The sequence below is a fragment of the Telopea speciosissima genome, chromosome 8, assembly GCF_018873765.1.
Source record: "Telopea speciosissima isolate NSW1024214 ecotype Mountain lineage chromosome 8, Tspe_v1, whole genome shotgun sequence".
NCBI lineage: Eukaryota > Viridiplantae > Streptophyta > Magnoliopsida > Proteales > Proteaceae > Telopea > Telopea speciosissima.
In genome coordinates, this window is record NC_057923.1 from 33,852,162 (window position 1) to 33,924,250 (window position 72,089).

Consider the following 72,089-nt stretch of genomic DNA (forward strand, 5'->3'; position numbering starts at 1 on the left):
AGAGCTCGGCCTCGTCATGGCCCAGGCGCTTCATCATTTTCAAGGGAGTATGTTGACTGCTGCTCCATTATCGAACAGAACCCACGAGACAGATTTGTCGCTCATCTGGACATTGATATACAAAGGCTTCAGATGTTGAGTCATCTCCTTACTCGGCTTCTCGAAACTCATACTTGACTGGGTGGCCTACTGCCCCTGAGCCACTACCCCTGGGCCGATCACGTCGATGGTGAACAGACCATGAGAAGCAGGGCTTTCGACCATGGTCTCGGGATCAACGCCCATGATCAGAGGACCACCGTTCTCTTCCTCAAACTACTCATCAACGATGTCCACCACCTCACAACTTGACTGGTATATCTGTGGTCGGACATAAACCATATTGGTCGGAGCCTTCAACGAGACTGGGGTTTTGATCGAAACCGTGCCGATCATCATGGTCTGAATGTATCATTAAAGTTCAAAATCATTGGTGTACTCTTGCTCCGAGTAATTGGATGTCCCTTTCTTGGGAGAAGAAGTCTCAGACTCAGTCAACCCCTTTTCTTCTCCTGCCAAGGTGAGATAACCTGAGGCCAGCTGTTGATCTACTTCAAAACTTGCTTCAGATTCCCTGCCTCATTCTAGGGCCACAAGCTTTGTCTCGGCCAACACCTTCTCCTTCCCCTTTGAAGGGGGCCTGACTGTCTGTTGACTGCTTCCTTTGCCGGCCTCAAGATGGTCCGTGGAGAGCGGGGCCCCTTCACAGTCATCTCTCCCTCTCGGGGCCCTGTGTGCCCGTCGCCTCTGCTCCTCCCTAGATGGGAAGGCATCCACGCGACCGGGCGGTTCCTCAAACTCGCATCGTGTCGCTGCTTGCTGCCTTTGCCATCTGCGTTTTTGGGTCCTGGCCATCCTCCTCCCTTGGTCAAAAGGAAACTTTGGATGTCTCGTAATATTCCAATGGCAATCCCTCTCAGCCCTTGAATTGCCAGATGTAGAATGGGATAGACATGAGTCACCGAGACCCTGTACCTGAGGGGGCCTTGTCACTACAAAATGTGACCGCATTCTTTGATTCATCAATGACTGAGACTCAAGTGAATCAAAGCCGGTGTTCTGGGAATGCGCGAACATTTTATGAGTGAAGGAGTTACTCAACATGTCACCACTGCCCGATTGGGAAACACCAAGATTGTGGTTGTTTGTGAATGGTCGGATCGGAATCTGGATCCAATGCCGTTTTGGAAATGGTTTTAACAAAACCTATTTTACATAAAATGATAGATTATATGTAGTTATTTAATAAAAATGTTTTATCGAGTTTGCGGGACCCAATCATATACACAGACACTCTTATATGGACATGTACTATGGAATGGGGTTTGACAGTACTAGTGTACATGCCCTAGATTCCATAATGATGGTGTTGATTAGTGGAGGGTTGGTACATGATGATTTATTATCATGTAGGGGTTTATTTGGAATTTACTAAAATAATTAGTTATTTATTTAATTAATGGATATGGTGCTAATTTTAATTATCCATAAATTAAAATAATTAATTAATTATAACATTCCCTATTAGATTCTGCTTCTTCATCAATTAGAAGCTCTTCAGGATTAAACAGGATTAAGCCAATTAAGAGAGAGAGTGTCAGACTCTCACAGGGATTCATCAAAACAGGGTTTTAGAAACCCTATTATATAAACACATCAAGGGGAAGGGGGGCAGCCCACGTTTTCCAGCCTCAGACGAATTTGGCTGCTCCCCCCCTTGGACGAATTTGGATCTCCCCCTCTCTCTCTTGTGATCTCTTCACTCTCCTTCTTCTTGCTCTATTATTTGAGAGTTAGGGTTTTGGAAACCCAGATCTGTGCTTGAAGAATTGAAGAGGATCTAGGATTGGCTTGGAGAACCTTGGCTACATCATTAAAGGTTTAGATCTATTTACTTGGAGTGCTTGTTGGAGGAAGAACCACTGTCTATTGGAGGAGCAACACTTGAAGCTCATCAGGTTAGCAAATTTATGTTAATTCCTGTTGTTTTGATTATGTGATTATTCATGGGATGTGAAAGAAACCCGAATTGATCTCTTTCTGCTGCGCATTCGAATATGGGATGGATCCCTCTTTCTATGGGATGGAATAGAGATGTGTTTTCTCTTTGTCATGGATCTCATAATTTTATAGGACAAGAAAGAGAAGGACTGGACATTGGTTTGTCATACCAAACCCTAATAGGGTCACAGTAGGGCACCCATGGGCGACCATGGAAAACCCTAAAAATTTAAATAGGGTGCCCAAGGCAACTTTGGGGCACCCTAGGGCAACCCAAACTTTCCAAAATTTGTGAGCTCAACTTGATACATGAGTACTATGATCCCATAGACCGTAGCATGGCCCACAATGTGGTATCAGAGGCACCTTTCTTACCCATGGATATCATATGATTAATTGTATGCAATTATTGTGTATGGGATGCAATCTTTTTAATTAAATATTCATGGTAGAATATGGTTATGGATGATTGCCCATGGGCTGTTATAATGGTTGTAACAACCTTCCCATATGCACATGGGTGGTTATAAGGTAGTTATTCAGGTAACAACCTTGCCATGTGCACATGGGTGGTTATGGTTGTTGTAACAACCTTGGCCATGTAGGATGGTGGAATTTTATTTTTATAAATATTTTTATTTTATTCCATCATAGGTTTAAAACTCATTATTCTAGAATAAATAAATAAAAAATTTCATGTACCCTAGGTTCCTGATGCACAATCTGCTGCCTCTGCACGCCTGTAGCTTGCACCTGGCGTGCGCGTGGTGTGCAGCTACAGTAGGGCCGCAACCTGCACCTCGCACACGAGCGGTGCATGGCTGCAGCAGGGCCGCGGCTTGCACCATGCGGACGCGTACGATGCAGGCTATAGCCTGCGCATGGCCAGCACCACTGCACGCGCGGTCTACCACTGTGCAGGCTGCGCGTACCCAGTGTTGCTGCCTAGCTATGCTCTATGTGTGCGACTGCTGCCCGGTGTGTTTGACAGTATTTTTCCCTCCATAAAATTAAAAAAAATGCAAAATAGAATATTTTATATGATTGTTTTGCAGATTGGAGGAAGATGATGGGTGAAGAGATCCTTCCCTTCACCCATTTGGGAACAAATTGGATTTCTTTATGGATTTGGGTACATGTTTTCACATGAGATGTGATGTTATATTTCTGGAATGATCCATGTGATTGTGGGACCTATACATAATATTGCATTGTCTATATGATTATGGGATTGGCTATCTAATAATGTGGATGGTTATTTACGGCATGAATTTTAATTCATGGGATGTATGGGTGGATGTGATGCTTCTCTCCTTCTCTTTCTCCCTCTATCTTTTTTATAAACCAATGTACTCCACCCCCATGGGCAACTCAAAATGGTGGGTTGGTTTCTCCATGGGGGTTTCTTTATTATGAAAAGGAAAGTGTATAGAATTCTTCCTACGTTTCCATTGTAATTTTTAGAGAAGATGAGATTTCCCAGAGCATGTTGATGATGATCCGCATGTGTCCAAAGATTATGGAGATGATGATCGCCAACTTTGAAGGAAGACCAGATGGAGAAGGTGATCAAGTTGAAGCAAGCTACATCCTTGGCATGATGATGCACCATTGAAATTTATTAGATTTAAATTTTTGATTGGGAGGGATTTTTTAATTGCTTCTAATAAAAATGCTGCCATCCCATAATCACTTATAATTAATGTTGATTAATTATGTTATTTGATTCCATCCATGATATGTATGTGAGAGTTGATTGCTATCCCTCTTTGTGACAATATATGTATGATATGGATTAGTCTAAGTTAATAGACATGTCCATGGCCTCCTATTGAAAGTAAATGTGAAGATTGTGTGATATGACCCCGTATACGCCGACGGGACATTGCCAGGCTCATTATCACATGGTTATCCATATTTATCTCTATCTAGATATGTTAAGATATGGATAGTGAGAGGGCACTGCAATAGTGGGCCATCTTTCATGATTCAATGATTCTAACTAATACAATACGTGCATGCATGACTTGGGTGTATGTTAACCGAAGAGATCTGGACATGACACCCAGGTGGCCAAAAAATATTAGAAGCCCATGAGGCGGATAGACTAGTGGACACTACCACGGTGTGTATAGTGACTCCCGATAGGGTAAATTATGCATGCAAGGGTTGTAGGTATCCAATTCATTTTTTGGGTCATAAGGGAGACCTAAATTATGAGAGACCATTGATGTGTATGCTCAAATTTTTATCAATTGTTATTAATATGCATGTGTTTTTACTTGTACATGTGTAGATTAGTATTCAATGGCTACCATTAATTCCAACCTATTGACAGTCATTAGCGAATACAAACTAAATGGTATAAACTATATTGATTGGTACCGGAGCAATAAATTGCTCTTGACTGCAAAAGGTCTTTACACGGTTCTTGATGAACAAATTCCTCCTCAACCCAACCCTAATGATTTTGAGGCATATGAGGAGATGCAGGATTTCCTTAAGAGGTACTCCAAGGCATCTCTTTATATCCTAGGATCGTTGGAAAAGTCAGTACTGGACTCAGTTAAGGATATACGTACCTTAGGCGGTAAAATGGATAAGCTTGCTGAATTGTTCAACAGGCAGCTGACACATACATACTCTGATGAAGTGTCCATAACTGCAAAATATCCCAAGGGACTTCAGTGATGGACCATGTCATGAAAATGATTAATCTATTTGAGAAACTGGAATCCATGGGGACTAGGTTTGAACTGTGGTACAAGACTGATTTGATCTTGGCATCACTCACTTCCACCTATGCATCCTTTAAGATGTCCTACAAGATGTTAGATAAAGAACTGGAGCTCACTAAGCTTGCAAGTGTGTCTGCCCTATGCCATCATTAGACACACGGGGCAAGCAATGTCCAAGACCTGGCGCAAGAACACCTTACCCTATGGGAGGCTACTAACTCGAGTCTTTCTACACTTCGGGGTGGACCTTGACAGTGAAATTGTATCGGAGAGCTTTGAAGAGCCACTCGGGCACAATGCCCTCGCTAGAATGCACATCAGGTATGACACCTTTAGTGATGGCGAACCAGTCGACCCAGAAGAGAGCAAAGGAGACCAGGAGGGTGAGGAGGATGAAGAAGATGAGGGACCAGTGCAACATACTGCAGGAGCCTCTAGTTCAGGGAGTACGAATATGAGTACCATCCTCGCTGCCATTGGACAGCTGAAATCTAACATGGCCAGGCTCAATGCAGACATGGTGCAGGGGTTCGCAAGCATACAAGGGCAGTTTGCCACTTATGACCGTCGGTTCGAGAGAATGGAGAAAGACATCCACGACATCAATGCCTACCTGTACTATGAAGGCAATGATGAGGAGGATGAGGACACTGATGACGATATGGAAGATTAGGCTCCTCAGCAGCAGTTACCTTTTGATCTCTTTAGCACTATTTTTATTTTAGTCTATGTAAGAACTTATGTTTTCAGCTGAAAGTTTGAAATTTCTTTTGGTTTGTCTGAGAAAATGATGGATTTGCCTCCAAGGGAGGTCAAGAATGTAAGCACAGCTGAAATTATGAAATTCAATATTTATAGTACTTTCCCTTTCCATGGTTGTCTCTATTACTTGCTACTGTTCTCGGTGTTTCACTCTAACTAGTCTTCCTCCTAGGTTCCACACACATTCCAATTATTCTTATTGGAAGCTTTTAATTTAGACCCTATTGTATAGAGTAGATCAGGATTCTTCGTTCGACTGTGTTTGGTACAGAGCATCAAGCTCTGATACCATATTGTCACGTACCCATTCCAGTAGGAATAAAATACAATAAAAAGGGGGTGACTAGGATGACATGCGTCACCCTATGAAGCTATCAGGATCTCTGACATAGTGTCCCAATCCACAGTCAATATATGGTGTAAAGCATAGCAATTACAAGTGCGAAGATAAAGGAATATTTCATTCCAAAGTAGATTAATTACAAAGCGGAAGCATTTAAATAGCAATTACAATATGTTCAGCTGGCTAAGTGATACAAGATAATGTTTAGTACTGTTTACCATCTGACTATGATGTAACTACTCAAAATATATGTATAACAATAAATGTTTATACATGGCCCAAGGCCCAAAAGTAAACAAAAGGAGGGAACAATCCCAAGTATCAATACCGTCCATAAGAATAGTCATCTCAAGGACAGCCCTCGCCATGTTCCTTAAACACAGCCTCAGGCTCCTCGGTGCCGATATCATCATACTCAGAAGGCTGGGCATCAAGTCCAGCTAGGTATCCACCATTTGCATCAAAATCTAAAGAGAGGTGTACACAGGGGGTTAGCTCCATTGAGCCAGTGAGGGGATGGGGAATGCGCAAACACACAGTTCACAAATAGTCCATGATGTATGCAATGTTAATAGATTTTACACCTATATTCAAACTAAGTCAATAGTATATGCTACTATGATAACTCGGGCAAACACCATAGGTTACTTAACTTATCGCCAGTTTGAAGCCTCCATTATCACAAGGGAGCCTACGCCGGTCAAAGCCTCAATACCACCCAGTGGCAGACCCCGATAACCATTACTATCCCTGGCCAAGCGTGTCTCACACTCCACAGGCGGCAAGTGCTCTAGCTATCTAACACCTAAACCCCTGTTGGTAAGGGTCGTAGCATAAGGGTACAAAGATCTTAACCATAGTTGTACTACATGCAAAATCCTAGCATTTGGAGAGGTATTCTGGGTGCATCAACGTCCCATACCATTTAGCACCCAAGTACCAGCATGACACGGTGCATACAAACCAATATGACAAGCAAATAAATATCATATTCGAGGTTAAAAAAAAAAAACAAATAAAGATCATATACATTCCTGGGGTTTCGACACTGATATTTCCCTGGCACCGTAACCTGATACTAGGTAAAGCCAATCATATCATCACAATCATGTCATTCATAACAAGATAAATAATATGCAATATGCATTATGCTTGATAATGATGCACTAGCATATAATACATGTTTAGGAAATAAGAAAACCCAAATAAGGCCCAAAACCCACTCACCAATAGTTCGAATACCGTTCAAGTTGTTTGCTATAGATTTCCTCGGTACACGCTCTCCCATACTAGTTAAGTAGCCTAGGGATGTGTGAAATATAGTGTTAGTTGAAATAGGTAGTCCCCAAAGAGAGTCCCCAAGAATTACTGTTAACACAAAACACAGCAGGGACAGATTCAGGGACAGAGGCAACAGAGTGAGTCCATTCCTGGTTCTGTCCAGGCTATGGGGTTAAATCGCAAGGGAGGGATTCATGGACGGAACCTACCTATGGATCCATTTGTCCATCCGTTCGATACCCTGAGACATTCCCGAAAGGAGTGGAACTACGGACGGAGGCATAGGATGTCACACCCCAAACCACCCCTGGGAGGATTGGCTCGGTGACCCGAATTGCACGATAGCAATCTACCAAACCCCAAGGATCTAGAAGCTGTTAATACCATTCACAAACACACACATCCATAATAATGAAAGAAATAGATCACAGAGCGCTACGGAAGCTAATATTTGCATTAAACATTAAAAACTAAAAATATATACATCCATCATTGTACCGGTTCTCTCTCTCTCACATCAGCAGTCCCAACTCTTTCCAACCAAGCTTTACAAAATAATATAAATAGGGCAAGACAGCCCGAGCCACAAAATAAAGCTATACAAAAGGGGATCCCTAACTACAACAAAAAAGAATCCCACGGTCCGAAGTAGAGTCAGCTACCCAACCATCACGGGTCCTCATCAACTATCACAGAAAACACCCACACCAGAGGTATGACCTCCGTCCAGGTCCACACCAACTCAGTCATAATAATCATGGCCTGCCTCCGCAAGATGAGCCTCCCCGCTACCGAAACATCCACTTGCAAGATCATCTAACAGAAGACATATACAAGAGTGTGAGCTCCACCGAGCCCATGAATGAAACATAACCATGCATTCATATGCAAGCACAACCAAATGAGTCCTACATGCAATGCAGTTCATTTTATTTATTAGCCACCTAACATCACAACTAAGGTAGGTAAAAGTGCTACTACAATCCCCAATACATGTATCCCTGGTGCGGGCTTCTAACTCCTTCCCGCGATATACCCATTGAGTTATCGGAGAGGACCGATCAGCTCCAGTATGCTCTCCATGGTTAGCCCGACCAGCCCTCTGGGATTAGTCTGTTAGGCACCCATCATCATTTCAAGATAACCTTTTCCTTTTGCTGGCATTCAGCCACATAATCACCTTTTCAGTGTAAAACAATTCTATTTCTTTTTCTCTTTCATATAGGTACGCCCACAAACATCCAACACCTTAACTCTTGTTGACAAGGGTTCGTAGCACTGGTGATAATACTCTAGCCCAATGCATTCTATATGACATTGTATGAGTCGGGTGGTGTCAACTGTATCCCATTCTATGAGCTACCACAGGCCTCATTTCCAAGCCGACTACGACATCTAATCTAGCAGTTCACATACAAGCATCATTGTTCATTCTCATTATCCATCAGTCAAGAATTCAGTATTTAACAGAATATAAAGCAACTAAAATAAATGAATAGAGTAAATAGCATTATTGTATTTGTCATGACTCATTAGTCATGTTAAATTTACACACACGGTGTAATTTCACTCACCTTGTTCTAGTCCCGCATGCTCAGCAGTCAGCTCGGTCTCGATAGGTATCTGACACTGTACCTCAGGCTCGAGGTCAAAACCTAGTTAATCGGATCATTAAAGTATGTCAAACAATGTTCAAGATTATATTAGTGTCCTAGAGTTAGTCTAGGTTTAATTGGACTCGACTCTACATATATAGGTTTCATTTACAATTCTCTAGGTCTTACACTGGGATTTCGGGTCAATCTCCCAATGCATCATCCAGAGATGCTGGGTTCACCTATCTTAGTGTTTTCTCAGCATGGTCTGCCTATGCATGGCCCTACCAATCACATAAACCAGTACAATGGTTAACAGCCCAAGTGAGACTAGGTTTGTGTGTGGTTTTCTGGCCCTGTGAGGCCCACTTAAGCACCCGAGGTGTGGATGACAGCAAGGACCAATGGGGAAGGGTTTTTCAATCATTTCCATCATCCCCATGCTATTCTAAACTTGTTGGTTAAGGTCCAAAAAGCCAGAATTACATATGAGCCCAAATAGCAACTTTGGGAGTTTCACTGGGTGTTTGGGTCAATCGCCTAGTGCATCACCTAGAGCCTGTTTAACACGAGATTCAGCTCAAATTTTTGGATTTTACTGCGGGCCTGGCCATGATTTTGATCAGGGAAGATGCTAGGATGTTTGTAGACCTAAAATAGAGCTAAATGGATTGGTCCTAATGGATTCAAGGTCAGGTTACCCATTTGGAAGCTGGGGTGAGCTCTGAAAGCACAGAGAATGGCTGTCATGGCTGAGCTCAGGCTTTGGATCCAGCTTTGGCTGCATGCAAGGTATGAATTACATGCATTTACTCACAACAAGTCTGGTCTTATGCTAAGGCATGAAGAAATCCCTTTGCATGCAGAGATCCATGCCCATACAGCATGATCTGGGTGCAAGTTTGCAGTGCAGCTCATCTCACAGACTGACTTCGATCTCAACTGCAGTAACAGCCTCAGATCCAATCTTTGAATGAATAGATCTTGCATGCAATGCTCATGCATGCATGAACCAGAGCTTTCCTAGGCATTCAAGTGATGCTCTGAGCACTACTGGCCAGAGATAATACACCAGTTCGGCATAAGAATTGGAAGCTAACATGAATGGACAGTAGTGTTTAGGGACTGTAGTTCATACCTCTGAACTTGTAAGGATGATCACACCAAGTCCAAATCCAGCTCTTGACTTCTTCTTCCTTCCTTCTCCTTCCCTTTCCTTCTCTTCTTCTTCCTTCTCCTTCTCTTTCTTTCTTTCTATTTCACTAGAGGCAGCAAAACGAAATGGGAGGGTTGGCCCCTCCTATTTATAGTTTTAAACCTCTTAAGGTCTATTTGGCCATGGGTCCCTCCTTCCAAGAATGCATTTTTGAGTGCATTTAGAGCCATTCCAGCTGCATTGGTGGGGTCCACTTGGTTCAAGGGGTGGGTAATAGTTTCTTAAATTCCCATCTACCTCTAGGGGGTGTCCACAGGCTGTTTGCATGGTTCCCAGGTGTTTGGAGTCCAAAATACTAGTTTCAGACACTCTGGGTGTTTCACTGGGCGTTGGGTCAATCACCCAATGCATCGCCCAGAGAATGAAACTCTATTGTATTTAGCTTGGGCTTGCACAAGGGTTAAGTATTACACTTGGGCACTCCGCCAGTACCCCATCTAAGACCAAATACACATCTGAACAGGTATGACCCCCATGTATTTGGGTGGGAGAGAGATTACCTGGAGTTAAAGCTGTACATCAGGCTGTGGACTAAGCAGCTGCATGGGTCTGCAACCCATCTTCTCACAGGTATACTGGATGACATCCTTGAAGGTTCTCCACTGAATTTAACCACAGGGGTGATACTCCACAGTGTGTTTGGGTGATTGGTCACAGGCTCCTGTTCTTCAGGCAAAATTCTAGTCAGTTTGGGGCAGGTTTAACATTTCTCCCCACCTTACAAAAATTTTTTCCTTGAAAGTGGCTTACCCAGTAGCTCAAAGAGTTGAGGATACTTTTCTCACATTTCTTCTTCGTGTTCCCATGAGGCTTCCTCTATTGAGCAGTTTCCCCACCAAACTTTAACGAATGCAACCATGCAGTTACGAAGATTATGTTCCTTTCTGTTTAGTATCTCCGTTGGCTGTTCCTCATAGGTCATATCAGCATCCAGTTGCACGGATTCAGCCGAGAGCACATGTGTCGGGTTGTTGATATACTTCCTTAACATTGACACAAGGAAAACATCATGGACGACTTGCAAGGATGGCGGTAGTGCCAGTCGATACTCTATGGGTCCCACCCTCTTCAGGATTTCATATGGTCTGATATATCTTGGGCTTAGCTTACCCTTCTTGTTGAAACATAGTAACCCCTTTGTTGGAGAAACTCGGAGAAATACCTTCTCACCGACTCCAAACTCAATGTCCTTCCTTCGATTTTTGGCATAACTCTTCTGTCTGGATTGGGTCGCCTTGATCTTTTCCCTAATCACATCTACTTTCTTGGAGGTTGCCCGTATCATCTTAGGCCCAAGATACTTTCATTCTCTAACTTCATCCCAATACAACGGTGTGCGGCACTTCCGGCCATATAAAGCTTTGTACGATGCCATGCTAATGGTGGAGTGGTAGCTGTTATTGTAAGCAAATTCCACCAAGGGAATGTGGGCATCCCAACTATCTTTCATTTCTAATATACAGGCTCTGAGCATGTCCTCCAGAGTCTGAATGGTTCTTTCGAACTATTCGTCCATCTGGGGATGGAAAGCCGTGCTAAGATTTAGTTGGGATCCCAGTGCCTAATGCAGACTCTTCTAAAATCTTGATGTGAATCGGGGGTCCCTGTCGAACACGATGCTGACGGGCATACCATGCAGGTGGATTACATTTTTAATGCACAGCTGGGCGAGCTTTTCCATCGAGAATGTTATCTTGATGGGGATAAAGTGAGTTGCCTTCATTAGTCTGTCAACAATCACCCAGATTACATTCATCCCTTTTCTAGTGTTGGGTAAGTTGGTCATGAAGTCCATAGTAATTCTTTCCCATTTCCATTAGGGAATAGGGAGTGGTTGCAACAATCCATACGGTCTGTGTCTCTCCACCTTTATTTGCTGACAGGTGAGGCATTCGGACACGTATAGTGCTACGGTCTGCTTCATTCCAATCCACCAATAGTACTTCTTCAAATCATTATACATTTTTGTGCTCCCAGGGTGGATTGAGTAAGGTGAATTGTGCGCCTCCCTAAGAATTTGATCTTGCACATTATAATCACCAGGCACGCACAATCTGTCTCTGAATTTCAAAGCCCCATCATGGGCCAATGAGAAGTCTGGGTCCCCATGGGCTCTTTATTTTATTTCCCAGATTATCTTTGCTAGGTTGGGGTCTCTGGGCTGCTTCTCAATTATCTCTTCCCGGATCGACGGTTGTATGTCCATAGCTGCTAATTGCATAGCCGTCCCTTCAATCATGAGTTCTAGATCAAACTTTCGAACTTCTTCTATTAGCTGTTCGCTAACGACCAAGGAAGCGAGGGATACGGTTTGGGATTTTTTGCTCAATGCATTCGCCACTATGTTGGTCTTGCTAGGGTGGTATTGAATCTCACAGTAGTAATCCTTTACCAATTCTAACCACCTCCTTTGTCTCATGTTTAACTCCTTCTGGGTGAAGAAATATTTCAAGCTTTTGTGATCGCTGAAGATCTCGCTCTTTTCACCATAAAGATAATGTCGCCAAACCCGCCTTGAGGCATAGGTGACTACCTTACCTCTCTGCATTAGCACGCCACCCAAACCTGTGCCGGATGCGTCTGTATATACCACCATGCCACCGGTGCCATTTGGAATGGTTAGCACTGGTGTCGTCACCAATCGATTCCTTAGCTCTTGGAAACTTTTCTCACAAGCATTGATCCACTCAAACTTTGCACCCTTCCTTCTTACCTTTGTCATGGGTACCGAGATGCGTGAGAAATTTTTGATGAATCGACGATAATACCCGGCTAATCCCAGAAAGCTATGGATCTCTGTGGCATTCGTCGGAGTCTCCCACTCGAGAAGCGCCTTCACCTTGTCTGGGTCTACCTTGATGCCATCCTTGGTGATGATATGCCCCAGAATCCAATCTGATGGAGCCAAAATTCACACTTTCTGAATTTGGCGAACAACTGGTGTTCCCGCAGTCGTTGCAATATGATCCTAAGGTGTTGGGCATGCTCTTCTTCACTCTTGGAGTAGATTAGTATTTCATCGATGAATACAATGACAAACTTGTCTAACACATTATGGAATACCCTATTCATCATATCTATGAATGCAGCTAGGGCGTTGGTTAACCCGAATGGCAACACCAAAAACTCGTAATGTCCGTATCGAGTTCTGAACACCGTCTTATGAATGTCGCTACTCTTGATCTTCAATTGATGGTACCCAGACTTAAGATCAATTTTAGAGAAAACTCTTGCACCTTGCAATTGATTGAACAAGTCGTCGATGCGTGGCAACAGGTATCGATTCTTGATCGTGAGTTTGTTCAATTCTCGATAATCGATGCACACCCGCATGCTTCCATCCTTCTTCTTCACGAACAACATGGGTGCTCCCCAAGGAGACACACTTGGTTGAATGAGTCCCTTCTTCAACAAATCTTGTAATTGGACCTACAGCTCTTTTAATTCTATAGGTGCCATTCGATATAGTGCCTTGGATACAGGCATTGCACCAGAGATTAAATCGATCGCGAACTCCATTTCTCGATCAGGCGGTAGCTGGGTCAGATCTTTTGGAAAAACATCGATAAATTCCCTAACAATGTCGAGTTCTTCCAATGGCTTAATCTTTACCTCGGTATCCATTACCATGGCCAAATAGCCCTGACATCCTTTATTTAACAGTTGTTGCACTTGAAGGGCGGATAAAGTTATCCTTTTGGGCTTCTTCATCGGTTCACTTTGGTAGGTGAAAATCGAGCTGTCATTTAACTTAAATGTGATCTTCTTCTCCGCACAAATGATGTTTGCTCCATAGGTGGATAGCCAATCCATGCCTAGTATTACGTCAAAGTCCTTTAGGTCAAACTTGATTAGTCGGGCGGTCAGATTCTTCCCACAAATTTCCACCAGACAGGAGTCGTAAACTTCTTTCAGGCTCAGGACACTACCCGTTGGTGTGCTAACTACTAAGTCGTGCCCTATGTCCCTTAGTTGGATGGTCATCCTATCCAAAGCATTAGAAACAAAGGAGTAGGATGTACCTGAGTCGAACAACACTCACGCGGGGGCAGACGAGATTGTCAAGGTACCTAGGGTTTGTATAGAATAAGGATGCAATTAAATTTCCTACACCCATTAGTTAATCCCTACAATTTAGTAGTGTTAGGCGAACTTACCTATCATCACCTCTGGATTTGCCTCCGCCTCTTCATTGGTCAGCGCAAAGACTTTTTCTTGCGTCCAATTGTCCCGTGGTTGAAAAAGTCGAGCGGAGACTGGTTCGGCGGGTACGCATTCCCTAGCCATGTGTCCTACTTTGTGGCATACTTTGTTGGATAGTACAACTGGGGAAGAGGTTGGCTTGCTTGGCTCATTGCAAGTCGGGATGGCGGAGTAGCAGTTGTCGCTTAGCTTGTAGTGGGTCGGGCAGGACGGTTGTAAGTGGGGCGGAAAGGGGTTTGGCCCACGTCTTGTCATCGATATTGTGTCAGGTTGGGGCTCGAGCTAGCTCCTCGAAAAGCCTTATTTGACTACCCAAAATTCTGATGGTTGCTTGGCCTTTTGCCCGAACCCGGCGACGCTGGAGCCTTCTCTTTCAATCTGTCCTCTATAGTGTTTGCTTTGTCGACCATTTGAGTGTAGTCCTGAATGTCTAGGATTGATAGAATAGACTCGATCTCCAGTTTGAGTCCTTTTTCAAACTTCTTTGTTTTGCTGGCTTCCCCCTTCATATGCTCCGGGGTGAAATGAAATAAATCTTCAAACTATTGCTGGTAATCCAGCAAGGTCTTTGATCCTTACACGAGAGTAGAGAACTCGGCTTCTTTCTTGTCTCTAAAACTCTCAGGGAAATAATTCTTAAAGAAAACCTCTTTAAACTGCTCCCATGTGGGATTGGGATGAACCAGTTCCAAGTTGGGCTTCGTTGCCTTCCACCATGCTTTCGCCTTGTTTTATAGTTGATATCCAGCGCATATCAGTTTCTGCGCATTCATACATTCGAGCATGTCGAATGCTTTCTCTAAGGCGCTAATCTACCTTTTCGGTTGCATTGCCTCAAAATTTAGTTTAGAGAACATAGGCGGCTGGAGCTTCTGGAATCTCTCCATCACTTTAGCTGTGGAGCTTTTCACCGCGTGTTGAGGCATAGGTGGTGAAAATTGTATGGGTCGGTTGGGTGGTAGTGGTGGCACTGCTCGCTGTTGCATCATGGCTGTGAACTATGTAGACATCTGGCCTAACAACTCTTGTTGTTGCTGCATGGTTCACATCATAGTGGTCATGATGGTGTTCACCTCTCCAGCTGCCATACCTGGCTGAGGTGCAGCTGCAGCAGTTGGGGCAGCCATCAGTACCAGATTTGGGATGACTCATGGTACCCTCGGTGAAGTAAGTGATACTTCAAAGTTCTGAGCTTCGGCTCTATCTGGTAGCTCAACTTCTGGAACAAATCGAGGGCATCTTCAACAACGACCACCCTGGTTGGATCTGGTGTTGATCATGATTGATTTCTGAAAGAAACTTTGTGTTCAATATTCCCACACCCCTTAGCGAGGGAAAACAAATTTACAGCTTTAGCTGACACATGTAGGCTATCATTTCTATAGTTCTAGTATAATAATACTAGCATTGTAGCAAGGAGTAATAACTACCAAGGATGTTCCCAACTAGGTTGTCGTTGCTAATAATTTCATGTATGGAATGAGTTTTATGTCATGGTGTTTCATGCATGATGCCAGAACAAGGGTTCATAATAGAAATCAACTGCTTAGTCTATACCTGTACCTAGCAAGCGAGTCGCTCCAATCCCTTTCCTATTATAAAGGCCTGAATGTGTAGGTATCCTAGGTCACTCCTAACCTTATTTGCTAAAGTAAGATAAATGGCATGATCCTCTGCACTACTTGTTACACCCACACCCAAAATATACCCTAATACCCCGGGGCAAATTGGACCTTACCAAAGGGTAATGCCATGGTGGCTATGGTCAAAATCTATGGCCTTGAATATAAATTACCATTATAAATGTTCCCTTGAAGTCCTGGAAGTACGGGTCAAAGCCCCATAACTTTCCTTGAAGTTTGGGCCCTAACAGCAGCAATGGAGTCACGAACGGACTCACTCGAACTGATCACACTCATGGATCCGCCCGTGCTGTTACTTGCCCTTTTGATTTATTTTCCTGTGGGACCCACATCCCTCTGTCCCAAACACCATAATTTGATCCTCAGACCAAATAGACCCCCACCCTTACCATTAATTGGTTAATTGGGCCATGAAAGTGGGCCCACAACACTTAACTTAAATAAATAATGGGTTTTATACCCTAACTTAACCCAAACATGACCTAACTAACTAAGTAGACCTAATGGGTTATGACATGGACCAAACAAGACCTAAGGCCCAAATTAAAACCCATCTAAACCAAGAGACTACTAAGTTCTTTAGGGGCACCTAAACAAACAAGGCCTAAGGCCCCTATGGTCCTTAAAAGAAGGGACAAGCCTCCTATTCCCTTATCTCTCCCCCTCCCAAGCAAACCCTGGAGGAGAAGAGACAAGGAAGAAGAAGAAGTGGAAGTAGGAGAGGAATGAGAGGGGAAGGGAAGAAGGTGGAAGCCATGCCAAGATGGCTGGCTGTCCCACATCTCCTCCTCTTACTGTCCAGACAAGGCTTGAAGTGAAGAAGAAAAAGAAGAGATGGAAAGGAAGGGAGGAAGGAAAAGGAGGTGGATCTTCAAGGCTGGTTAGGGCTGGAATTGGAGCTCCTCTCACCAAGGTATGACCTAAACCTTTGGTACATCTCTCTTTTCATTTCCATTTTGATAGATTCCTTGAGCTTGAACTAACCTAGGGTTCAATTTGGGACTCAAGGTGAAGCTTGTCCCTTAGTTGGAGCTCAAATGGTGCTAACCAAACCCTATTAAATGTTAGGGAAGTGCACACAACCCTATACACCCCAAGTCATCTTCATGATGACATATGTATTTTGATGATAACAAATAAGACCATCCTTGGACTAATGCTTGTGGTCTAAGTGTTTTTAGATTTAAGGCATAGCACCAAGCGAGGGGGAGGGTATACAAATATACACGAGCATACACAAGAAGAACTGTGCTCAAAGTTTTTTTTTTTAAGACTTGGAAGCTAAAAGCATGTTTTGAAGATTGAAGATTTGAAGACCTTTGTAAATTTTTTGAGTCACAATTGATGTAATGCACACACCACGCATGCATCATTTTAGAATGACCTTAGGTGGCTACTTGACCCCTTACATATGTTACTAATTGGGTTTAAAACCCCCAAACCAAACCCTAGTGGAGATGGACCATTTTTACACTGATATTGCCAAATCCAGCATACCGGTTCTAGATCTGGCATATCGGATTAATAGGAATCTCAGGAAAATAGGCCACAGTAGCTTGGTTAAGCAAGCTGGATAAGGATCCAGCATACCGGATCCTGAGTACCTACAGTTTGCCCTGATCCGGCATATCGGATTCCCATCCAGCATACTGGATCATTATTGGACTGTTATAAATTGACCGTAACTCCTGTGTTTAAAATGAAAATTAGGTGATCCGGCATACCAGATTCCCATCCAGCATACCGAATTATATATGGCTTATGGAATCCGATCCTTACTTAGATTCCTAATTAATTCTAGCCTCTGGCTATAAATACCCTCTTGATTAAGGCTCTAAATACTACAATTAATCAAGAGCCTCCAAGATCAAGCCTCTCCCAAGTGAGAATTTAAGCAATCCATCCAACGAAGATCAATTTCACTTAGCTCCCTTCATACATATTTGCATTAAAGCTTCATAGTTTGAAAGGTAGCACTTATTTTACTAAGGTTTGAGGTAATTCTAAACCCCTTAGTATTTCATTGTTTACTTTGCATAAGTAGTTGTTGAGTCCTCTTGCTCGAAATCAAGAGAAGATTGAGTCCTCTTGCTCATTAACTCAAGAGTAGTTTGTTGAGTCCTCTTGCTCGTTTCTCAAGATTAGTTGTACGAGTCCTCTTGCTCTTACTCAAGATTCTTATAGTGAAATTCTCTCTAAGTTGAGAGGAGTGGACGTAGGCACGTGTTGGCTGAACCACTATAAATCTTTTGTGTCTCTCTTTTAATTATTGCTTGTCAATTGGTTATCTTTACTTGTTTATTTTTTGTATAATTTTTTATTTTTCAACCTTCACCTATTCATCCCCCCTCTAGGTGAATTCACATTTCGTATCAGAGGGGGAGCTCAAGACTGTGATTTTTTTAATCCAATAAAGAGTTTTAAGACCATGGGATCCTCTGTCAATCGCAAGGTTGAAGGATAGAACATTATCCGACCTTCGTTCTTTGAAGGTGAAGGATTCTCTTATTGGAAGAATCGCTTCAAGAACTTCATGTGCGCCAATAATATTGATGCATGGAAAGTCATTAAGAATGGATCAAACTCTATAGACAAGCCCAAAGAAGAGTGGAGCCCAGCTGAAAAAGCAAAGATGTAACTCAACTATGTAGCTATAAGCTATATTCAATGTGTCTTAGGAGAAAAAGAATATAATCGAACATGTATGTGTGACTCCGCGAAGGAGATGTTTGATAAACTAATTGTTACTTACGAAGGTACTTCTGAGGTGAAACAATCTAAAATTGATATGTTAGTTAATAAATATAAGCTGTTTAAAATGAAAAATGATGAAGACATAAATGCCATGTTCACTCACTTTACTAACATTGTGAACAAGTTGAAAGGTTTAGGAAAGGTTTATTCCAAAGGTGAGAACGTTCGAAAGACTTTGAGATCTCTCTCAAAAGAATGGAGATCCAAGACTATAGCAATAAAGGAATCAAAGGATATCCAAAAGTTAAGTCTAGATGAACTGTTGGGATCACTCCAAACTCATGAGATGGAGCTCAAACAAGACACCAAAGAGGATGAATCTAAAGAACCAAAGAAAAAAATTGTTGCATTCAAAACCTACGACATCAGCGATGATGATGAAGAACTCTCGGATGATAAGATTGTCTATCTATCCAAGAAATTTTCAAGATTCTTGAAGAACAAAGGCAAAACTTCATTCAACAAGAGAAGATTGTCCAAGGACCAAAAAGATAAGAATGTTTCTAAAGATAACACTAACTCTTCTTCAAAAGATATTGTGTGTTATGAATGTAGGAAACCTGGACATTTTAGAGAAGATTGTCCTAAAATGAAAAAATATAAGAAGGCCTACAAAGCTGAACACACCTTTGATTCAAGTGATGAAGAGGATGATGAAGAAGAATCTCAAGAAGAAGAAGAACAAAGTAATTTGACACTCATGGCTACTGAAGATGAAGAAACCCAAAATGAGGTAACCCCCACTTCTCCTTCTCATAAAGATAAGGACTTTTTAAAATTGGAAGAAGCTTTTGAAGACCTCTATCAAAATAGCATGGAGCTAGCCACTACCAAAAAGAATCTCTTGAAAGAGATAAACACCCTTAAAAACCAAAACACAACTCTAGCTTCTCAAGTTAATATCTTGGAAGAAGAAAAAGGGAAATTGTGTAAAGCCTTAGAATCATTCACCAACGAAAAAAGAACTCTTGATATCTTACTTGAAAATGCCTCAAAAGCACCCTTTAACAAGGAAGGAGTAGGCTATGATGTGAACAAATGTACAAATCACACCAAAGAAGCAAGTTCAAGTAAAATAACAAGTAAGAAAGTAAAGAAGAAATTTTGCAATTATTGTAGAAAGAAAGGACACTCAATTGAGGAATGTTATGTTAGAAAGAAAACTCCTCAATTTAGTAAACCAAATCCCAAAGGAAAGACTTCGTATAATCCTAAAATTGTTGTATGCAATAATTACAACAAAAAGGGACATACTATTTGGAAATGTCATCATATGAATCAACCCTTCCACCATCCTAGAAGACCTTATAATGGTTAAAATAGGAGGAGTCATCCAAAGGTACCAAAGCTAATTAGAACTCCAACTAAGGTGCAAAGACCACTCAATAACCAAGGTTCATATAGAACATCTCAAAACCAAAGACCTTGGAACCCCCAATCATACACAAGTTGGTATGGGAACAAAAAGGTAAATGGTCACCAAATGGTGTGGAGACTAAGAGGAATGTATAATACTAACAATGATGGACCCAACGTTCAATGGGGACCAAAGTTTTATTAAGCATTCTTGTCTTGTAGGTGCACTTGAGCAACATGAAATGGTATATTGATAGTGGTTGCTCGAAGCACATGACATCCAACCCAAAGTTGTTTTTGAAACTCAAGAAACAAAAAGGTGGATGGGTATCTTTCGGAGACAATAGTAAAGGAAGAATCATTGAAAATGGATCGATAAAGTTTGGAGGTACAGTAATCTCTAACGTCAGCCTAGTTGATAATCTTAAGTATAATTTACTTAGTGTAAGTCAACTATGCAATAATGGCTATTTTGTTAACTTTAATGCCTCCAAGTGTGAGATTAAAGATTCTAATGATAACATGATTCTTGAGGGTTGTAGGAAGAATAATGTTTATATTTGCACATTTAATATCAACTCTCATGATGCTTGTCTCATATCTAAGTTTGATGATATAACACTGTGGCATAGAAAATTGGGACATATCAATCCTAAGATCATTAAATCCCTTTCCTCTAAGAACTTAGTGAGAAACTTACCTAAGTTGAACTTTGATAAGCAACATACTTGTGGAGCATGTCAAAGAAGTAAACTTACAAAAGTTTCTCATACGGCCATTAATTCTATTACCACCTTAACACCTTTACAATTACTCCATCTAGACTTATTTGGACCTATACAAACCACAAGCCTAGGAGGTAAGGAATACACTTTTGTTATTGTAGATGATTACTCCCGATTCACATGGACCCTCTTTCTCAAGCACAAAAATGATGCTTTTGAAGAATTTGTAGCTCTTTGCAAGAGAATACTAAATCAAAAGAGTTACTTGATCACTTCTATAAAAAGTGACCATGGAGGTGAATTTGATAATATAAAAGAATTTGGTGAGTTTTGTCGAAAACAAGGTATAACACATAATTTCTCAGTCCCTAGAACACCACAATCAAATAGTGTGGTTGAAAGAAAGAATAGAACTATTCAAGAAATGGCTAGGACAATGCTCAATGAGTATTCCTTACCCAAATATCTTTTGGTTGAAGCTGTTCACACAGCTTGTTATGTGTTACATCAGATTTTGATAAGACCTATCTTGTTAAAAATCTCTTATGAATTATTTCATAACAAATCACCTTAAGTTGATTATTTCAAAGTTTTTGATTGTGCATGTTTCATTCTTAATACTAAAGATAATTTAGGAAAGTTTGAAGAAAAGGCTAATGATGGTATATTCCTAGGCTACTCCATAAATAGTAGAGCATATAGAGTATTTAATAAAAGAACATTAATTGTGGAAGAGTCTATGAATGTTAGATTTGATGAATCTATAGCAAAAGAAAGGTATAAAGACCTAAAAAAAGATGATGAAGATGAAGTACTTGAAATTAGGAAAAGAGTTGAAAAAATCACTCTAAATGAACCTAATGATCAAGTACATCAACTTCCCAAAGAGATTAGAACTGTTAACGACCATCCTCTTGACCTTGTCATTGGAAACCTAGACAAAGGTATACAAACTAAGAGTAAAATCCAAAATGTTTGTTCCAATGTGGCTTTCATTTCTACTATTGAACCCAAGAACATTAAAGAAGCACTTTTGGATAGTAATTGGATAATGGCTATGCAAGAAGAACTTAACCAATTCGAGAGAAATTAAGTTTGGGACTTAGTGCCTAGACCCTCGAATTCCAAGATTATTGCAACTAGATGGGTATTTAGAAATAAACTTGATGAAGATGGTAACATAATTAGAAATAAGGCTAGATTGGTTGCCCAAGGCTAAAACCAACAGGAAGGCATTGACTTCGATGAGACCTATGCTCCTGTAGCTAGCCTTGATTCTATTAGAATGTTGCATGCATTTGTCTGTCATAAGAATTTTAGGTTACATCAAATGGACGTGAAGAGTGCATTTTTAAATGGCTTCATCAATGAAAAAGTACACATTATTCAACCACCTGGATTCGAAGACCCAAAATTTTTGGACCATGTTTACAAGCTAAAGAAAACCTTGTATGACTTGAAACAAGTTCCAAGAGCATGGTACGACAAACTAAGTAAGTTTTTGATCAATGATGGTTTTACAATGGGTAAGATAAATACAACTCTTTTTGTGAAACATAAGAATAATGACATAATTATTGTTCAAATATATGTAGACGACATTATATTTGGATCTACAAATGAATCTCTATGTCATGATTTTAGTAAGAATATGAGTAGTGAATTTGAGATGAGTCCTATGGGTGAATTGAATTTCTTTTTAGGACTTCAAATAAAGCAGACCCCTAAATGGATTTTCATTAGTCAGACTAAATATCTTAAGGAATTATTAAAGAGGTTTGACATCAATGGACAGAAGTCATCTAGTACTCCAATGAGTACATCTGTAACTCTGTCTAAGGATGAAGATGGAATCCTAGTTGACCCGACCAAATATAGAGGTATGATAGGTAGTTTACTTTACCTAACGGTTAGTAGACCAGACATAATGTTTAGTGTCTGTGCTTGTGCTAGGTTTCAAGCCAAACCTATGCAATCCCATTTGAGTACTGTAAAGAGAATCTTTAAGTACTTGAAAGGAACTCCAAGCATTGGCCTATGGTACCCTATGGACAATGACTTTGACCTTATTAGCTTCTCTGAAGTCGACTTTGTCAGTTGTCATGTTGATTGGAAAAGTATAAGTGGTACTTGTCATTTTCTTGGATCATGTTTGGTTTCTTGGTTTAGTAAAAAGCAAAACTCAGTTGCTCTATCTACCACCAAAGCTGAATACATCGCTGTAGGACAATGTTGTGCACAAGTGCTATGGATGAGGCAAACTCTCCAAGACTACGGAGTTAAGTTTGACACTTCCTCAATCCAATGTGGTAACACAAGTGCAATTAATCTTAGTAAGAATCCAATTTTACACTCTCGAGCTAAGCATATTGACATTCGTCATCATTTTCTTCGTGATACAGCTCAAAGAGGTGAAATCCGGCTTGACTATATTGAGACCGAGAAGCAACTTGCTGACATCTTCGCAAAACCCCTAAGTGAAGAAAGATTCTGCTCTCTTAAAAGAGACCTTGGCTTGTGTGACCCCTTTGAATAACTGAAAAATGATTTTCAAAATGCTATTTTTTTCACTGTTTTTGTCTGAAACGGTATACCGATTGTCAAAACGGCATACCAGATCAGCTCTTCTGGCACTTTCTAATCATTATTGCTTGAAACGGTATACCAGATTTTTTTTAATTTTTGCCCATTTTCTAGCTGTTGCAATATGATTCAAGCCTATATAAAGCCCTCATTTTGTCTCTTTCTGAATCACTGTTCACTTCACCATTATTCTCTTTATCTCAATCCATCTAAAATCCTTAAAATTTTCTTTTTCTTTCCTTAATCCTCTCTTGCACAATGAGTTGAAGAGGCAAGGATGTTTTTCCTGAAGGGCAACAACCATCCAAAAGAAGTAGAACTGGAAGCTCCTCAAGACAACCTTATGCTCCTGGAGAAGATCGTCTCTTTCGCTCTTCTGAATGTAGTGCAAATTGGCCCCTTTATCTCGCTTGGAAAATCGAAGAAGGCCGTGAAGTTGACATTTTCTCTTTCAATAGTATTCGACTTGAGAACATGTTCAAAGATATTGGTTGGGAGCCCCTTCTCAACATGGCTGAACCTTGCTATCCTCAATTAGCCAAGTACTTCTACACTAATCTTTACTTGTAGGCGGAAGATTCTTTGAAACTCCACTCATATGTGAAGAGTGTTCACATAGAGCTCTCCATTACAGATTTTACTCGCCATCTTGGACTCTCTTACAATGGACCTTGCATCTTTTGGACTCCTAAAAATACCATCTTTAGGGACTTCATCAACCATGAAGAAGTCTACTCCTCCATCTTCCAAATTTATGATCCTCAGGCGGCAACAGTGATAACTGAATGACTTCGCCTCATTCCCCATGTGATTTCCTATATTATTCAACATAACTTTATTCCTCGAGGAGGTGATCAAAACAAGTGTCTCACTCGTCAAGCCTACCTCACTTATTGTGTTTACACCAATACACCCACTTGCCTTCCATACTTCATCAGGAGGTACATGGAATCTTATGCTCATCCCCAAAAGCACACCAATCTACCCTATGGGCGGCTTCTCACTCATCTCTTACGAGTCTTTGATATTGATCTCACTCGAGAAGAAGAATCCACTGTTACCTTCCAACACATCACTTGTAATAGCTCCGATGTATTTGTTGAAGAAGAAGAAGAATTGGATGAGAATGTACCCCTTCCTCGTCAAGATCTAGAAGGCATTCCGGCATCATTACAAGAATGGGTGTCAAGCATCGATGAGTACATGGATGAAGGAAATAATCGTATCATGGAACTTGAATTTGGTCAACAGCGAATTCAAGAGGATGTGACATCTCTCCGCAATGATGTGAGGACCGGATTTGACAATCTCAATGTGCGCTAAGACAAAATCCTTAATGCCATTCATTCGCTTGCATTCAATCTTGCCCATCTCTCTCTTGACACACCGGGAGCCACTCCTCAAGGAGTTCGACCACCTTTTCCCGGTGCCTCAAGCTCTATTCCTCCTCTTCCACCCTTTGATCCTAGCACATGATGTATTGCCCCTCTTTTTTTTTATATGCTAAAGGGGGAGAAATATTAGGCTTGGAATAAATTGTAATGGATAAATTGTATTGGATATACTGCTATCTTATTGTATCCAACATACTTTGATGAATAAAATTGTTATTGCTTTCAACATGCTTTGATGAATGAAATTGTTATTGCTTTTTATATATATTGTCTCTTGTATCTATTCATTGTTATGTGCCTATTCATTGTTATATGCTTATTTTTTTTTGGATTTTTTTTTCATCATCAAAAAGGGGGAGATTGTTAGGGAAGTGCACATGGCCCTATACACCCCAAGTCATCTTCATGATGACATAGGTATTTTGATGATAACAAATAAGACCATCCTTGGACTAATGCTTGTGGTCTAAGTGTTTTTAGATTTAAAGCAAAGCACCAAGTGAGGGGGAGCGTATATAAATATACAAGAGCGTGCACGAAGAAGCGTGCTCAAAGTTTTTTTTTCAAGACTTGGAAGCTAAAAGCATGTTTTGAAGATTGAAGATTTGAAGACCTTTGTAGATATACATTTGTAAATTTTTTGAGTCACTATTGATGTAATGCACACACCACGCATGCATCATTTTAGAATGACCTTAGGTGCCTATTTGACCCCTTACATATGTGACTAATTGGGTTTAAAACCCCCAAACCAAACCCTAATGGAGATAGACCATTTTTACACTGATATTGCCCAATCCGACATACCGGTTCCAGATCCAGATACCCAGTTAATAGGAATCTCGGGAAAATAGGCCACAGTAGCTTGGTTAAGCAAGCTGGATAAGGATCCAGCATACCGGATCCTGAGTACCTACAGTTTGCCCTGATCCGGCATACATACCGAATCATTACTGGACTGTTATAAATTGACCGTTACTCCTGTGTTTAAAATAGAAATTAGCTGATCCAGCATACCGGATTCCCATCCAACATACTGGATTATATATGGCTTATGGAATCCGATCCTTACTTAGATTCCTAATTAATTCTAGCCTCTTTGGCTATAAATACCATCTTGATTAAGGCTCTAAACACTACAATTAACAATTATCAATCATAATCAAGAGCCTCCAAGATCAAGTCTCTCCCAAGTGAGAATTTAAGCAATCCATCCAACGAAGATCAATCTCACTTAGCTCCCTTCATACATATTTGCATTAAAGCTTCATAGTTTGAAAGGTAGCACTTATTTTACTAAGGTTTGAGGTAATTCTAAACCCCTTAGTATTTCATTGTTTACTTTGCATAAGTAGTTGTTAAGTCCTCTTACTCGAAACCATCCTTACAGCTTCACCCACTATTTCACCCTTCCAAATCCATGCTCAAATTATCAAAACTAATTATGAGAACTTCACCTTCAGTTGGTACTGCTCTACTGGATGCTTATATTAAGATTGGAAATACCCAGGAAGCTGCGATTATTTTCAAACAAATCAATGAGAAAGACATTGTAGCCTGGTCAGCTATGCTGGCAGGATATGCTCAGGTTGGAGATTCTGAAGGAGCCATTAAACTTTTCTGTGACATGCGCAAAGAGGGTTTTCGGCCAAATGAATTCACTTTCTCTAGTGTTATTAATGCTTGTGCACGTCCTACAGCTGCAGTAGAGCAGGGGAAACAACTTCATGGGAGTTTAATCAAGTTTGGTTTGGAAAATGCTATATGTGTAAGCAGTGCCCTAGTTACCATGTATGCAAAGAGGGGGAGTATAGAAAGTGCTCATGAAGTTTTCAAGAATCAAGAGAAGAGAGATCTAGTTGCATGGAATTCAATGATCTCAGGCTATGCACAACATGGTTGTGGGAAGAAGGCACTTGAGATTTTTGAGGAAATGGAGACTCAAGGCTTAGAACTGGATGGTATTACATTCATTGGTGTCATCTTGGCCTGTACTCATGCAGGCCTTGTGGATGAAGGTAAAAAATACTTTGCTTCAATGATCAAAGATAACCATATCAATCCAACAATGGAGCACTATGCATGCATGGTTGATCTCTATAGTCGAGCTGGTAAACTAAAAGAAGCCATGGACCTCATACGAGATATGCCATTTCCAGCAGGTGCAACTGTGTGGCGGACTTTATTGGGAGCGTGCAGAGTTTATCGTGATCTGGAGTTGGGGAAGCTCGCAGCAGAAAACCTTATATCTCTTGAGCCACAAGATTCAGCTGCCTATGTGTTGTTATCAAATATGTATGCAGCAGCTGGAAAATGGGAGGAGAGAGCCAAGGTCAGGAAGCTAATGGATGAAAGAAAAGTGAAAAAAGAGGCTGGGTACAGCTGGATTGAAGTAAAGAACCAGATTCATTCATTCATGGCATGTGATCAATCACATCCCTTATCAAATTGCATAAATGCAAAACTTGAAGAACTAAATGCACGATTAAAGGATGTTGGATACTGCCCAGATACAAATTTCGTGCTTCATGATGTAGAGGAGGAGCATAAAGAAGCTATTCTGTCTCAACATAGTGAAAGGCTGGCCATTGCACTTGGATTAATCATCACCCCTCCAGGTGTTCCTCTTCAAATTGTTAAGAACCTAAGGGTATGTGGTGACTGTCACACTGTTATTAAGTTGATTTCAGTGATTGAGGGCAGAGATATTGTTGTTCGGGATTCAAACCGTTTTCACCACTTCAAGGGCGGCTATTGCTCATGCGGAGATTATTGGTGACATGCCAATTAAATTCTTGCAAATCTGTTGCCAATGTCAAGTATTCGAAGTGTGGTCAATCCTAGCAATACCCCCCCACCCCAAAAAAAAAAAAAAAAAAAAAAAAACCTTCATCGTCAATCCAACAAAACAATTAACATGCAGAGGATAGACAGCTTCTGGAGGTCTCCGCAGATTCACAATGCAGTGGAGAGTGTAGCACAAAATGACTTGCATATGCAATACATGAATCCATGTCCTATGTCAACAATCACCAAGCAACTTTTTTGAATGTTTGGTGACTTGTTATAGAACACTGCAGTTTTGAACCAAATGTTATTTATTTACATATGGAAGAAAAAATATAGTTGGTTTAGACTTTTTTGGATTGATGTATTGGAAGTGAACAACTCACATTAGAACCATCCCAGTACGGAAGTAACCTTTTCTGTCATGTAAGTGCTGGCTTCTGCATCTTTTTTATCTTGTTCTTATCTTGTTCGATAACAATTTCAAGCAATAAATGGAAAAAAAAAAAAAAAGTGCATGGCCATCATAGTTGTATGCCTTCTAATTTGACATTTCAAACCTTTTTAAGCAATTTTGTTCTGGACCACTTAGGCATATAGCCAAAATGTTCTTGCTGTTCATATAATTGGTGCATATGCCAGTAGGAACCAATATTGTGGTAAGTCTGGTAAATACTGAACATCCAGATATATTTGATGTATTATCATCTTTGTAAATGAAAATCTTCTTCACTAGATAAAACAAAAAAAGTGCACCTTTACACCTAAAATAAAATCATTCTTCCACCATGAATTGGGGGGCATGGATACACCATGATACTTAGAATAAATCATTCTTTCATGAATTGAGGGATGTGATCCCAATTCATGAAACACCCCATCCAAGATTTATGATGAAATGGATTGTTGAAATGGCACATGGTCGAAAATGCAACCTTGACTTCCTGTGGTCTCATGTGCACTGTATAGCTTTCAAGGCTTCATGAGCAATTCCTTTATATACAGAACAACTCCCTCCACATCAACTGTCCATGCAACTGAAACAGGGGCATAGCCTGACCAAGGGTTGCTCGAGTTCCATCTGCAACAAAATATATCAACAAGCTTATATCAAACTATCCAAATTCCATAGAGTATGTTAATGACTTCCTGAACATACTTTTTAAGTCCTTGGTCCATCAGTGTCTGTCCAACACATATACCCTGTGTTTCAACCCTCACAACCCCCTTCTTGTAAGTAAAAAGATGAGGACGAGCGACTGCCACAAAACTCACAGGATCATGGGGGAAAATGCCTGAATCAAGAAAGTCAAACGAGATATTCTGTCGAGGTATCATGATAATTCTAACTCAAAAGCGTTATTTGATCATAAAGGAAATTTACCATAAACACCATCAGATTTCACATGCCAATCTCTGTAAAATTTGCATAATTCACCTAAGAACTGAGCATGTCTCACTTTGGAATCCCTCAATTCAGAGAGGTCTTCATCTGAAACCATTGGATGGGGTTCAATATGATTAGGCTCACACAACAACTAGCTAGATAACAAAAGGATACTAGTAAAAAGGGAAATAAAGGAGGGGTTGCACCTGTTAATTTGACTTGGGTAGTAATATTTATGCCAACAACAACAATATTTGCCCCAGAGGTAAACACAATATCAGCTGCTTCTGGATCCCCATAGATCTGGAAGTCAAAAATGGAATGTCATCTTTATCATCACTTACTCTCTGTAAGCAATTCATGGCTTAACAATCATCTGTTGTTACTTGTTAGTGCAGGAACATAGTGCATTACTGAAAGGAAGTGTGCAATCGAGTATCCTAGTCTTTTTTTTTTTTTGGTAGAATCGAGTATCCTAGTAATAGATGTTACTTAAGCAAGGTCTCCTATGCCATAAAAAATTTGATTTGTAGATTCAACTAAACTTAAGAATAAAAGAGATGTAAAAAGACTTCCATAAAAAAAGATAAATGAGAACTTTAGAATAATAGAGTTAGAATGGGAGTGTGCGTACTCGCCCCGGAGGGGGGGGGATATAGGTTCCATAAATTCCTTCAACTGTGTTTAGACCCTCTTTGGTTGAGGAATACATTGTATACATTCTGCTCCCAAGTACTAACAGCTTTTCTGTAGACATTCTTTTTATTTTTGTGATACATGGGAATACTCCACAATACAATAGCTATGTGAATAGGCTCACTAGATCAATTAAAATGAGAAACCAAGGCAAGCTATTTTACAACAACTATGAAAAGAAACAGCATCCAGGAATTTGTTTAGAGCAGAATAATGATAACTTGAAGTAGTTGCTGATATTCATAGGCTGAGGATCAAAAGGAAGAAGTCATGTCTTATGATTAAGTTGCAAAGATAGGTCAGTAGGTGCCTAGTGGGAGGAATCAGTTTACTAGCTTACCAATGCAATGCTCAGTAGAGAGCCACAATGGCAATAAGACATGTCTAATTGAGCAATCTTGTGTGGTGGGAGACAACCATTATTCATCAACTTCTTCTCAGAAGAATCAATAAGGATAGAATTATAATACGAACCTGCAGACCCTCAGCACACATGCTGAAGGCCTAAACTTGGCAATAATCTTCTAGGGTATGTCTGCCTAGACTTCAGTGGAGGCTCCAGGAGCCCAGATAGGAAAGTGAATGCGCAGGTAACAACATATTGGTTGAACGTATGGTCACATAACATATACTTATCCACAGCTAATCCAAGTCAAACAAATTGATTACTGGAAATAAAAGAGGACAGCATTTCTTTGTACCTTCCAACCAGTTTGGAAATCAATGACGAGTAGTCTTGAACAGGAGCTGGATAGAAATATGGATCTATTCATGGTAAATTGATAGATAATTCAAATACACACAATCCTTAATTTGATGTACTTGTTCTCATAGAACACCGAATGGAGTGGCTAATGCAATCATATTTGTGTTTTCTTTGAACAAATTTATGAAAAATGTAGACTAAGAAGTACTTACATTTGCTTCAGCAGCAGGATTGACATTTCCCAATGCAAAGAAAGCACCACCAAGTACGACGAGTCTCTTGACCTTGCTTGCAAAAGATGAATCCTTTTTAATCGCCTAATTGAGACCAGAGAAAGGTCAATATAACACAAATCCACATTGGAAAAACATGTAGTAGTAATAGCAGAGTAACAGAAAATTGATTTTTCTGGTAACTAGGAAATTGGGATTAACACTTACCAAAGCTATATTTGTCAGTGGTCCCAGTGCAAGTATGGATACCTCACCAGGGTATTCAGAGACCTTATCAATTAAAAATTCAGAAGCACTCTTCTCAATTTTCTTTTCTTTTGGGGGTGGAAGAAATACATTCCCCAACCCATCAGAGCCATGAGCAAAGTCAGCAACACATGGCTTTCCTCCCTGTTTCAAGAATGCAGCATTGTGAACAAGAAATAACATTCTAGCAAGAATCAAAATTCAACAAATGAGGCTAGTAGAATTACATAAATTGGGCAACATTTCAAGGTAGCAGAAATAAATTTTCACAGAAAATCTATATGCAGAGGTTAGGGTGCATTATAAAAGAGGATGCTAGAATTGTTACAAGACAATATTAGGGGTGTTTCAATGTTCACATGATAACAACTTGCGTATTGCAATGAAGCTCAACAAGGCGAAAGGGCATTTCAAGAACATGATTTTGACTCGGAAAGAAGCAAGCAGCAATTGAAATAATAAAAAAATAAGTCCATATGGGGGAGACACATAAGCTTCAAGGCATTACTCATGATAATTATATCAAAGAATTAGTATCACAGAGAATTAAGCAATGTCCAAGAGGAAAAAAATTATATACAGAACAAATTTGGTAAGAGTAACATTTGACATCTCAATACATGGGTCATATAGTAATAAGCAGTATAGCTTTACCTTTAGAGGTTCAGAGCTGCCTTCTGCCACAGGGATTCCAGGACGCCCTGCGATCTCACACTATCCTTTTACACATTAAAAGTAGTAATATAATCATAAACATGTCCCTAAAACATTGCATAGGGATAACTGGGATGTTGCAGAGAAACAAATGTATCAATAAAAGAAGATAGAATCTAATCAATCTAGTGCTCGAACGACAATTACCAGAAGCAATGCATTGCGGGTAGCGCCTTCAGTACTTACATTACCAAATACAGTAGTCAAACCTAAGACCTCCACCTCTGATGATTGAAATGCCATCAAGATAGCCATGCTATCATCTGCAAACCAATCCCAGCTTGTTAAGAATCAACATGTGTACAATCAAAACACGCACAGACACAACACTTGATATGATAAAGAGAACTAAGAATTTGTTCAATCACTTCAATGTAAAGACCCAAAATGAACTCTCAGCGTTTACAAAAACGCTGGGGGCTAAGGAGTTTAAGTTGGAGTTTGAAAAGTCTCATCTTAAACAGAGACAGATTCCCACCAGTATCTCCAATCAATAGGATCATAGTATAAGATCAAGCAGGTCAAAACTGCAAGATTCCGAACAGTAATCTCGTTTTCTACTCTTCTATAACTTTTAAAACTAATACAAGAGGAGGAGCAGAAGCATAACAAGGAACTCCCCAGGTCCTGAATTTGTTAAAACTGGAAATTTAAGCCACAGGAATTTCTTCAAACAGAATGAAAACTAACGAAATCAAGCAAAATAAGCAACAAAGACAACGTGCATTGAACTAAAATCCCCACCAAAGTTCACCAGAAGAGAAAAACAAGCAAATCAAAAGAGATCCTCAATGAAGGGGTGGAAACAGAGAGAACTTACCGATGCCAGGATCAGTATCAATAATGATCTTCTCGGGTATGTCATGAGAATTCGACATCACAGACTCAATCCTAACTTTTTTCTGATCAAGATGAAAAAATAAACAAAAAAAAAAAAAAAAAAGGAATCAGGGAAAAAGGTTTCTCTCTTTCTCTGACGAGGAAGAGGATCACAATTCTTTCAAGTTCACTTCTTTTCGCCTTCCCTTCCCTTGACCCCTCGTTCTGTTCCTCTCCCTTCTCTTCGGAGTAGTCTTTGTTACTTAAATCATATGTAAAGTCAGTAGAGAGAGCAGAGAAGAGTTGAACACGCGTGTCTGTCTGACTAGATTACACATAATAATGGAAGTTAGGATATTAGGCAAAATCACGACTAACCAATCACCATTCACCATCGCCAATAACCAAAAACATGCATCGTCAGATCACTTAAATCATTGTTTTTGGCGGATTAGATCACTTAAATCATGATTTTATGATGCTAATTATTTTGTTAATATAATCTCTCAAATTCAGATGGTTCATGGATTAACTTAATTTTTGCCTTCTGGCAATGGCAGTTGGGCAGGGCCCTGAGTGATGGGCACACACTGGAAAAGGCAAAGGGCTGGTCGGCTGGTTCTCACCGTATAGTGGAGCCCGCCTGATGTGGAAAGTGGGACCCAATAAATAATTGCATTCCATCACATTTCCTAATCTCAGTAATCTCCTCCGATGTCACATCGTCACCTACCAGCGGAACTATCGAGATTGTAAAAGACGGAATCAGCCAAAATTGGCAAAGTTGCCCAGGAGGGTTCAACCTAGGGGAGTCAAACCGTCGGTCAGCCCGGTTTCTGTTTGGCTGAATCGGTTTTGGTATAGTAATGACTAATGAGTGAAATCAAAATCAAAACCAAATCGTTAAGGAACTTTGGTTTTTGGTCGGTTTTGGTTTCAATCCAATACGGTTTCGATTTATTTTGATTTTTTAATATCAGATTATAGTGGTTTGGATCAGTTTGTTTTCGAACTTGAACCATACTTAAATCTTACATTCATAATCTACAAAGAGGAAAAATTCAGTAAAAACACTTTAAATCATCTTCCCCAAGTCAAACAAATAAACAACATGTTGCGGGTAAAAACTGAGCAAAGATCTCGATCGTCAGGTGAGTGAACTTGCATACACCAAGAAAGACTTAAGAGGGGGCCGGAGAAGACCCCGATGGGTCTTTCGATGCCTAAGTTAGTTCTCAGAGCAACCAGTGAAGAGAGGAAAGGCTAGGAGTTCGTAGGCAAGAAGAGATGAAAGAGTTCCTGTATTCCAAACCCTTTACCTGGAATCGAGAGTCTTTATTTATAGAACTTGTGAGAAAGATCTGGCCTGACGTGATGATGGAGGATCTGGAATATCTTCATGTATGGGTGACAGCCCTCAAGATTAGCATTAAATGTAAAGCCATTTTGTCTAAGGGGATGTCCGTAATAAATGCCGATGTGCCATGTAAGTTGGGTGCCATGGCCTTCGATGAGCCTTGAAGCTGCTAGGTATGAACTTTCTTTACAAGCCACCGCATCGAGTTGTATTATTCCGACATGCCTCGAAGTAGATGAGATGCGAACAAGACGAGAACGGTGTGACTCGCCACCCCAATCTTTCATCATAAATGCTCTGATAGTCCATACCTTTGCTTTATTCGTAGGTATGCGTCTATACCCTTTAGAGTAATAGCCATATAATGATGAGGCTAGCCGATAATCGTTGAACGGAGTTAGTAAATATCTGGTAAATACCACCACTTGCTTTATCCTCGCCACATGTCAATCATCCGATGATGGGATTACTTTTTGGTATATCATATACCCCCTGCTCACTAGGGCCTGAGAAGTCCATGAGAGTAGATCTGATGTGGATGATAGGGGAACTGACAAGGTTGGGGGATTGAGCGAAGACCGTTCAGATACCCCTTGAACGTCCTTTATCGTTCGTCAAAGCTTGAGGCTATATGGAGCAAATTGATGCCTGATACTGATTGAGACCTTATTGTCGAACAAAAGGAATCAAGGATCTCAAAAGCAATTAACCAATCTTAGATTCAGGAAATTTTGTAAGATTCCTAATCAAACGTTTTTCGTGAATGGTTTGACGTCAAAGTGCCTTCTTATCTTTTTGGATAACTATGCCATCGAAAATGCTTTGAATCTCGGATTTGATGTTGCACGCCTTCTTGAGGAACCTTTTCCTCTATCAATTGTCTTCACGAAATCCAAAGATAGTTAACTTGTTGATCCTATTCTTCATATTTGATATTGCACGCTGTGAGGACGATGCCCGCATGGTGGGGGGGGGTCTGCACGTGTCCTCCACCTCATCCCTCTTTGGGGGGAAAAGAGAAGAGAGAGAGAGAGAGAGAGAGAGAGAGAGAGAGAGAGAGAGAGAGAGAGAGAGAGAGAGAGAGAGAGAGGTGACATGTGTGTTGGAGTCGCCTCCTAAAGGAGGGTCTAGGACCCATGATGTAAATGTAATGACTCTCATAAAATGCCCTTTTGGGGATAAATGGTCCAGTGGTCTGGGTATGGGTCAAGTTACGGTCCAAGGAAGGTATTAGACACCTCAGTCTGCCCAGACTTGCCGGTCTTCTATTGCTATGCATTATGGGATGCAAGATATGCTTGGATAGAGTGTAAAATGAAGGTACACATGTAAGAAAGTAAAGTACAAGGAGAGTGAAGGGAACACATACTCGAAGGTTCGGCTGCAAGGTAAGGATTAGTATACTGGAATGTAAAATAAAGGGACTCAAGGGCCTAAATAACCTAAACATGAGTGACTCTTGACTAAGTGTAATGATGTGATGAATGCATGTAAGCAAAGATGTTAATTTAATACATATGCATGGAGAAACATAGGAATGGAGCGAGAAGAAAGAGAAAAATGCCAATAGTGCATGAGGAAGTCTTAAATTACGAGGGATTGGGATCATGGAAATGCATGCATAAGAGAGATACAATGTCTATAAAATTGAAAAAAAGGAAGAAGGAACAGTGGGGTGTGATCACCGTCTAGGAAGACGGTGTGAGGATCTGTTCCGGAACTGTGTGTTCCAACGCTTGGTTCAGAGGGTTTGGGTTATGCTTCTCGGTTGGAGAGAGAAAGCATGCGTCTTCTCAGGGGTATGTTAATTTATCAGGGATGGAGGTCATACAATTAAATGAACTGGAGTCGCCACCTAGGATTAGGGCCTAGGACCCATTGGTGTAGCCTTGTGAAGGGTTACGAGACTTCGTTTGGTCTGGTCAGAGATTCAAGGTAAGTGGTCATGTTACGAGAGTGGGAAGGTGTTAGGCACCCACCTCGCCCAGGTAAACCGATCTTTCTACTAGATGCTTGTTTTCAAATATTCTTCCTTCATAAATGTCCTGTTCCCACATGTATAGCTAAAATAATGCACAACTGTTTAAAGTTAAACTAATTTAAATTAACTACTGTACACTACACAAGAGTAATTTAAAAGTCTACATTGTTACAAAATTAAAGTGCGATTAAAAAATTAAATACCAGTATGCTTTAAACCAATGCAATTATACGGGACATATTGTGTCCCCCAGCTCAAGTGGAGGTAAAAGACTAGCTTCACCCTTCATCCGACAGAGTAACGACTTACGAATATTGGGTAATAGGGCGTCAAATAGAGTAACAGCATCGGAAAGCTTTGGAAAGTAATCACCCGGATATCGGGCAGAGTAACGGCTCGCAAGTGTCGGACACTAGGACCTCGAACAGAGTAACAGCGTCGGGAAGTTCAGAAACTATGCATTAGGCCATCAGACAGGGTGACTAGGCCATGAGAGACTTCGGGGGTTTGGGTATAAATGGGTTAGGGAAGGCGGATTCTGGGGACCCGGACTTTGGACTGAGGGATGAGCTCAAAGGCTCAAAATCGGACTGGGGAAAGGCCCTGGAACAAGGAAAAAGGGAAAAAGAAAAACTGGAGCTTTGGGGGTGCCCCCTCTCTTAGAACTTGGAGCTTATTGAAAGGAGAGGTGAAGGGGGTATTTATAGGCAAAAAGCGCGTCTGGTGGCGCCACGGGGTAAAAAAATGAAAAGTAAAGTTTTTTGGGCATCGTCGCTCTGGGCGCAACGCCACCGCGTGGCGCCGCTGGGTGATTTTCCTACAGGGTGTGGCACTGCGGCTACGCGTGGTGCTGTCGTGTGGCACTGCGACTGTACGCGGTGCTGCTGTGTGGGGCCACAGTTTCACGCGGTGCTGCCGTGCAGGGCCATGATTTTTATACGCAGGGCCATCGTGCGGGGCTGCATTTTTTTTTGCGCAGGCCGCCTTTTAGGGCCACCATTTTTTACGCGGGGCCGCCGTGTGGGGCCATGGGTTTTGTACGGGGCGGCACCAAGGATACTAGGGGGCTGTGGGTGCCTTTGAGGTGGAACAGGGGTTATCTGGGTTACTCTGAAAATAATGGGCTTAGAGGGCTTTGCCAGTCTTTCACGTCCGGTTGTCGTCATCGCTGGGGGGGTGACAATATTCAACGTCTACAGTTTGCCCCTCTTTTGCCGAGGCTTGTGCCAATAGCCAAAGATCAAAGATAAAAAACCATTTGATTCTGTCACCAGGAGCATGTACTGCCACCATTTTGCTCAATGGTGTGCGACAAATCTTTTGAGCAACTACTACCGTCACTTTGTTCATAGGTGATGGTGTTCCCTCGGCAAACTTTTCAATAAGCCTCCTCAGGTCGAGCAACTACTCCATTACTTTGCTCAAAGGCAACGGAGATCCCTTAATAAACCTTTCAGTAAAGTTCCTTGGGTCGAGCAACTGCTATTGCCACTTTGCTCCTAGGTGACGATATTTTGAACGATAAAACCTAATTCGGCAAATCGCTAGGTGCATGATGAAACCTATTTCGGTAAACCAATCGACGAAACTTTTTTGAATTTGGAATAATAAAATCTATTTCGGCAAACCATCTGATGAAATCTTTTGCTTTGAACGATAAAATCTATCTAGGCAAACTGTCTGAAAAATCTTTTGTTTTGAACAATAAAACCTATATCGGCAAACCGTTTGGTAGCAACGGGTTCTCAATTAGTCGATCTAGAGGATTGGGTGTCAACGAGAGATTGAAGATTTGATGTCAATGGGCGATCAACAGATCGGATGACAGCTGATGGTCACAAAGTCAAATGGCAACGGGAGATCCAAAGATCGGATGACAATGGATGATCAGTAGATCAAATGGCAACAGGCGATCCAAGGATCGGATGACAATGGGTGATCAACAGATCAAATGGCAACGGGCGATCCAAGGATCGAATGACAATTGGGTGATCAACAGATCAAATGGCAACGGGCGATCCAAGGATCGGATAACAATGGTGATCAACGGATCAAATGGCAATGGGCGATCTAAGGATCAGATGACAACGGTGATCAACAGATGAAGTGGGGTAATGGTTTTGAGTGACGCTCTGTTGGATTCTGATTTGTGAGCGACGCTTAGCGATAATTTTTGTTTTGAGCATCACTCGACAGGGTTTTGATCTTAAGCAACGCTCGACAGGGATCTTTGGCTTTGAGCAACGCTCAGGAAAGCTTTAAGCAACGGTCAATAGAGTTTTGGTTTTGAGCGATGCTCGGCGAAAATCTGATTTTGAGCATCGCTCGATTGGAATTTTACTTTGAGCAATGCTCAGCAAAGTTTTAAGTAACGCTCAGTAGAGTTTTGGTTTTAAGCGATGCTCGTCGGGGATCTGATTTTGAGCATTGCTCAATTGGAAAGGCATCATGACCAAATTTCTCTTGGGAATGTATAATGAGACGGCATCACGACCGAGTTTTAAAAATATACGATGAGACGGCATCGTGGCCAAGTTTTAAAAATGTACGATGAGACGGCGTCGTGATCAATTTTGAAATTATATGATGAGACGGCATTGCGACCACTTTTGAAAATGTATGATGAGATGACATTGTCACTGCATTTTGGATATGTATGATGATACAACATCATGACCACGTTTTGAAAATGTATGATGAGATGGCATCGTGATCGTATATTTGAAATTGTACGATGAGATGGCATCGTGACCGTGTTTTGAAAATGTACGATGAGACGACATCGTAACGAGTTTTGAAAGTATACGATGAGTCGGCATCGTGATTGATTTTTTAAAAAAGTGACAATGAGACGGCATCATAACCGAAAAGATGGGGTCACCGAGTGATCGAGCCATACGTGAGTATAGCAGGCATCGAAAAACATAGGAAATCAGACTATACACGAGTATAGTGGAGATCGGAAGACCACGGGAGGTCAGACTATACGTGAGTATAGCGAAAATTAGAAGATCATGGGAGATCGGACTGCAAGCGAGTATAGTGGAAATCAGAAAACCATGGGAGGTCAGACTATACGCAAGCATACCAGAGATTAGGCAACGGGAGATCGAGCTATACACGAGTATAGTGGAGATAAGACAACGAGAGATCGAGCTATATACGAGTATAGCAGAGATCAGAAAAGTTAATGATTAACTTGCAAGGATGATCAGATGATGGGTCAATTTGTACGTGAGTACAACGGTGATCGAAAGATTTATGGGGTGATCAAACTACACACGAGAATAGTGAGGGTCAAAACGTTCAATGATCTAATTGTACGTGAGTACAAGGGGGGTTAGATTCATAGGATGGTCAAACTATACATGAGTATAGCAAGGATTGAATGAATAATCAAGTTATACACGAGTATAGTAGAGATCAGTAGGATCAAAGGTTCAACCAATTTGTATGCGAGTACGGCTGAGACCAGAAGATTCACATGTGATTATGCGAGTATAGTGGGATTTGAAATGATCAAGCTATACACAAGTATAGTAGGGATCAATATGATCAAATATCACAAGAGTGTAAAATTTTTTTTTAAAGGTCATTCATGAATTCAGCAGTGGTCGATTAATCAAATTGCACGCAAGTATAGAAGAGATCGAAGGTTTGGTCAAGCCATACATGAGTATGGTAGGAGCCAAATGATATGAGATCAAGTTGTATGTGAGTGCAACAAAAATCAACATTTAGATAACATGTGATAATGCAATCCTTATGCATTATGAAATTTTTTTATTTTTATGTGAAGAGATGAAATAATCAATTTTATGCAAATGTTTATGATGCAAACATGGGCAAATGAAAAGCAATCATATATAATCATAAATGCTTACCAAATATCCTTCATTTCTGTACTGCACAACACCTGTTTTTCACAAATGATTAGTGCATAAATGTGATGGCGGCACCAAAAACTTAGGTAGAGACAAACATTTTCCATGGTTGTGATTCACCTATTTTTTTCTTTTGAAAAACATTTTATTTGCAAAAGTATTTTATTTTGAAATCCTATTGCACAATTCCACGTAGGCATATTATTCAAGTCCCTGTTACTCGCATAGGCTCAACAAACGTTGAGGGGCCAAAATTGAATGGGTAGAACTTTATCCCAGTAGGTCAGAATGGATGTGACCAAGATGGGTGGATAGGTCATTCTTCCCTTGGGTAGCTTCATCTTTTTCTTCTACATAGTCATTTCGTCCTTATAGGCCGAGATTCTTCAATGATTAGGAATTGATCCCCACGGATGGAATGCCCCTCATGTTTCAGATGCTCTTTCTCGGTAGACTGCCCTAGGGAAATAAACTTTCTTCCTCATGCCCCATCATATCAGATAGAGATTGGCCTAGTGGCAACTTGATTCCTCTTCTGGTATTCCCCTGGTCACCTTGCTGGTTTAAAGGAAGAGTACACTTGATGCTCTGATCCTTAGGATTTTATAAACCATAAATTCCCTTGATCTTGGTAGACAGGCTGCTTTTTTTTTTTATCTATCATTAGGTCGCATCAAAGAGAGAGATACTAACGAATGAGGGAATAGAGTGGAAATATGGAGAGTAGAAGAGATATGAGGGAGATGGATGAACGGAGGATTGTATATGTGGGAGGACTGAACTTGATTGTTCTTTTATCAAGTTGCTTACGTACCCTAACTAGGGATCAGGCCAATCATAGTTTAGGACAAAAAAGTCTTGATAATTAAGTTCCATCATAGCCGGGTGAGCTCGAAGCTACTGAGGAGAATCTCATCATCGTTTAGCCAGAGAGGACTTTACTAGATTGTAATGGGGCTTAGGACTGGGTTCCAAAGGATGGTAAAGGCTCAAATGTGCCCCTAGGGTCCAACCATGACCTGACACTTTTGCTCCCAAAATTCTACCAGGAATCTGGTAATTGAATTCTTTTTTTTCTTAGATTTTGACAATTTTTCTTTCCAGAAGTGTAATCAAGAAGTTAGACAATCCTTCTCATTTTAACTGAGGGTTTTACCCTCAAAGATTGATTGACAATTTTGATAATATTATCTTCGAAGGAAAAGTGGCAATTTTTGTCCCATGGTCTAATTGCTCCCAATTGTTTGTAAGATCTTGAGCCAATGCATCCTCCCTCTTTTACGAAGTGGGGTAAGGTGGACATTGAGTGGCTATCGATGAATAGGACTCGATATCAAGGGTTGGTGTTTGAGTGTCAAAAATTGAATTTCGAGTGTCAAAGCAGGTTAGACAGTAGAAATGTTCTGCCTGACAGTCATAGGATATGGCTCGATGTCGATGGAAGGTGGGCTCGGTGTCGACTCAGGGTCTTTGAGTATCGACTTGGGTTCCAGTATCGATAGGGAAGAAATGGGCTGTTTGGGCCAGGTTCTGTGCTGAGCCAGGCTGGTACCAAGGGGTTTGGGTCAGAGCTAGTCTTTCCAGTGGATTTTTGGAGGGCTTGGAGGCTTTGGTTTGGGCTCTGGTAAGGGAAATCGACACTTAGTATACGAATTCGGGTAGTGCACACTAATGCTACATCCACAGATACCTAACTCTAGGCCTTGGAGGGTGCTCATCATTGTTACAGGAAACCTTTGGGGGAAAAGACAAAATGAGGTGTCTATAGGACCCCAAATTTCATGAGAGAGTCAAGTACATTGACATATACTATCATTACATTCGAGATATGATTGCATAAGGTGAAGTTGTTTTGAAGCATATCTCCACTAGCAGTATGTTGGCTAATCCTTTGATGAAGCCCATTGCCAAAGATGTTTTCGTTGTTCAAGTTAGTAACTTGAGACTGAGACGGATTTGATATGTATTTTACTTTGGAACACTTTTATGTATGGATATTTATTTGTATCTCTCTTTCATTTATTTATGAGATATTATGTGTACACATTCATTCGTTATTGTAAAGATGTCACTAGTCATTGAGTCGACCCATTCAAATGGGTGACTCGCGTTGGCACTTGAGGATAGCGAGCAAGATGAGTCTATGAGCATTTGTGCTTTATGGAGCCTTAGTTAGATCTAAGATGAGACCTTATCTGGTCCAACTTGGAAGATACCACACTTCTACATAGCCTGTGAAAAGTCGGATGTGAGGTCTGAAGTAGAAACCATAAGGGTGACTATGCTAGAAACTCAGGTTAGGCTCTTGGCGCAGGGACTAGACTAAGATCCATATGGCATTTATATTTTCAGGAGTGACATGCCCACCTGGGTGGGAGTTAAGCTATAGCATAAATATCATACTGTATGTGCTTATACCGACCAATAGTGAGAGTGACTGAATGGATCCCTACTTCGTCACTGTGTGAGCCACATAGATTATATTAATCCTTCAGTACGCTTATTACCTGAGACAGTTTCATGAGGAGGATGCCCAATGATGCTACTTTGATGTACTCCTAAGGATCATGGATGATGCGATCCAGCAGGACACGATTGGGAAAGTTGTTGGGAACAATAGGATTGACATGAGTATAGATGCTGAATTTTGTCACCACCCCCAGCAGTGATGACAAAATGGACATAGATGACTGGCAATGTCCCCTAAAACCTACCCTCCAACACCGCGGAAATGCAGAGAACCCAAAACACCCCCATTATAGGGCACATACTGTATGCATGACATGCACGCAAGCAACGCAGACAGGTATGGCCCCTCCAGGCGGCACCGCAGACAGGCATGGCCCTGCCAAGTGGCACCGCAGATGGACATGGCCCCGCTAGAAGGCACCGGGCTGAGCATAGCCCCTCCAGGTGTTGCCGTGGCCAAGCGCGGCCCTTCCCCCCCTTATTTGCATATTCCTAGTTTTCGAAGAGGGGGAGCTCCCAGAGCCTAGTTTTTGCTCTTTTTCCAGTTTCCTTGTTTTGGGACCCTTCCCCAACCCATTTCCGAGCTTTTGAGCCTTGTTCCCTTGTCTGAAGTCCGGGTGGAACCTAACTTCTTCAACCCTTTTTCGCCTGAGTCCCAGAAATCCTCTATGGCATAGCCACTCTGTCCGATAATCAAGTATCCAACTCCCAAAACCTCATGACACCATTATTCTTTCCTAGATTCAAAGATTCAACAATTGTAAGTCGTTACTTTGTCCAACAGAGGACAAAGTCATTCATTTGTCTCCACTTGAACCGGGGAACGCTTTCCATCTTACATTTTTCATAATCGCATTGGTTTAGCATACAAGTATACCTTTCTATCATTAATCTTTAATTTTGGCACAATGTAGACTCTCAAGTATTCTCGTATAGTATACATAGTAGTTAATATAACATAGTTTAATTTATTTAAATAGTTTATGCACCAGTATTTAGCCAAGCATATGAGTATACGACATTCATAAAGGGAGAATATTCAAAAACCAACATCTAGTAGAAAAACTGATTTATCTGGGCGAGGTGGGTGCCTAACACCTTCTTATTCTTGTAACCTGACCACTTACCCCAAATCTTTGGCCAGACCAAACAGAATCTCGTAGCCCTTCACAACACTACCTCAATGGGGTCCTAGCCCCTAATCCTAGGTGGCGACTCTATTTCATACTATTGTATAAATTGACATCGAGAAGATGCCTTCCTTCTCTCTCCAACCGAGGAATAACCAAAACCCTCTGTGTGGTGACGCGATGGGGAATGGATCCTCACAATGAAGGGCTTAGAGAAAACCATCCGACCTTACACCTTTGTTTTGTAACTCATTGCCTGGGCGACTTTTCATCGTTGAGATCGACATAGTCATGAATACATTACATAGAAAGGGTTAGCACTACTCATCATGAGGGATTGAGAGTGCTAGATCTGGTGTAATTGGATCGTTTGGCGTATTTTGAGATTGTTTGTTATTGATGTGCTATGTTGGTTAGATGGAAGCTTGATATAGTACTCCTACCTAGTGTTATCTCGTTAGGTCGCACACCCCATTTCCTGTATGAAGAGTTACACAATTGAGAGAAACTTGGATGCATAGTTGATCTAAAGCGCCCTGTGTGGGCGAGTGGGAGATGTAAAACGGATTTGAGAGAGGGGGAATTGATTTTGGTGGTGATACCTATGATTGTGGTGGAGATTTTTCATCAAGCTTTGGTGTCAATGGAGGATATAGGGTGAGTGGGTTTGTTTAAGCACCATTGTCATTTGTCTCTAGCTTACACTTATGCATCAATGCTTAATATTTCTCATGTAAACTATCATAACTAATTGATTAATTTCTTTTTTAACTAAGACATGTTTCTACAATATAAAAAACTCCACATTTCAACCTATCACTACCTTATTCCATTTCTTTATACGTTTTTCATATATGTTCTAGAAAGTTGAACCCCCCCCTCGCATTAAAAAAATTCTTGATGATAGATAAGAAAAACCCATCTGCCATTGTATAAATATTAACCACTAAAAATAAATAGAAAAACAAAAGCAGAAGCAGCAATAGCAATAACAAAAGTCATGGAGCATAGAAATTCCTTTCTTCTTCTTCTCCCTCTGCTAAATTCAATTTCTACTCAGCTTAAGCAAAATTTCTACCAAAACATATGTCTCAATGTTGAAAAATATGTCTGCAATGTTGTTAAGAAGAAGTTCAATGAAACCTTTGTGACAGCCTCTGGCACTCTCAAACTCTTCTTCCATGATTGTTTTGTTCAGGTTTGTGGTTTCTTTTGAACTACTATGTTTTAAATTAATTGATTCAAATTTTTATTTTCTAGTCATATATAATTATGTTTGTGGTGATAAAGAATTGATCTAACTCATTCTTTCTGAATAGAGTAATAATTTTTCATTTTTGAATTGTTGTCTTTCATTGTTTCTGGATTGTGTTGGAATACCAATTTTATTCAATTCTTTCTGGGTTAAAATCTTATTTTGCATCTAATTATGCTTGAATGTTCATGTAACATTTTGATAATTGCAGTCTAAAGAACTGGTAGAAGGATAATTGTGGGATTTCAATATGGTGATTTGGTTAGTGTTGCATCAGGAAATCGTCGGGCGGTCCTGCCAGTGCCGTCACCTGTAAAGGGACCAAGAAGTCACCAGAGAGAACCGGTGTGGTGCCGACCTAGGGCTCTCTGATGCCAAAGTCAAATCTCCTGAGCAAATAGATGAATAGTGATTATTCAAGATGGGTTGAGGGTGTGAGATACCTCTTCTTTTGTAGTGGTCTGTGGCGGAGTGGAGAGTCCCTAGTTTATGTGGAGTCTTCTTCGTGGGTGGAGGAGTCCTGAGTAGTAGGGCTCCTCCCTGGTTGGTTGTCTTCCCGTGAGACTTAGTATCCCAGTAGGGTTGTCCTTCTTGGTGGATAGATCCTTCTACGTGGTAGATAAGGTCTTTGGTGCTTGAGTCCATCTGGGTTTCGTAAGTGGTAGGTGATGGCTCGGAGTCCTCGCAGTGGTGTATATCTTGTTGGCGACGTGGTGGTGGTGTCGTCCAGCTTGTACCTGCACCCTGTCGAGGTCTCAACACCTCAGTGGATGAGGCCTGAGAGGGAAAGATGTCTAAGTGGTCCTTGGCCCAACGTGGGTGGTGCCCAGGGCGGCTCGCGCCCAAGTGCGGGTGATGGCGCCCAGGGTGTAGCTGGTGTCCGGGTGGATCTCCTACTGTTAGTGTCCGAGTGGATCTCCTGCTGTTGGTGTCCGGGTGGATCTCCTGTTGTTCAGGGACACGTGGCATCTTCTAATAGGTTGGGATGATTTGTGGTTCATCATTTGCCCCCCACTCTCTTGGAACAATGTGCTCAAGAGAGTTCTCTATACACTTGTATGCTACCCAGTTGGTTGGCGGAAAATAATCTCTCTCAAGGGTTGAGTCTGCAAATTGTTGGGTGAGGGAGAGGTTGTGGGTTCAAACCCCTCCTCTCACATCTTTTTACCTATTTCTTTTCTTTTTTCTTTTTTTGTAGAGATATATATTCTTCTTTTTCTCATTCACTTTCCATTTCCTCTCATTTCCTCTCCTTCTCTTGTCTTTATCCTTCCACTTCTTTCTTTTTTGGCTCTTCTCCCCTACCTTGTTTTTTGTCCGTCTCTTAGTGTGCCCCCCAAGTGTTTGTCACATGTCCTCTCTCATGTCCTCCCTTACCTATTAGCCTTGAGACTTGGTGTCTTGTGGCTTGCCTTTGTGGTGTCTTCTCTGCTGGAGGTGTGCCTACAGTCTTGTCCCTAGGCTCGTGCTTTGACCACCACCCATGCTTGAGCCTTGGCTTTGGCCTGCTCCATCTACTCTTGGCCATGGCCACGCTTGCACCATCGCGCTCGCCTGTAGTCATCGTGCCACATCTACTTGCCGTCGTCGCGCCTGCCTTGGTGTATCACGCCCGCCTTGGTGCATTACGCCCGCTTGCCTATTGTGCCCGCCTGTTCGTCATGCCCGCCTATCGTACCCGCCTATTTGTCACACCCGCGCCTGCCTGTTCGTCACGCCCGACCCGTCGCTCCCGACCACCTTCTCTTGGTCGCGTCTGCCTTGGTCGTGTCCCTGTCTTGGTTTTTGGTGCCTACGATCTGTGGTCTGCGTCTGTGTAGTGTTCAGTGCGTGGCCTTGTTTTGATCAGTGCCTTTGCGGCGGTTGGCGCCTGGTAAAAGCCTATACATTTTTTTTTTTTTTTAGATGACTTTCCCTGATCAGTTCACATGTTGGTGGTTGCAGGTTGACATACCTCTTCGGGCGTTGGAGATTGTTGCTCCGAGTAAGTAGCTTGATCCTTCCTTCTTTATTCATGTCATCTCCCGACGACTCTGATCCGGCCACGGCCCTGACTGAGTATCCTGGGGAGTCTTTATCTGGGTCATCCTCCTCGGCAGGTACCGCCTCGTCATTGTCCTCTCCCCTACTAGTGATGGGGAGGAGGTTCCTAGAGGCTCCTCCTCTGGTGTCAGTAGGGGTCGCTGGGTTCCTCGGGCCTCGATTAGGGATCCTCGTAGTACGTTGGCCCAGACTGCTAGTATCCTGACCGCCTCGAACTTAGTTTCTATCCATCGCGAGTTTCATATCCCTCCTGAGATCGTTCTTCGTGTCCCCGGTCCTGACGACCGTGCCTACTCCCATCGAGCGGACGAGGTCTACCTCTACCGCATTTTCTTTACCTACGGTCTTTGTCTTCCCGTCTCCCGCTTTGTGGAGTTAGTATTAGAGCATTGGTGCCTTACCCCTGGGCAGGTGGCGCCCAACTCTTGGCGGATTATTTTAGGAGTATATGTGTTTTTTGCCCTGGCAGGGCGTGCAACCACTGTTCCCCTATTTTTGTACTTCTACGTTCTGAGGAAGGGGGACGGCGGGTGCCACCACTTCGACTGTCGTGCTCCCAAGGGGGCTCTTATTGCATTTGATCCTACTGTGGGGATTACCGACTCGGTGAAGCGCTGGAGGGATCGCTTCTTCTTTGCCACGGTCCCCCGATGTGCATTGCGGTCTACCTGGGAGGCCATTGATCTCAAGAGGGTGAACTACCCTCTTACGCTGAGTAACTCTGAGCTCGACACCCTCTTGCAGTGTCAGGGACGCGACCCGTTCGACGTTCATCAGTTGGATTCCGAGGCCTTCTTCTTGTGCCTCTGGAAGTTGAGTCCTTGTAAGATTTTTCCTTTTTTGCTTGCATCCATGTTTATCTTCTACTTTACTAGCTGCTTGACTTGTCCTGTGGTCTTGATTTGATGTTGTTATGTAGTGAGTATACGGCCGAACCTTAACGTTTACCGATCCAGTATGCTGTGGAAGGGCCCTTCGGTCGCTCCTCCTGCGAGTGGTTCTAGTTTTGGAGCTGCTGGTGTCGACGTTCCCCTGGTCCCTGCTTCTTCTTCTCTTGCGGTCGCTGGGACCAAGTGGAAGGGTGGTCCGGATTTTTCCAGTGTGACGAGGTCCGGCATGCGTGTCATCCTCCCATGCTCTTCTCCCCCCGTCGTTGATGCTTCAGGGTCTCCTGCTCTGCCTCCCACTGTTGCCCCCCTGGGGCCTTCTTCTTTGCACCCCTCTACGGGGAAGGGGGTGAGTTCTTCTTTGGTCGGCACGACTGTCGATCCCGCAGTCCCTTCGTTGCTGGTGCTTTCCTTGGATCTTGAGGAGGGTGCGACACTATTTGGGCATGGAGTACCACGGGAGTGGTTGGATAAGGGGAGGCTCTCTACTAAGAGTTCAGCCCTGTAGGGGCTTAGTGACGCGTTCCTGGCGCAGACCCTTTATCATAACATGGCCTCTGTAAGTCCTACCTCTTCTTTCCCTTGATCTTTCGTGCTTGTAGCTTTCCCTGTATACTCAATGGCTGTGTTGCTTGCAGGTTCAGCACCGCGCTACGGAGGTAGTACTCCATCTTGAGAGACGTGCTTTTCGGGAGGTTCAGTTGTCCCATCGACTGCAGGATCTGGAGAGGGAGCTCCAAGGGCAGAAGGCGGCTCGGGAGGAGGATACGGCTCATGAGAGGAGCATGACTGAGGAGCTTAGGGTAGCATCCGAGGGACTCAGGGTGGTGTCCGAGGAGCTCCGAGTGTCGTCTACTACGGTGGCTGAGAGTTCGACTAGAGTCCACACATTGGAGGAGGAGGTTCGTGCGTTGAGGGAGAGTCGTGAGGTCGAGCTATCTGCAGCTGGGGAGTGAGTTGTGGCTGAGTTCCAGGAGTCTCGGGCGATGTTAGATTTGTTCCACGAGAGTACCCAAGAGGTATATGAGGGGGGTGTCTGAGATTTGGCGGATCGCATCTTGGAGGAGACCCCTGGTTATGATTTCTCGAGATTCTCTGAGTTTGCCTCAGTGCTGTCTGCGTTGGTTCGAGTTCCTACTGGGGATGGTTTTATGGCGTCTGGGGTGAGTGCTGTCTTTCCTGAGGAGAGCGCGGTCTTGCCCGTGGGGAGCGTAACCTTGCCTGTGGAGAGCGTGGTCTTACTTGAGGAGAGTGTGGCTCATCCCCCTGAGCGTGACATGATGTCTCCTATAGGGTCCGACGTGACTCCTCCCGTAGACGCCCCATGATTTTATATGTATTCTGAACAGTGAACCTTGGGATGCTGAACTTGATTGTAGTTGTGACCTCGGTCGTTTGTAGTTAATGTGTTTTCCTTCTATTTTTCTCCTTGCTACGTAGGACCTTGATGATCTTCAGTCCCTGGTGGTCAGGGGACCTGGGTGGCCTTGTGCCTTATTGGTCATTGAACCTTGGTGGCCTATGGGCCTTGGTGGTCATTAGACCTGGGTAGCCTTGCACCTTATTGGTCATTGGACCTTGGTGGCCTACGGGCCTTGGTGGTCATTAGAACTGGGTGGCCTTGCGCCTTATTGGTCATCGGACCTTGGTGGCCTACGGGCCTTAGTGGTCATCGGACCTGGGTGGGCTTGAGCCTTGGAGGCCTGTGGGCCTTAGTGGTCATCGAACCTGGGTGGCCTTGCGCCTTGGTGGTCATCGGACCTTAGTGGCCTACGGGCCTTGGTGGTCATCGGACCTGGGTGGCCTACGGGCCTTGATGGTCATCGGACTTGGGTGGCCTTGCGCCTTGGTGGTCATCAGACCTTGGTGGCCTACAGGCCTTGGTGGTCATCGGACCTGGGTGGCCTTGTGTCTTGGTGGTCATTGGACCTTGGTGGCCCACGGGCCTTGGTGGTCATCGTACCTGGGTGGCCTACGGGCCTTGATGGTCATCGAACCTAGGTGGCCTTGCGCCTTGGTGGTCATTGGACCTGGGTGGCCTACGGGCCTTGGTGGTCATCGAACCTGGGTGGCCTTGTGCCTTGGTGGTTATCGAACCTTGGTGGCCTACGGGCCTTGGTGGTCATCGGACCTGGGTGGCCTTGCGCCTTGGTGGTCATCGAACCTTGGTGGTGGTCGGCCAACAGGCAGGAGTAGACAAGCGTATCCCAATTTCCAAATATAAATTTCAAATTAAATTTTCAAATAACTCTTGATTGCCGACTCTGCTACTGCTACTTGGCTGACTAGCAACTTTGCTACTCCTACTTGGTTGACTGGCGACTCTGCTACTGCTGTTAGTGTTTCTCTCACTGGTAGTACTTCTTCAGGTGTTCTGAGTTCCAAGTGTGCTCTATCTTCTTGCCCCCCTGAGTCTTCAAGCGGTAGGTCCCTGGACATATCTGCTTGGAGACTATGTAAGGTCCTTCCCAGTTGGCTGATAGCTTGCCTTCTTTCCTTGGCTGGGAAGCACTGGCCCTTCTCAGGACCAGGTCTCCTTGGTGGAACAACCTCTCTCTAACCCTGGTGTTGTAGTATTTGGCGGTTCGTTGCTGGTAGGCTACATTCCTTAGGAGTGCTTTCTTCCGGACTTCATCGATGAAGTCCAGGTTCACCCATAGTCTGTCGACATAGGTGCGCTTGTTGAAGTGTAGGACTCGATGGGACACAATGAGGACCTCGACTGGTGCCAATGCCTCTATGCCATATGCCAGGCGGAATGGGCTTTCCCCTATGGGTGTCCTGACTGTGGTCCGGTACGCCCACAGTACACTTGGTAGTTCCTCGACCCACTTTCCCTTAGCTCCCTCTAGCCTCTTCTTGACCCCTTCTAGTAATGTTCTGTTGGTCACCTCCACCTGACCATTGGCCTGTGGGTAAGCTACCGAGACAGGCCGATAGTCGATGTTGTATCTCTAACAGAATGCCTTGAACTTGGGTTATCGAACTGTTTGTCGTTGTCTGAGACTAGGATCTTTGGTACCCCGAACCTGTAGATGACGTCGTCGCGGATGAACTTCTCCATTTCTACCTCTGTGATTTTAGCCAATGGCTTAGCCTCGACCCACTTGGTGAAGTAGTCGATAGCGACGACCAAGTACTTCCTGTTCCCTGATGCTGCCGTGAAGTCGCCCAGGATGTCCATCCTCCATATGGCAAGGGGTATGGGGTTGAGGATTGATGTCAGTTTGGTGGCGGGTAGATGGGGTATTGGGGCGAACAACTGACACTGCTCGCACTTCCTGACATACTGTATGGCCTGCTCTTGCATTCGTGGTCGGTAGAGTCCCTGTGGAGGACCTTGTAGGCTAGGGCTCGTCCTCCCATGTGGCTTTTGCATATCCCCTTGTGGACTTCAGCCAGGGCGTACTCAGCTCCCTTGGGTCCCAGATACCGGAGTAGTGGTGCTGTGACCCCCCTCTTGTATAGTTCTCCATCCAGGATGGTGTACTTTGCTGCTCTCATCCTGACCTTCCTTGCCTCAACCTTATCCTTTGGTAAGATGTCATTCTGTATGTAGTCAAGTATAGGGTCCATCCAGCTGGGCCCTTCCTCGATGGCATTGACCTGGTTCTCTTGGTATGTTGGTTTGTGTAGTATTTCAATGTACACCACCCCTGCCAAGTTTCGGAATTCATTATTGGCTAGCCTGGATAGAGCATCGGCGGTGGTGTTCTTGATCCTGGGAACGCGAACCATCTCGAACTTCACAAACTCCTCGATCAATGACCGGGCACGTGCTAGGTATGCCGCCATTCGCTCATCCTTTGCCTCATATTCTCCATTCACCTGGTTTACCACAAGCTGGGAGTCACTCCGGATGGATAGGTGTGTGATTTGGACGGCCTTAGCCACCCGGAGTTTGGCTAGCAGTGCCTCGTACTCGGCTTCATTGTTGGATGCTTGGAAGGTGAACCGGAGGGCATACTGGATCCGGATCCCTCGGGGCTGGTGAGTATGAAGCCAGCCCCACTTCCTGTTTCATTACTCGAACCATCCACGAACATCGTCCTCGATCCGCGGTCATGTTCCTCTGGTTCTTCTTCCTCTGGCTCGATCTCAGATAGGGTGCATTCGACGACGAAGTCCGCCAGAGCTTGACCTTTGATGGCAGTCCGGGGTTGGAACCTGATGTCATGCTCACTCAGTTCCACTGCCCAGGCTATGAGTTGTCCGGATACATCTGGCTTGTGGAGTACCTTCTTCAGGGGTAGGTTAGTGAGGACTGTGATGGTGTGGGCTTGGAAGTATGGTCGTAGCTTCCTAGCTGGGATTACTAGTGCATAGGCAACCTTCTCGATCCTTGTGTACCTGGTCTCTGCATCGATCAGAACGTGGTTGACATAGTAGATGGGCCTCTGGACCCTGCCTTCTTCTTTTCAGAGTACTACACTTACAGCGACCAGGGTGGCCACCAGGTAGACCTGTAGGTCTTCATTGGGTTTTGGTTGCCCCAGTAGTGGTGGGCTTTCCAGGTACTCCTTCAGTTCTTCGAATGCCTTTTGGTACTCCTCTGTCCACGTGAAGTCCTTTGGGCTTCTGAGGTTCTTCAATGTTTTGAAGAATGGCAGGCACTTGTTACCCGACCGTGACACGAACCTCAAAAGGGATGCAACCCTTCCATTCAACCTCTGCACCTCTCTGACCGTCTGTGGGGGTGCCATCTCCTAGATGACTTTTATCTTGGACGGGTTGGCTTCTATTCCCCGTACAGAGACCATGAACCCCAGGAATTTTCCTGACGTTACCCCGAAGGTGCACTTTGTAGGGTTCAGCTTCATCTGGTTCCTTCTCAGTACTGTGAAGGCTTCCTCTAGGTCGGTGAGGTGCTGTTAGGCTTGGACGCTTTTCACGAGCATGTTGTCCACGTACACCTCCATGTTGCGCCCAATTTGTTCTTCAAACATTTTGTTGACCATTCTCTGGTAGGTAGCCCCTACGTTCTTTAACCCGAACGGCATGACACGGTAGCAGTAGTTGTCCTGGTCCATCTGGAATGCCATGTAGGACTCGTCACCCTCATGCATTAGGATATGGTTGTACCCTGAGTAGGCGTCCATGAAGCTCAACATCTCATGGCCTGTTGTGGCATCGATCAACAGGTCGATCCTGGGCAGTGGGTACTCATCTTTCAGGCAAGCCTTGTTCAGGTCGGTGTAATCAACATACATCCTCCACTTCCCGTTAGGCTTTGGCACCATGACTATGTTCGCCAGCCAGGTGGGGAATTTCTCCTTCCTGATGAACCCTGACTGGCTCAGTTTCTCGACCTCTTCCTTGATTGCTGCCTGTTAGTCGAGGGTGAAGTTACGCCTCTTCTGCTGGACGGGCTTCCTGGTTGGATCGATGTGCAATCGATGCTCTGCTATGGAGCGTGGTATGCCTGGCATGTCAGAGGTCGACCATGCGAAGACATCCATGTTGGCTTGGAGGAGGTGCCCGAGCTCATTCCTCTGGTTGCTGCTCAACAATGAGCCTATCTGTAAAACCTTGGAGGGGTCGTCCTTACTGAGTGGCCATGGGACGAGGTCCTCCACCGGTTTACCTCTCCTCTCTGTCAGTTCATCTCTCTGGTCGCTAACCAGGGTCCCTAGGCAGAGTGCCATTCCTCGGGTGTTGCCATTGTTCTTCTTTATGAAGGTTGCGTAGCACTCCCTTGCTTTCTTCTGATCTTCCCGGACCTCACCTACCCCATTATCAGTGGGGAACTTCATCTTCAGGTGGAGTGGCGATACGACTCCTCTAAGGGCTATCAGGGATGGTCGCCCTAGGAGGCCGTTGAATGACACCACGGACTTGACAACCATGAAGTTCATCATGATCGTCACTTGTTGAGGGTGTACTCCGAAGGTGACTGGTAACTCTATGGTGCCTCTGATGGAGGCTGTCGTGCCCGAGAATCCATGGAGATAGGTAGGTAGGTTCTGGCTTGAGCTGATCGTCCCTGAACCTAAACTGTCCTTAGGCTTCCAAGGAGAGCACGTCTACAAACGTTCCTGTGTCTATCAGTACCTTGTGTACAGGTCGGTTGGCTACCTCCACCTGTACCACTAGGGCATCCTCATGTGGGAAACTTAGTCCTTCCAAGTCTTCATCCGAGAAGGAGATCACCGTCTCGTTCTTGGCTATCTTGCTTGGCTTCTCTGTAACTCCCATGAACCGGGCATGGGCTTTGGGCTTCCTGTTGGACTCCTACCCCGGTCCTCCTAGTATGGTGAGGATGAAGGCTCCCTTGGTGCCACTAGACTCTGCTACATCTCTCCGCTCTTCTGGGCGGTCTCTCTCTCGATCCGTCCTCCTCTCTTCTCTTCTTGATTCCTCTCTCTCCCGATCACGACCTCTATCTGCTTGACCTAAACGACCATCACGTCTTCTTTTCATGTATTTGTTCAAGCTCCCGACCCTTACAAGGTTTTCTATCTCCCTCTTCAACTGGTAACAGTCCTCTGTATCATGCCCATTCTCCTTGTGGAAGAGACAGTACTTGTTAGGGTTTCGCTTTTCGGGTCCTGCCAGCATGGGTCGTGGCCAACGGATTAGGTCACGAACCTGGATCTGTATAAGGATTTGTGACCTGGTTGTGTTCAACGGCGTGAACTCAGGGCTGCTGGCTCTTTCACTTCTCTCAGGATGACGATCAGTTCTTCCTGATGGGCGGTCGGTCTTCTCCTATCGGCGTTCGATCCTTGACCGCTTGCCTTCCTTACGGTCGTCTGGTGCTAACCTCTTGTTGTCTTACGGCTTGGCCTCAATCACCTTATTCTTGGCTTGCAGTACCTCTGCCATATTGGCGAACTCATTGCACCGCTCCAGGAGCTCCTTTATAGTTCTGGTCTCATGACACGCCAGGTCCTTGATTAGGTCCAAGTCTCTGATGCCTCCCGCCAAGGCTGTATACTGGGTCTGGTCATCCAAGTCTCGAACTTCCAAGGACTCCTTGGTGAACCTGCTGGCATATTCCCTGAGAGATTTCCCAGGGTTCTGTACCACGTTCAGTAGATTGATGATGGTCTTCTTTTGCTTGATGCTGCTCTGGAAGCGGGTGATGAATTGTTCGCACAGCTTCGCGAACGAACCTATCGACCTTGGTTGTAGCCTGGAGAACAATGAAGTAGCTGCACCCTTGAGGGATGCAGGGAATGCTTGACAGGAGACCACTTCCGATCTTCCATACAGGGTCATCATCCCATTAAAATAGTTGTTGTGGTCATTAGGATCTGTGGTACCATTGTAGAGCTCAAAGGTAGGCAACCTGAACCTGGAGGGGAGTGTGGCGGACAAGATCTCCGTGGAGAATGGATGCTGACCTGGTATGGAATGTGTCTCGCCCTTGGTCTGCTTCTTCAACCCTTCCAGCTTCTCGTCCAGGTCACGCAGTCTTTGATCTAGCTCCTCATCTCGTGTCTATCCTTCATGCCTAGCAGGACGTTCATTGCGACCTCATTCCTGTCCTCTCCTTGAAGTTCCCTCCTGCCTTGAGTGCTGATGGGATGGTGAGTGGTCACGCCGTGATGAACCTTGGCACGAAGGTGAGGGGCTCTCCTCCCTGTAGGTTTGGCTACGTGGTGGTATGGGACTTTCTCCCAGTCAACCTTCAAACACGGACCTCCGGATGGATCTCTCCGGGCTTTGCACCCTTGTCCTAGGTGTTGGTGTCCTCCCACACTCTGACCTTACAGGGAGGTCTACCGTCCTTCTGGGATGCTGGGATGGATCCCCCTGCTGGTGTACAAGACTTGCTCGCCCTGCAGCTCTCCCCGATCTGTCACCTCTGGGAGAAGACCTCCTAGGGTTTATTTCTTGTCGTGGTACAGGCTCTGCTCTTAGTGATGACAATGTTCTGCGGCGGTGGGACATGGCCCGCTGCCTCAGGTAGTCTTAAAAGAGCCGCTGTTCATCGAGGATTTGTCTCTGCAGGTCGTTAATCTGACCCATGGTGGCTGGTGCATTGGGGTCAGGTACCACCTCCACCACTACGTCGTTTGCAGGGTCATTGTCTGGCTCGTCGATCGTGACTTGGTCATCATGAGGGATCTCTTCCTCCAGAGGGACATGGTCCTGGCCATTGGCTCTGCGACGAGAGCACTCTGGAGGGGTGATCCGTTCCTTGCAACATTGTTGGTGGAGGTAGTCTTCCTTTGTGGCGGCATTGTATGAGTATAGAAGCGAGCTAGTAGGTATGATGGCTAGGTCGTTCCCACAGACGGCGCCAATCTGTTGCGTCAGGAAATCGTTGGACGGTCCTGCCAGTGCTGTCACCTACAAGGGAACCAAGAAGTCACCAGAGAGAACCGGTGTGGTTCCGGCCTAGGGCTCTTCGATGCCAAAGTCAGATCTCCTGAGAAAATAGATGAATAGTGATTATTCAAGATGGGTTGAGGGTGTGAGATACCTCTTCTTTTATAGTGGTCTATGGCGGAGTGGAGAGTCCCTAGTTGATATGGAGTCTTCTTCGTGGGTGGAGGAGTCCTGAGTAGCAGGTCTCCTCCCTGGTTGGTTGTCTTCTCGTGAGACTTAGTATCCCAGTAGGATTGTCCTTCTTGGTGGATAGATCCTTCTACGTGGTAGATAAGGTCCCTGGTGCTTGAGTCCATCTGGGTTACATAAGTGGTAGGTGATGGCCCAGAGTCCTCGTGGTGGTGTATATCTTGTTGGCAACATCGTGGTGGTGTCATCCAGCTTGTACTTGCACCCTGTCGAGGTCTCAACACCTCAGTGGATGAGGCCTGAGAGGGAAAGATGTCTAGGTGGTCCTTGGCCCAAGGTGGGTGGTGCCCAGGGCGGTTGGCGCCCAAGTGCGGGTGATGGCGCCTAGGGTGTAGCTAGTGTCTGGGTGGATCTCCTGCTGTTAGTGTCCGGGTGGATCTCCTGCTGTTGGTGTCCGGGTGGATCTCCTGTTGTTCAGGGACACGTGGCATCTTCTGATAGGTTGGGATGATTTGTGGTTCATCAGTTAGTATGGCTGAAAGTAATGGGTCTCATGATTTGTTAATTAGTTACGATGATCAAAGGTTGGACATGCTTATGGTTCTTGTCAAGTGAAAGTGACTACAAGTAAGAAAAGAAGGATGGATACATAAGAGAAATCATTCAAGCTGTGTAAAGGGAAAGAAATTGCTACAAATGAGAATGCTAGCAGAAAAAGAAAGATGGAGACATCAAAAGAAATTGTCAAAGAGCAAGCAAATTGGACAGATGATCATAAAAAACATTTTATTGACATCTTATTGGAGCAAGTATGTAAAGGGGCCAGAATAAACACTAGTTTTAGTAGGGATGCTTGGGATATCATTTTAAAGTAGTATGATGAATCAAAGCAAACCAATTATGATATGCAAGAAATTAAGAACTATTATAGGGAGAAGTGCATGGATTACATGGAAATTATTATTGTCAAAAAACAATAGATGGGGATTGTGAGGACAAAGCAGGCATGGCGGGGGATCGTCATGTGTACTCCATCTCATCCCTCTTTGGGGGAGAAGAGAGAGTAGTGAATTGAATATAGGAGTCGCCAACTAGAGGAGGGTCTAGGACCCAAAATTGTAAATGTAATGACTCATGCAACGCCTTTTGGGGACTAGTGGTCTGTTGGTCTGGGTACGGGTCAAGTTACGATCCAGGGAAAGTATTAGGCACCCCAGTCCGCCCAAATTTGCCGATCTTTCTATTACCTAGTTGGGTAGGGATATAACATGCTTTTGGGAAAGAATGTAAAATACAAAGAAGATAAAAAAATAAATACAGGGGAAGGTTGAGAGAACATACCCGGAGGTTTGGCTGCATGGCAAGGATTAGTATACGTGAAGTACGGAAAATAAACTCTAAAATACCTATGATACATAAATGATGACAAACACGGTGCATAACTAGTCATGGAGAAGTGGTAGATGCATGGAAGATAAAAGAAATATCGGGAGTACAAAAGAAGGGCTAAGGCCTAGTTTACATTCATGACATAGAGAATAGATTAAAAATGAAGACATGAAAAGATTCAGCATACAAAGCATGGTGGTGAGCATACTGGATTAAAACTAAGAGGTGCATGAGAAGGGTAAGGGAATTAAAAGGAACGCATAAATTCATGTATAACACATGGCATGAATGAAAGTACGATGAGTCGTAGACTACAGGGGATAGAGATCATAGATTAATACATGCATTCAAGTGAAATACAATAAGAAGGGAGGTGTGATCACCATCTAGAAAGAAGGAGAAGTCTTACCTAGTTGGAGGTAGCTAAAAAACTTGAGTGGTGGTTTCCCTTTGTGACTCAGGAGGTTTGTATGTAGAACAAGTATCGTTGGTTATGATGGATTTTCTTGTCTCCTTGTAAGAAACACTTCGTTTTCAAATACCAAAATCACTAAGTTTGATGACTTTAAGTTATGATCTTGAAGTCTCAAGTATGTACTCAAGAGGCAATGGCTATGGAGCAAGGGACTAAGGACAAAGCAAGGACCACAGACCAAGGACTAAGGAATAATTGAGTAGAGTCCCTCTTCATCGTGAAATAGGTCGTATTTATAGATGTAGACGGGTGTGTGCACTCCCAAATTCGTGTAAAGATGCTAGGTTTGATCCGGATCGTCGGTGAGGCATCAGAACAGGTGTCTTTGCATCGATGGTGAGTGTTTGGTCAAAGTAATGGCTAATGGGATGTGGGAAAGTGGATTATTTCTAAAGGGGATGTTTCTTGGGGCCTAAGAGGGCCAATATACGCTTTCAAGTTGCCAAAATTGGGATTGGTCACGAAAGGAATCGAAATTAGAGTTAAACATGGCAAGTTTGGGCTTCTCAAATTTGCACAGGGTTGACATCGAACCGGGGTCGAGTCGACATCGAGGAGGCGTTAGGTTGACATCGGATAGAGACGTCTCGATGTCGATGGAAGGTTGGGTCGATGTTGACTCGGGGTCTTGGGTGACAAGATTGGTCGATAGTGCAGGCTCTTCTATTGGAGTTGTAAACAGTATTTGCAATGGTACGGGCGTACTAGGAATATTACCGTTGATAGGGAAAGGGTACTAGTAAGAATTTCCAATAGTACGTGATGAGCATATTTTATGTGTGAATTTATCCCTTTATTTTCATCATTTAATTCTAAGAACGGTGTTACTCGAGGTATTTTTCTGTGTTTTTAGGTTTTAGGATAATTTTAGTAGAAGTGGAGTAATAAAGCTAAAAGAGCCAAAAAGAAGAAGATTCAATGAAGATAGGAGCTAAAGACCAGAGCAAACCTATTCGAGTTAAGAGAAGAAGGCGAGGAAAGAGAAAAAATAAAGCATAGGGGCATACTGATAATTTTGATGAATTGAGAATCTTTCAAAAGATATCGGAAATTGGACTTATGCCGTCCGAAATTTAAAATGGTGTAACTTTAATTCTCAAACTGGGTCTATCTGGGGATAGGATGAAAAGATATCATCAAAAGGAGGAATTCGACTAAATTTAAATTTAGGTTGAATTTTAGATTTAAATATTAATTTAAATTCAATTTCCCTAATGTCCCACGGTCTTCTCTCTCCCTCTTTCTCACTAATCCCTTCACGACCTCTCACCCATTCCCACTTCCTTTTAGATTCTCTCACCGATCGTATCTCTTTCCCAACTCTCTTTCACGTGATCCCTCTCCCCCATAAATCCCCCACCTTCACAACACTTTCGGTCTTCTTTTCCCTGACTTGTTTTTTCTCCTTCTTCAGTTTTTTATTTTGATTATTTTTTCTGTTATCTTTTTCTATGGAGTAATTCTGATTTTTGGATTTGGGTGAAATCAACATTCAAGTTAGTGACGTTATTGAAGATTTGAAGATTCAATTACAAGTTTCTACGTTTTTCCATTCCTTTATTTTGTTATTCTCATTGTTAAATCTAGAATTTTTGTTCCCCTTCCCCTTAGTTCATATGTGTAATTTTAGTTCAGGAGTTTTTATTTTTTTTATTGGATGCGACAAGTTCAAGTGATGGTGCTAAAGTGATGGGAGTTGTTTTCATTGGGTTCATGCAATTTCATTATCAGCTAAGTACTTCTATTCTCATGAATTTTCTTAGTTTAATTTTAATGTCTCTTCCAATGCTTCTTTCTTTTAATTTTTCCCTGGCCATGTAATTTCCCCACTTAGGGATATGATGAACCCATGAGAGAAGGAAGAACCAATAGAGTTTATAGCATGATGTGATTCTTGTATAAGCATTAGTAGAATATTATGTGTCATGTCCACATTACTCATGCCATCCGTTTATTGCATGCATAATTGTCTACGTGTCCATATAAAATTCTACTAATGAATGATTTGCCATGATCGTATGCGTAGTGATTGTCATTCATAGGAAACGACTGATTTAGTATCACTTATCTCCTATGTCTTGAATCCGCCATTCATGCCCTCTAAGGGCTATGTTTTTGCTATATCTTATCATTGATTGGACCAATTTCTCTTGGTGGATTCCTTACCCCTAAGTGTTTCTCTCAACCCGTCTACTTTAATTAGTCTATTGCATTCTCTTTAATTAGTCTCTTCATTAGTTTACTACTTTTAATTAAATTTTTTATTTTTAGTCTTTTAATTAGTTTGTCTTTTAATTATTAAATTGGTGTGCTCTGCCTAAGTTGAAATTGGATTAATCACCTCCCTGTGTTCGACCCGTAACTATGATTGACCCGTACACTTACGGTATTACTTTTAACTCAAACAAGTTTTTGGCACCGTAACTATGATTGACCCATACGATTCGGAGTACTTTTGTATTATATTAAAAAAGAAAAAAAAGAAGTTTGTGTTTTATTATTTTGCTTGTTTGGTTTTTGCGTTGCATGAGTGTTTGGATTCGGAATTCTAAGCATCGTTTAGAAAGAGTAGAGAGACCAATCATGGGTGAGGAACAACCTAAAACCCTTCGGGACCGTTTCTATCCCGCTCGAAATAATTATGAATTAAAAACCCAATTCATCTGTCGGCTGCCCAAGGAAATAATTATGAATTAAAAACCCAATTCATTAGTATGCTGCCCCATTTTCATGGGTTAGCTCCTGAGGATGCCTATCTTTTCCTTAGGGAGTTTGAGGAAGTCTGTGTCCTCATTAAGATGCAACAACTTACAGATGATGCTGTAAAGCAGAGATTCATTACTTTTTCACTCAAGGATGGAGCCAAGAAATGGCTTTACAGTTTGCCTAGAGAGTCTATTACTACATGGGATCAATTAACTGTTGTCTTTCTAAAAAATTTCTTTCCTTTGCATAAAACGAATAAAATCAAGAATGACATTCTTCAATTTAGACAAAAACTAAAAGAATCATTTTCCAAACTCATGGAGAGATTCAAAGATTTGCTCCAAGAGTGCCCTCACCATGGTCTTGATACATGGCATTTATGTCAAATTATTTATGAGGGCATTGATTACCAAACCAAGCAATTGTTAGAATCCATGTGCCCATAAGGCTTTACATCATTCACAGATGAAAACGATGCTTGGGAATTTTTGCTTGACTTGGCTGAAAAGACTCAGGAATGACTCAGGAGAGTGAGAGAACAATGACCAATAAGGGTTACTTTGTTGAGGGTTCTGTAGCCGAAGAGGCTCAGTTAGATAATCTCATTAAGAGACTTGAGGCCATAGTTGTTAAGGGACCCACTCAAGTGAATCAAGTAAGTCAGATTATGCCTATGTGTAGTTGGTGTCATTCTCCAACCCATGTGATGGAAGAGTGCCCCATTGTCTCTAGTATGAATGCTGGTCATGAGAATGTGAATGCCATGAACAACCCTTATAGTAACACATACAATCCTAGGTGGAGAAACCATCCCAATTTCTCTTGGAACCAAGGCAACAATCAAATAGGTCCAAGTAATTTTCTGCCCTTGAGTCAAGGTCAGTTTGTTCCCCCAACAAACTAAACAAAGATACATGCCTCCCAATCAGCCCAACAATTTTCGGTCCCCCCCCTCATTCTGTTATTTCACCATCTCTTGTAAATCAACCTCCAAGATTCATAAGAGGAGGTGATGATTCTTATAGGCGTGCTTTATTGGAAAAGAGTGTGGAGCTTCTCATGAGTACCTTCATGACTAGCCAACACAATATGGAGAAGCAAATCTCTCAACTTGCCAATGCCTTACATGAGAGAGAGAAAGGTAAGATGCCTGGCCCACCGGAACCAAATCCGAGAAATGTTAATCCACACTCTTCCCCAAAACCATTGAATTTTATTTAACAAGGTCCACCACATCCAGAGCCCTCAAACCAAAGCAATGCAATCTATGCTCTGAGAAGTGGACGTGAATATCAATCGGATGGTCCACTCTTGCCAAATTCAAAAGCTCAAAGGAACCATCATGTTGAGGTGAGCGATCTATCCCCTCCCCTTCAAGGTTCGTCTGAGGAATCTAGAATTGTTAGAGGAGAACAGAAGCCATCAGAAGAGAAGTCTGAGGAGACATCTGAGAGAGAGAGAGAGAGAGAGAGAGAGAGAGAGAGAGAGAGAGAGTGTATATCCCCAAAGCCCCTTTCCCCAAGAGACTCATGAACAATAAGAAGGCGACTTCCATAGACAAGATTCTTGATGTTTTAAACATGTTCATGTGAACATTCCATTGTTAGATGCTATCTCGCAGGTGCCCGCTTATGCTAAAGTCCTCAAAGACTCATACACTTAAAAGCGAAAAATAAATGTGCCCAAGAAAGCTTTCTTGGCTGCCAATGTTAGCTCTGTCTTGTCCCAATAGATGGTAGCTAAGTACAAGGATCCTGGATGCCCAACAATTTCTTGTGTCATTAGCAATACCAAAATTGACCATGCCCTTCTTGATCTTGGAGTAAGTGTCAATCTCTTGTCATATTTGGTGTACCAACAATTGGGCCTAGGAGAGCTTAAGCCAACCACCGTCACACTCCAGTTGGCAGATAGGTTGGTTAAGACTCCTAAAGGAATGGTAGAGGATGTTTTGATTAAGGTTGGAGAATTTTTATTTCCTGTGGATTTCATTGTCTTAGATATCCAACCGGTTGCTAGCATTACAGATCAAATTCCTATCATTCTTAGTAGACCGTTTCTTGCCACCAGCAATGCTTTGATAGATTGTAGGAATGGTCTAATGAAACTTTCTTTTGGCAATGCATCTGTTGATTTTAATGTCTTTAGATTAGGTAAGCAGCCTGATTTGCATGAAGAAGTTCATATGCTTCAGGGGGTCCCTAATTACATTGAGACTACTTTTGACATCGATTTTGAATAAGGTTTCAATGAGTGTATAGAGGAGTTGAAAGATATTGATCACATAATCTTTTTTGAGTTTTGGAGCATCCAACCACCTGTGGAGCCCATTGGACCCTTATCTACCTCACTGCCTAAACATTCCATTGTCAGGTCCCCTAAACTTGAGTTGAAGGATTTGCCATCCAATCTTAGATATGCTTTCTTAGGTGGGGATCACACTCTTCTAGTTATCATTGCTTCTAATTTGACCACTAGTCAGGAAGAGAAGTTGATCAAGCTTTTAAAGGAAAATAAGGAAGCCCTAGGCTGGACAATGGTTGACATCAAAGGAATTAGCTTTTCTATTGTTCAACATCATATCCACCTGGTTGAGGGGTCCAAACCTTCAAGGGACCCTCAAAGAAAAGCTAATCCTGTGATGAAGGAAGCCATTCAACAAGAAATTCTGAAGTGCATGGATAATGGGATCTATAAGGCAAAGACCAAGGCCTTTCATGATAAGCAAACTCTTAGGAAAACATTCACAGTAGGTGAAAAGGTCTTGCTCTACAATTCAAGGTTACATATTTTTTCTGGTAAGTTGTGAGCCCGCAGGGATGGTCCTTATATTGTGCATAATGTTTTCTCACATGGAGTTGTTGAGATTTTGAACCCAAGTACTGGTGAGATTTTTAAAGTTGATGGCTAGCGTTTGAAGCCTTACATTGAGATGCGTTCTACAGATCTAGAAGAGGTCATCGATCTCCTTGAGCCTCTCTATACTGAGCATTCATGATCATCTCTAGTTTGACCCCTCTTCTTTGTCCTTGTTTTTCTTTTTAATGCATGCATTGAGGACATTGCATATTTTAAGTATGGGGGGAATTCATAGAATTTTTAGTTTTTACTTTGGTTTGAGAGTGAGTTCTGTACCCTCTTTGATTTATTTTTGAACGACTTTAAGAGCATCCAAATACCCTATACTTTGAAGTAATAAAAATTCCGTAATGAGGAAGGGAATTTGGAATACATCTCAAGGTGGGATTTTAAAACAATTAAGTAAAATCAAAAGCACTGTCTACTGAGAGAGCCGATTTTATTGTCGTCTTGTTTACATGAGTTTTGGTTAGGAGCTTAGGTTGGACCGTGGCACATTTGCATTAAAAAAAAATGAAAATGCAAAGGTTGGTTCATTGGTTGTAGACGACAGGGTGCTCTGCCTCAGGAAGTGAGGTTCCTTGATCAAGAACACCTCTTAGCCATTCCCTTGTAATTTGTTTTTTTTGAACTCATATTGCATCAATGTCTAAAGCCACAAAGTGGCAATCGAAAGATATAAGCACTAAGAATCTATTCCAACACTGCTTAGTAACTTGGGTGTCCAGTGCAAGGCCTGCATGTCATTCAAGCTAAACGTAGTAGAGGAACAATTGAGTTCAATACTTGGAAATGTATGGCAAAGTGAAATCAAAGTGAAACTGAGATTGTGCATGTGCTTAAAGGTTCCACCAAAACTCCAAGCTGAAGTCTTTTGTAGCATAGATGATCTACTCGATCTAATCTCGAGGGAAAATAGTGTGACCAACCTAAATCCCAAAGTTTCTCTAATTAAATGTGTGATAGTTCTCCAACTTAGAGTGGGATAATAAAGTTCAAGTGTGGGGAATATCTAAAAAATCTCAAAGTAAGTTGTTTTTAATTTGGGGCTGTATTCTTTATCTTGGCCATAGTATGAATTTACAATTGAATTTTGTGTGTATATTCACTGCAAACACTCACGAGACACAACTCTTCCACTAAGAGTAACCTAGGGGTTTAAAGGCTTATTGCACATGCTAAGTGCAATCGTGATTCCTACGAAAGTGAGTTAGGTTTTTCTTATTTTCTTTTGTTTTCTTTAGTTTAGTTTTCTTATTGTTTGCTCGAGGATTAGCAAAATTTAAGTATGGGGATATTTGATGAGCATATTTTATGTGTGAATTTATCCCTTCATTTTCATCATTTAATTTCAAGAACGGTGCTACTCAAGGTATTTTTTTGTGTTTTTAGATTTTAGGATAATTTTAAGTAGAAGTGGAGTAATAAAGCTAAAAGAGCAAAAAGAAAAGAAGATTCAATGAAGATAAGAGCTAAATATCAGAGCGATCTGATTCGAGTTAAGAGAAGAAGAAGGAGAGGAAAGAGAAAAAAATAACGCATAGGGGCATACTGGTAACGAATCAAGAATCTTTTAGAAGATATTGGATATTGGACTCATATCATCCAAAATTTAACATGATGCAATTTTAATTCTTGGGCTGGATCCATCCGGCGCCAGGATGAAAAAATATCGTCAAAAAGAAGAATTCGACTAAATTTGAAATTTGGGTTGAATTTTGGATTTGAATTCAATTTCCCAAATCTCCCACGGTCTTCTCTCTCCCTCTTTCTCACTAATCCCTTCACGACCTCTCACCCATTCTCACTTCCTCTCGGATTCTCTCTCCTATCCTATCTCTTTCCCAACTCTCTTTCACGTGATCCCTCTCCTCCATATATCTCCCACCTTCAGAACACTCTCGGTCTTTTTTTTCCTAACTCGTTTTTTCTCCTTCTTCAATTTTTTATTTTGATTATTTTTTCTGCTATCTTTTTCTCTACAGTAATTCTAATTTTTGGATTTGGACGAAATCAACATTCAAGTTAGTGAGGTTATTGAAGATTTGAAGATTCAATTACAAGTTTCTGCGTTTTTCCATTCTTTTATTTTGTTCTTCTCATTGTTAAATCTAAAATTTTTATTCCCCTTCCCCTTAGTTCATACGTGTAATTTTAGTTACGGAGTTTTTGTTTTTTTATTGAATGCGGCAAGTTCAAGTGATGGGAGTTGTTTTCATTGGGTTCATGCGATTTCATTATCAGCTAAGTACTTCTATTCTCTTTAATTTTCTTAGTTTAATTTTAATGTCTCTTCCTTTACTTCTTTCTTTTAATTTTTCCATGGCCATGTAATTTCCCCACTTAGGGATAGGATGAAGCCATGAGAGAAGGAAGAACTAATTGAGTTTATAGCTTGATGTGATTCTTGTGTGAGCATTAGTAGAATATTATGTGCCATGTCCACATTACTCATGCCATCCGTTTATCGTATGCGTAATTGTCTACGTGTCCATATAAAATTCTATTGATGATTGATTTGCCATGATCGTATGCATAGTGATTGTCATTCATAGGAAACGACTGATTTAGTATCACTTATCTCCTATGTCTTGAACCACCATTTATGCCATCTAAGGGCTGTGTTTTTGCTATATCTTTTCATTGATTGGACCAATTTCTCTTGGTGGACTCCTCACCCCTAAGTGTTTCTCTCAACCCATCTTCTTTAATTAGTGTATTGCGTTCTCTTTAATTATTCTCTTCGTTAGTTTACTATTTTTAATTAAATTTTCTAATTTTAGTCTTTTAATTATTAAATTGGTGTGCTCTGCCTAAGTTAAAATTGGATTAATCACCTCCCTATGTTCGATCCGTAACTACGATTAACCCGTACGCTTGTGGTATTACTTTTTAACTCAAACAGTACAGGCACTTTGGGGAGTAAATTTGCTGTTGACTGGGCCTGATGTTTTGTAAAGGATCGCCAATAGAATGGGCACTCCTTGGGGATAAATTTGTCGTTGATAGGGTGTGATACAGGGGCAGTTTTGTAAATTACCGTAGGTGGTTGTACAGCTCTGGCCATGGTAAGGGCACTTTGAGAATTTCTACGGTGTAAGGGTGTGTGGGATATGCTGATTGAGATCCCAAGTTGGCAATCGTTGATTGCTTGGATGCGGGTGCGGGCCATGTAAGGTGGGCATTGGCGCGCTAGGGGTGCCAAGTCACCATGGGGGTGGACCCACTTGCTCAAATTTTGAATTCTAGCGGCAAAATGCACAATTCGACGCTGAAAAAGGCTCATTCGACATTGAGAGCCAATGTCAACATCGAAGTGCTCCCATCGACAATGCGTCAATGTCGAGGGAAGGGTGGTTCGATGTTGATTCTAGGAAAAATTTGCTGTTATGAATACGAATAGTCACTCTTCGTTTTCATTTCTATCTTTGTCTCTTGTGGATTCTTAGGGTTGCGAAGCGGATTTTCCACCATTTTAGGCTGTGTGACCTTATTTGTGGATCAAATCACGCATTCTTGGACTTGGATTAATCGTGTTGTCCTCCTCTCCATTTCTATCCGAGTGGACTCTTGAAAGAGGCCCTCTTTTGTGAGTTGTTTTTTCTTTTCTTCTTATTCTTCTTGTTCTCCTCTACCAATGTCTGGCCAAGATAGGGGCAAGAGGCCCATGTCATCTAGGGATGCATTGGTTCTGAAGAGACGGAGGAGCCAGGCGATCATGATCCAAGATGGAGACGACACCGCTCATTGCTCGGAGATCGATCCGAATGAAGATGTTTTGAGTGATTATGGTGAGACATCTAGGGCTCCGCCTTCTTAGGGACACACCCTCTCATATCTATAGCAACACCTGGAAGCCGTCCAAGTTAAGCATTCGAACTCTTCATGCTCAATTTGTAAGATTAAGCGCTTGCCAATCCCCCAAAAGACGCCTTGTGAGGGAAGGTGCAACTTTAATTCCTTATTGCACACCAGCCAGCGCGCATCGCTCCCTCGCCCTAGCCGGGATCTGGGCAGGGCATTTTGGGTCACTCCCAACAATCCGCCCCAAATGCATGCCCAATAACAGAGCACCCATGGCACCGGGGAGACTCGAACTCGCGACCACCTGCTCTAATACCAAATATGAATTCACCTAGAGGGGGGGGTGAATAGGTGAAGGTTTGAAGATTAAAAATAAATGCGGAAATTAACACAAAATATAAAGACAAGCAATAATTAGACAATAATTGGAGTAAGAAGAAAGACACAAAGATTTATACTGGTTTGGCCAACACGTGCCTTCGTCCACTCCTCTCAACTTAGAGAGAATTTCACTATTAGAATCTTGAGTAAGAGCAAGAGGACTCGTACAACTACTCTTGAGAAACGAGCAAGAGGACTCAAAGAACTACTCTTGAAATAATGAGCAAGAGGACTCTTTCTCTTGATTTCGAGCAAGAGGACTCAACCAACTGATGTAAAGTTGAAAATAAACACTAAGGGGTTTAGTATTACCTCAGTCCTTAGTGAAAAACGAATGCTACCTTTCAAACAATGAAGCTTGAATGCAAATGCGAATGAACGGAGCAAGGTGAGATTGAACTTCCTTGAACTTGAGTATGTAATCTCACTTGGGAGTAATTGAATCTTGAGAGCTCTTAATTATGATCAATTGTGGTGTTTAGAACATTAATCAAGAGGACATTTATAGGCCAAGAACCTAGAATTAATTAGGAATCCAATTAAGGATCAAATTCCACAGTCTATAAATAATCCGGTATGCTGGATGGAAATCCGGTATGCCGTATCACCTAACTTCCATTTAAAACACAGGAGTAACGGTCAAATCATAAAGGACCAGTAATGATCCAGTATGCCGGATCAGGGCACTTTGTAGGTTCTCAGGATCCGGTATGCTGGATCCTGATCCAGCTTGCTTAACCAAGCTACTGTTTCCTTTTTCCTGAGATTTCCCATTAATCCGGTATGCCGGATCAGGAATCGGTATGCCGGATTGGATAAATTCATTGTAAATAGGTCCAATTCCATTAAGACTTAGGTTTGGGGTTTCCAAACCCAAATGGGCATATGTCTTAGGGGTCTAATTACCTACTAGGGACATTCAATATGGATGCATGCGTGCGTGTGTGCATTACATCAAATGTGACTCAAAAGGAAAAATACAAAAGTATTTAATACAAAATCTTCAAAGCTTTTCAAAACTTGCACATAGTCTTCAATCTTCCAAGGGTTATCTTCCAAGTCTTGAAATGTCTCTTCTTGTGTATGCTCTTGTATTTGTATATGCTCTCCCTCACTTGGTGTAATGCTTTGACTCTAAAACACTTAGAAAACAAGCATTAGTCCAAGGATGGTCTTATTTGTTATAATCAAAACATCATTGTATATTTGGAGAGTATAGGGCCGTGTGTACTTCCCTAACAATCTCCCCCTTTTTGATGATGACAAATCATCCATAAAAGATAATAAGGCATAAGAGACAATAAGAGACAATAATAAAACAATTCATTAATTCATCCATGATCAAAACATGTTTATTACAATAAACATAGAAAAAAACATGTAGACGTTCCATTATAACTAATCCAAATCCAATACTTCTCCCCCTTTGACATTATCAAAAAGAGAGGCATCACAACTTAAGAGGTAGGATCAAAAGGAGGAAGAGGTGGAATAGAACTGGTTGCCCAGGGGAAAGGTGGACAAACTCCTTGAGGAGTCACACCCGGTGTGTCAAGAGAGAGGTGACTAAGATTTAAAGCAAGAGTTTAAACAACATTAAGAATTTTATCTTGGCGCACATTGAGTGAGTCAAAACCGGTCCACACATCATTTCGGAGAGAAGCTACTTCATCTTGAATTCGTTGTTATCCAAATTCAAGTTCCATTATGCAGGTATTTGCTTCGTCCATGTAGTCATCGATGCTTGACACCCATTCTTATAAGGAAGCTGGAATTCCTTCTTGAGCTTGACGAGGAGGAGGTATATTCTCATCCAATTCTTCGTCTTCTTCAACAAACACCTCAGAAGGAGAGGGAATAGCAATAGTATGAAAGCTATTACGGGTAATGGGTTGAAAAGTCACGGAGGATTCTTCTTCTTCTCGAGAGATCAATATCAAAAGCTTTAAAGAAACGAGTGAGAAGTCTCCCATAGGGTAGATTAGTGTGCTTTTGGGGGTGAGCACAAGATTCCATATACCTCATGATGAAATAAGGAAGACAAAGAGGTGTAGAGGTGTAAACATAGTAAGTGAGATAGGCTTGAGGAGTGAGACATTTGTTTCGATCGCCTCCCCGAGGAATAAAATTATGCTCAATAATGTATGACATAACATGGGGAATGATGCGAAGTTTTCCAGTTACCACTGTTGCTACCTGTGGATCATAAACCTGCAAGATGGAAGAGTAGACTTCTTCATGGTAGATGATGTCCCTGAAGATGGTGCTTTTAGGAGTCCAAAAAATGCAGGGACCATCGCAAGAAAGACCAAGATAACTAGCAAAAGTGGCAATGGAGAGCTCTATGTGAGTACTCTTCACATAAGAGTGAAGCTTCAAGGTTTCATCCGCCCCGCTGAAATAGAGATTTGTGTAGAAATACTTGATTAGTTGAAGGTAGCAAAGGTCATTCATGTTGAGAAAAGAGTCCCAACTGATATCCTTGAACATGCTCTCAAGCCGAATGCTATTGAAAGAGAAAATGTCGACTTCACGGCCTTCTTTGATTTTTTGAGCAGGATAAAGAGGCCAATTTGCACGGCATTCAGAAGAGCGAAAGAGACGATCTTCTCCAGGAGCATAAGGTTGTCTCGAGGAACTGCCGGTTCTACTCCTTTTGGATGGTTGTTGACCTTTAGGCATAACATCCTTGCCTCTTCTACTCATTATAGTAAGAGAGAGAGGAGGAAAGAGAAAGAGAATTTTAGAGGTTTTAGATGAAATGGGATAGGGGAGAGATGAGGTGAACAGTGAATCAGAAAGAGACAAAAAGAGGGCTTTAAATAGACTTTGAAAAGTGCTACAACAGCTAAAAAATGGGCAGAAATTCAAATGATCTGGTATACCATTTGAGCATTCGGTATACCGTTTCAAGCAACAACAGCTAAAAACTGCCAGAAATGCTGATCCGATATGCCGTTTTAACAACCGGTATACCATTTCAAGCAAAACAGTGAAAAAACAGCAATTTTAAATCAAAGTAATTTTTTGAAAAACATTTTCCAGTTTATTCAAAAGGGTCACATAAGCCAAGATCTCTTCTAAGAGAGCAGAATCTTTCTTCACTCAAGGGTTTTGTGAAGATGTCTGCGAGTTGCTTCTCGGTCTCAATATAGTCGAGTCGGATTTCACCTCTTTGAGCTGTATCACGTAGAAAGTGATGACGAATGTCAATATGCTTAGCTCGAGAGTGTAAAATCGGATTCTTACTAAGATTAATTGCACTTGTGTTATCGCATTGGATTGAGGAAGTGTCAAACTTAACTCCATAATCTTGGAGAGTTTGCCTCATCCATAGCACTTGTGCACAACATCGTCTTGCAGTAATGTATTCAGCTTCGGTGGTAGATAGAGCAACTGAATTTTGCTTCTTACTAAACCACGAAACCAAACATGATCCAAGAAAATGACAAGTACCACTTGTACTTTTCCGATCAACATGCAAATCGAAAAAATCGGTGTCAGAGAAGCTAATAAGGTCAAAGTCATTGTCCAAGGGGTACCATAGGCCAATGCTTGGAGTTCCTTTCAAGTACTTAAAGATTCTCTTCCCGGTACTCAAATGGGATTGCATAGGTTTGGCTTGGAACCTAGCACAAGCACAGACACTGAACATTATGTTCGATCTACTAGCCGTTAGATAGAGTAAACTACCTATCATGCCTCTATATTTAGTTGGGTCAACAGGATTCCATTTTCACCTTTGGACAAAGTTACAGATGTACTCATTAGAGTACTTGATGACTTTTGTCCATTGATGTCAAACTTTTTCAGTAATTCTTTAAGATATTTAGTTTGACTAATGAAAATCCCATTAGGAGTTTGTTTAATTTGAAGTCCTAAAAAGAAATTTAGTTCACCCATGAGACTCATCTCAAATTCATTACTTATTCATTTGCTAAAATCATGACAAAAAGATTCATTTGTAGATCCAAATATAATGTCATCAACATAAATTTGAACTATGATCACATCATTCTTATCATGCTTAACAAATAAAGTGGTATCTATCTTACCCATTGAAAAGCCAGTATCAACTAGAAACTGACTCAATCTATCGTACCATGCTCTTGGGGCCTGTTTTAAATCATACAGGGCCTTCTTCAGCTTAAATACATGGTTAGGGAATTTTGAGTCTTCAAAACCAGACGGTTGAATGACATAGACTTCTTCATTGATATAACCATTCAAGAATGCGTTTTTGACGTCCATTTGGTGCAACCTGAAATTCTTATGACAGACAAAGGAAAGCAACATTCTGATTGACTCAAGTCTAGCTACAGGTGCATATGATTCATCAAAGTTAATACCTTCCTGTTGGTTATATCCTTGAGCAACTAACCTAGCTTTGTTTCTAGTGATATTACCATTTTCATCAAGTTTATTCCTAAATACCCATCTGATTCCAATAATCTTGGAATTAGAGGGTTTTGGTACTAAGTCCCAAACTTGATTCCTTTCAAATTGGTTAAGTTCTTCTTGCATAGCAATTATCCAATCACTATCTAAAAGAGCTTCTTTAATGTTCTTGGGTTCAATGGTAGACATGAAAGCCACATTGGAGCAAACATTTTGGATTTTACTCCTAGTTTGCATACCTTTATCTAGATTTCTAATGACAAGGTCAAGGGGATGGTCTTTGACAGTTCTAATCTCTTTAGGAAGTTGATATACTTGATCATTAGGTTCATCTAGAGTGATTTTTTCAACTCTTTTTCTAATTTCAAGAACTTCATCTTCATC

General features: G+C 42.3%; 2 protein-coding genes and 1 non-coding gene across 4 annotated transcripts; 1 reads left to right on the plus strand and 2 right to left on the minus strand.

The window, feature by feature from the left end:
- Positions 1 to 26,000: 26,000 nt before the first annotated feature.
- LOC122670500 (pentatricopeptide repeat-containing protein At2g27610) lies at positions 26,001 to 27,435 on the plus strand. Its single transcript, XM_043867408.1, has one exon. The coding sequence runs from the start codon at positions 26,054 to 26,056 to the stop codon at positions 27,410 to 27,412; it is 1,359 nt and encodes a 452-aa protein (XP_043723343.1). The 5' UTR covers positions 26,001 to 26,053; the 3' UTR covers positions 27,413 to 27,435.
- Positions 27,436 to 28,121: 686 nt separating this feature from the next.
- Positions 28,122 to 44,178, minus strand: LOC122638390 (uridine nucleosidase 1-like). Of its 2 annotated transcripts, XM_043831331.1 has the most exons (11): positions 44,169 to 44,178; positions 32,354 to 32,390; positions 32,223 to 32,313; positions 31,550 to 31,665; positions 31,343 to 31,402; positions 30,650 to 30,832; positions 30,422 to 30,526; positions 29,014 to 29,110; positions 28,805 to 28,912; positions 28,580 to 28,715; positions 28,122 to 28,501 (listed from the first exon to the last, which is right to left on the minus strand). In XM_043831331.1, exons 3-11 carry the CDS (start codon positions 32,278 to 32,280, stop codon positions 28,393 to 28,395), a joined length of 972 nt encoding a protein of 323 aa, XP_043687266.1. In that variant the 5' UTR covers positions 32,281 to 32,313; positions 32,354 to 32,390; positions 44,169 to 44,178; the 3' UTR covers positions 28,122 to 28,392. The 2 variants fall into 2 exon arrangements, with proteins under 2 accessions (XP_043687266.1, XP_043687267.1); XM_043831332.1 differs by lacking the exons at positions 32,354 to 32,390; positions 44,169 to 44,178 and adding an exon at positions 31,875 to 31,882 and having other exon boundaries at positions 31,550 to 31,722; positions 32,225 to 32,313.
- A 16,342-nt stretch (positions 44,179 to 60,520) lies between these two features.
- Positions 60,521 to 60,627, minus strand: LOC122638459. The gene has a single exon (XR_006329452.1). It is a non-coding gene; the product is annotated as a small nucleolar RNA R71 (small nucleolar RNA).
- Between the last annotated feature and the right edge of the window lie 11,462 nt (positions 60,628 to 72,089).

Coding starts and splice junctions, on each gene's coding strand:
- LOC122670500 (XM_043867408.1), top strand. CDS start 26,054: ATGCTCAAATTATCAAAACTAATTATGAGAACTTCACCTTCAGTTGGT.
- LOC122638390 (XM_043831331.1), bottom strand. CDS start 32,280: ATGTCGAATTCTCATGACATACCCGAGAAGATCATTATTGATACTGAT. Junction 30,527..30,649: donor CACTGACAAATATAGCTTTG/GTAAGTGTTAAT, acceptor GGTCTCAATTAG/GCGATTAAAAAGGATTCATC. Junction 28,502..28,579: donor ATGGACCAAGGACTTAAAAA/GTATGTTCAGGA, acceptor ATTTTGTTGCAG/ATGGAACTCGAGCAACCCTT.